At 44.6% G+C, this 71,119-nt stretch overlaps 1 protein-coding gene and 1 non-coding gene across 2 annotated transcripts; both read right to left on the reverse strand.

The window, feature by feature from the left end:
* Nucleotides 1–29,033: 29,033 nt before the first annotated feature.
* On the reverse strand, nucleotides 29,034–29,107 carry TRNAR-UCG (transfer RNA arginine (anticodon UCG)). The gene has a single exon. It is a non-coding gene; the product is annotated as a tRNA-Arg (tRNA).
* A 2,090-nt stretch (nucleotides 29,108–31,197) lies between these two features.
* On the reverse strand, nucleotides 31,198–32,975 carry LOC109750828 (11S globulin seed storage protein 2-like). Its single transcript, XM_020309772.2, has 2 exons — nucleotides 32,020–32,975; nucleotides 31,198–31,556 (listed from the first exon to the last, which is right to left on the reverse strand). The coding sequence occupies exons 1-2, from the start codon at nucleotides 32,973–32,975 to the stop codon at nucleotides 31,406–31,408; spliced, it is 1,107 nt and encodes a 368-aa protein (XP_020165361.1). The 3' UTR covers nucleotides 31,198–31,405.
* Nucleotides 32,976–71,119: the final 38,144 nt, after the last annotated feature.

Consider the following 71,119-nt stretch of genomic DNA (forward strand, 5'->3'; position numbering starts at 1 on the left):
ATCGCAGGAACACTATGAAGATAGATGAGAGGTTTAGATCATATCATTACCAACTTTGAGTTGCAGCGGAAGAAGAGTTGATGTAGATCGTTGATGAAGTCCCTCGAACCGTTCATGAATGATCCCTCAAACCAAAGACCGAAAGCACAACCTCACTACAGATTGCACGCGTCCGGGTTTTACGATCCAGCAGCGCTTTGCCGTTGAAAGCTTTGTCATCGCCGGAGAATTAGAGGGAGAAGAACAGAACCACACAGGACTTCTAAATTATGAGGCTTAGAGAGAATTAAGTCTAGCTCAGAACTTGAACTAGTGAACTAGGGGAGGCTCCAAAACTTGTGTGTCCTAAGGGCCAAAATCTCTAGTATATATAGGTTGAGGGGAGTGTCGGGGCGGCACCAAGGTATGGAGGACTCCTCCCCTTGCGCCATGCCTATGAGGAGGAGGATTCCATCTCCCACTACCTTAATCCATTGCACTACCGAGAAGTTTGATGATTTTTCACCTTCATAGCATACTTACCAAACCTAGTAAGGGATTTTGTACCTTAATCTCCTATTCGCCCTCTTCTTGGCCCCCTAAAAGGCCAAAGGGGGACGCCCCACTTGTTATTGGGCCCTATAGCACAATCTCTACTATGAAGCCTTTTTAGTATAATTTTTAGCCCATAGATAATAAATAAATTCCAAAAGACTCATAATGAATAGTAGAACGTTTTATGATTTATTTAATGTCTCTAAAAATATTTTCCACCTATATAACATTTCCCGGTATTACCCAAAACTCTTTCAGTAACCCCAAAACGCTTCCTATTTATTTTGAAACCCTTCTTTATTCCCGAAACAATTATGAGGATAATTTCTCATATTTCTCACTCCACTAAGTCTTAGCAGACTGTAGTTCCCTTAAGCGTTTAGCCTTGCAGGTTCGGTAAAACATAGAAATGAACGAATCCCGTTTCATTCAGTGATCAATGGTGGAACCGTAGACATCCATATTTACCCCTATGGTTACGCGAATAATATTGAAGTGTAACTTTGACTATCATATTCTATTCTCTTTGCTTCACAACATGTTAATAACCTGACGTGAGATATATCGGTATCCCCTTGATTCATTCTCATGCTCGTTATACTGTTCTCCTCGTTAGCGGTTTTGTTCTTCTTTCTCGTTGACATGTTTCGGCATCCCCGTTACCTAGTCACCTGTGTCTGGCCAGATGATGATGGATTCCGCCACACCGAGAGGGGCCTAAAAATATCTCTCCATCATCGGAGGAGCAAATCTAACTCTTGAGTTATCTAGCCCCTTCTCACACATTCTGATAAATCTGTAAGTTGTTGTTATGATCGCCATGTAACAAGTGGCGCTCGAGCAACTCCAAGGTGTATCGTCTAGTATGAAATGACTCGATACTCTCATGGTCTAAGGATCTAAAGCATACATTAACTCTCCGTGTTCTAACTGAAGGAAATATTCCCTAGAGGAAATAATAAAGTTGTTATTTTATGTTTCCTTATTCATGATAAAGGTTTATTAGTAATGCTAAAATTGTATTGATCGGAAACTGTGTCCCTAGTAAGCCTCTATTGGACTAGCTCGTTGATCAAAGATGGTTAAGGTTTCCTAACCATAGACTTGTGTTGTCATTTGATAATGGGATCACATCATTAGGAGAATGATGTGATGGACATGACCCATCCGTTAGCTTAGCATAATGATCGTTCAGTTTATTGCTATTGCTTTCATCATGTCAAATACATATTCCTTCGACTATGAGATTATGCAACTCCCAGATACCAGAGGAATACCTTATGTGCTATCAAACGTCACAACGTAACTGGGTGATCATAAAGGTGCTATACAGGTATCTCCAAAGGTGTTTGTTGAGTGGGCATAGATCGTGATTAGGATTTGTCACTCCGAGTATCGGAGAGGTATCTCTGGGCCCTCTCGGTAATACACATCATAAGCTTGCAAGCAAATGACTAAGGAGTTAGTCGGGAGGTGATGTATTACCTAACGAGTAAAGAGACTTGCCAGTAACGAGATTGAACTAGGTATGAAGATACCGACGATCGAATCTTGGGCAAGTAACATACCGATTGACAAAGGGAATTACATATGTTGTCATAACGGTTCGACCGATAAAGATCTTCATAGAATATGTAGGAGCCAATATGGGCATCCAGGTTCCGCTATTGGTTATTGACCGGAGAGGTGTCTCGGTCATGTCTACGTAGTTCTCGAATCCGTAGGGTCCGCACGCTTAACGTTCGTTGACGATATAGTGTTATATGAGTTATATGTTTTGGTGACAGAATGTTGTTCAGAGTGCCGAATGAGATCACGGACATGACGAGGAGTTTCGAAATGGTCGAGAGGTAAAGATTGATATATAGGACGATTGTATTTGGACACCGGAAGTGTTTCGGGACGTACCGGGAAGGAATCGGGTCACTGGAAGGGGTTCCGGGCACCCCCGGCAAGTTATGGGTCTTATTGGCCAAAGGAGGGGACAGACCAGCCCACAAGGGGGCTGGTGCGGGCTCGCCCCTCATGCCTTTCCCTCTCATGGGAGAAAGGAAATGGGGGGGGGGGGGAGGGGGGAGGGCGCCTTTCCCCGCACTCCACGTAAGGAATGGGGGTGCGGCTTGGGAGGGATCCCAAGTAGGATTCTCCTACTTGGGCACCTCCTTTGGATGCTCCTCCCTCCCTCCCACCTATATATATGTGGGAGGGGGCGCCTAGCACACAACAGACAATTGCCTAGCCGTGTGCGGTGCCCCCCTCCACCGCTTACACCCCTAGTCATATTTTCGTAGTGCTTAGGCAAAGCCCTACAGAGATCACTTCACCATCACCGTCACCACGCCATCGTGTTGCCAGAACTCATCTACTACCTCACATTCTTGCTGGATCGAGAAGGCGGAGGACGTCACCGAGCTGAACGTGTGCAGAACGAGGAGGTGATGTACGTTTGGTACTTGATTGGTTGGAGCGTAAAGAAGTTCAACTACATCAACTGCGTTGTTAAACGCTTCCGCTTATGGTGTACGAGGGTACGTAGACACACTCTCCCCCTCGTTTCTATGCATCTCGATGGATAGATCTTGCGTGTGCGTAGATTTTTTTTTGTTTTCCATGCAACGTTTCCCAACACTAACTATGGACTTGTGAAGAGAATATCCCGAAGTAACAAACAAGTTGGGTCAATTCAATATGATAGTTCTACTAACATCATACTCTCAACGTTGTTTGCCATCCTTGTTACACATAACCAAATGCCCATGATCAGGAAAACATAATCATCACACAACACATGAGCTATCCCTATAGGATAGACTAGGAATCAGGTTTTACTGTTTATCATTCTACACGTGCTTGTGAGTTTTCCTCTGAATCACATATTCAAGAACCATAGTAGTTATAGCGTAGAATATAAACTCTTAATTATAAACATCAAAATAAATAATAGAAATATAATTGCCTCTAGGGAATATTTCCAACATGTTAGCTTTACATTTAGGAGTTAGATCATGTAACTTAGAAGCAACTTTACACAAAACAATTGACTACAAAGTGAATGCTCTTAGGAAATTAGACATCAAATTTATTATTTATTGAATGACCTTTTAAAAGCCATTATCACATTCTCGCTTACATTCAAAATTTTACTTGATGTCTACCATATTTCTATAGACATATTCTCGAGCCTTGCACAATGTGTTTCTTTATTAGAAGGGTAAAGTTGTGTCGGGATATTCTTCACCCCGTTGCAAGCATGGGCATATTTTCTATGTGTGTGTGTATGAGTCTTTGAGTGCAACACTATTCTAAGCATCAATGTGGAATAGCTTATTCTACACATCGAGTAACACTATATACAAGTTGAGTAAAACACTATACAAAATTTAGTATTTCTAAAATATTTTTTTACTATTCAAGTTAGTAATTTACTATTTAAAAAAATTACTACACTTTGTGTAATGTGTTACTATATTTTGATATAGCATTACTAGGTGTGTATCTACACTCATGCTTTGTTTAGCGTTATTTATACACATACAAGCTATTTTGTTACTCTAGTCAAAATACCTAGTTACAGTCATGAACTGCATCTGCCTGTTCGGCTTTTTCTTTGAATTTTTTATTTTCATCGGAATGGGGCATGTAATATGCTGTTGGAACTCCGAACAACGTGAATACAACTCATGTTGTATATTTTTGCAGAATCCTCACGGTTTAAAAGCAGTTTGTAAAAGATGTTTTTTCTCAAATTCTGAAATGCAAATGGTATTTTGGATTCTACTTTTAAAGCATTTGTTGGAATTGAGCATATGAGATGGCGTTGGAAAGCTGCTATAAATCTGCTTCTTTTATCTAAGAAAGTTTTTTCAAATTCCACACAATTTAAGAATAATTTTGGAAACGGTGAAAATCTAGTAGAAACGTATTTTTGAGTTTTTGTGCGAAAGGTTTGTTAGATTTGACGCAAATAATATGGTGTTAAAAAGCTAAGGAAAATGCAAAAAAAGTTCATATAGAATATTTTCACTAATTCCTCATGGTTTAAATTCAAATTTAAATACATTGAAAGTTCTTTTTGAATTCAATGTTTTTAAAGTTTATCAGAATGGGACAAATAATATACCATTTGAAATGTATTGAAAATGCGGAACTTTTTCATGTTGAACATTTTCCCAAATACTCAAACCTTTAAGAGTAATTTGAAATATGGTGTGAGCGGTTGTGTTGTTTTCAAGTCCCAAAAACAGAGTATTCAAACTGAACTCTGGGCGCGACTGAACTGAGCGTGTTTCATAGTTCAAATTTCTCAATTTTTTGGTAGTATATTCCTCAGAATTTTTCAAGTTTGGTCGAAATTGAGCAAAAGTTATATCGTTGAAAAGTTGTTGAAAAGGCACAACTTTTTCAGATCGGACATTTTTTCGAATTCATCACGGTTTAACAGTAGTTTTGAATTCTATGAAAACAACATTAGTTTTTTTTAGACAGCCGAAATGAACGGTGGAGTTATATGACCAGATTTTTTGAACTGAATCGGGGTTGTGCTCAACTTATACAAATGAAACACTTTGGTCTTAATTTCAAGAAAAATTCTGTTCCGAACTGACTTTTTCATCATCACCAAACTTTCACGGTTTTATATATTTGAAGTTACTAGACATTTTTTGAATAAATGTTTTCTATTTTTTGTTTTCTTTTCCTTTTTCTCATTTCGAACCTATGGTGTCACTCCATCCATACTTAATGCGTTACTATAGTTGATGTATGAGATTTTTTGAAATATATTTTTCTTGTTTCAGACGAACTAGTGGTTTCATGTGCGAACTTTTCAAGATTTTTTTGCATTATGAATTCCATGACTCTTGGTCGAATTCTACAAGGCCCTTTTCAAAAAACAATCATTGACCTACTTAGTTCTAAGTCTTCGAACTTATAGAATTCGGAAAAATTAACTTCACTTTGTTTTGAAGTTTTTTTTGAACTTATAGAAGTTCCATTTTCTAAATCGAACTTCTGTAATTATTCAGAAAATGCAAAACTTTTTCATACAGAAACATTCGGAACTTACACAAGTGCCAAACACCACCATTTTCCATATTGCATTGATCTTCAGCTTGATAATCCTCCCATGCCTTGTTACATCCATGCACGCATATAGTTTTCAGGCAACCAAAGTAACCCTCCATGAATATCTAGCTTGTGGAAAATTAGAATATGTGAAAAGATGGTATAGTTCATAACGATCCCTTCCTACAAACCAGCCCCTTTTCTCATCTCTGGTGACATTTACTTGGACGCTACAAATAGCGTGGAAAATGTTATTTGCATTTTGCATAATGGACAACAGGAAAATTCCACCATTTGGGCCTTCTTCTCCTTCCAGCAAAGAGAGACCCTACTATCATATTTGGATACCGAGGCATCTAGCTTATGGCGGAACTCCAAGATCGCTTCAGCTTTATCGTACATTGTCCATCCACTTCAGCTGCATCGCGAAACATGTTTTAATTTCCCCAGGAAAATAGGTCCAAGCAACATCGGATGTGGGTAGACTAGTGAAAACTGGAGGGGCAGAAATTGTTTGGTGCAAGAGAAATATGAGAAGAGTTCAACACAGAAGAATAGAGCAAGCAGAAGTTCAGTTCCTACTACTTGTCACGCTTGTTTATGACCAGTGGTATTTCCTCAAAACATATCGTAAGAGATTATGTCTTCCAAAACTAAACAAAAGAATCTAGCAAAGAAACATAACGCAAGTATATCCGCTGACAGTTGCACACTTGCACGTCATAAGTAAGTATGCTACATGTCAAGACAATCTAAAGCATCCAAAGATAAGGACAACTGACCTCCTGCTGAGCTAATTGCTTGACACGAATTGCGAAAGTAAAGGAGCAAAACTAAGCTATGAAAAAAAGAAAGCAGGTTTCAGCACATGTCACAGAAAGACACAAACAGCTAGTACCTTAGCAGAACGTTTTGATACCACACGGAAAATTTCATCCTCCTACTTTGGGTAGATAACAAGTTCATGCTCATGCTTTTTGTTCATTGCTTTCTGCTTCAGAGGTATTTTCTCTGCAGAATGTGAGACAAATTTGTTGGTATGAACCAACAGATTACCAAAGCAATAGTCTCTATTATATATCAAGGGCACAATTGTTCTTGAACAAGAAAAACAAATTTGGCTCTACTGATTAACAAAAATGCCACTTTGTACATTCAAGTAAAGCAGGCAATGATCATAAGAAAAAGGAAACATATTGTATAGTGAGCTCACCTCAAAGATTCTGACAACCAAAAGGTACTGCTTGAATCGGAAGGAGTCCTGAAATTCCTGTGTTGGCTTCAGGCATGCAGGCACAGTTGCAAATACATTAGACGCGTAAAAATGGACAGAAGAAAATGTGCTTGTCAAACTGAACCCACGCCTATGAAATATGTATCCCAAATCCAGCAACGACCATTTGTTGTTGTTCTTTTATAGCATCAAAGTGAAATTCATCACCACAAATGCATATTTTCATAAAATTTGAGTTAATTTTGCTATCCATTCCACCAAGTTAAAAACCAAATTTCGCAATTATTTGAATGTAAACCCAAAAAAGTTCAGACCATGCACGACCAAATCAAACCAATTTTGCATATTTTCATAAAATTTGAGTCCACTTTTGCTATCCATTCCACCAAGTTAAAAACCAATTTTCGCAATTATTTGAATGTAAACCCAAAAAGTTCAATCCCGCAAAAAAACCCAAAAAGTTCAGACCATGCACGACCAAATCAAATCGATGTTTCCCTGAACTTATTTGATTTCTGTGCCCGGACATTCAAACTTTCAAAACATGACCTTCGCTTGAACATACAACTTTCAGGTGAATATACAACATCGTCCATGTGAACTTACACACTGTATTTAACCAGAATTTGAACTTTTTTAATGCCGAGAACCATACATGTTTTTTTACATTTCTTCAACTCCTCGGTTTTTCCACTTTGAACTCTCTTAGGTTTTCACATTGAACTTTCCAGATGCTCTTTTTTTCCTTTTTCTTCTCTTAACCTTTTCTATTTCAGATCCGAAGTTCTCAAGATGTTTTGTTCAAGCAAATTTTCTAAGTATGTTTCCTGTTCATTTTCAGAGCATCTTTTTTTTTTTCTGGGTCTACATTATGAACTTTGTGCTGTTTATAATTGATGAATCTCGCGGGAGGAGGGGGTGCAAAATATACACAGACACTAACTTGTCAATGAGTACATAAATTCTCCTATACATGTCAATATCTAAATTACCTGATGAATAACTTTTTTCCAGCATTCCGAATGTGTACTAATGAACTAAACACTTCAACTCCTCGTAATCGATGACATCAGTGAACTCTTCTCAAGGATGTGTTTGTACTTCATCTCTAAATAGGCACACATTATTTAGGCTACTTTGACATTCCCGCATAACGACAAACAAATAATAACCATGTTGAATAAATGTTGCAAGCCACACAAATATCAAACATCTCCCACTTGGCTGAAACATAGTAATCATATGAAGTTCCATGTGTAAACATGTTTTTTAAATTAATTCATGACTCTAGTGAGTGAACCTGCACCATATTAGTATTGTAGAAATAAATCAAATATACGTAACTGAGCTTAATCATTCCACACCTCATGTATATAATGATAAATTCCTCAATGTGTTTACTTTTAACTATCAACTCTGTAACAAGTGACAGGTTGTGATGTGTAATCCCCGATCTTATATGATGCGTGAGATTCCCTTAGCAACACATCTTTCCTTCCACTACTTGAATGCAACAATAAATTCCAGTAGCTAAGCTTGGTGAAGTTACATACAAATTCCAATATGATTTAGTATCCCCTTTTCCCACTAGTGCAGAAAAGGGATTTAGCACCGGTTCGTAAGCACCTTTAGTGCCAGTTCTGGAACCGGCACTAAAGGGTGGGGACTAAAGGTCCCCCCCTTTTAGTCCCGGTTCAACACGAACCGCCACTAAAGGGCCACAACGTGGCACGAGCCCGCGCCGGGGGCTGGGAGACCTTTAGTACCGGTTGGTAACACCAACCGATACTAAAAGGTTTAGGGGTTTTGGTTTTATTATTTATTTTTTCTTTAATTTTGTGTTTTCCATTTAATTTTTCATATGCTGGTATTTACGATACTATATATTGTACACGTTATGCATATATATATATATATATATATATATATATATATATATATATATATATATATATATATATATATATATATATATATATATATCATCGAATGTCTCGCACCACCATTCACACATACACATGTATATATACAATTTGGTATATACAATTTCTCCTACAATTTGCAGATCATTACATGGAGGCATTACTGCGGTAGCGGGTAATGGAATTCTCCTTTGGGGTCTATGACCTGGTCGAGCAAAAATCCCGCTATTTCCTCTTAAAGTGCTCGTACGCGAGCCTCCGGTAGGAGCTGATCCCGCATCTCCTTCATCTTTAAAGAAGAGATCAAAATATACATGTATTATTAGTTGTGCATATATATATATTAGATAATGATGTAAAAATTGTGAATAGTGTTCTGGCAAACGTACCGAGAGGTCTCTATTGGTTCTGGACTTTCGGTAATCATCATGCGAATGTTCTCGCAAACGTAGAATGCACATAAATCAGTCCCCTGCGCCTGCTTCGGGGCCTTTACGAGAATAGAATTCAATTAGATAATAATTAGTCAAGCATGATAATTAATGTATTGAAACTAGAATTAAAGAGATGGTAGCCAGTTGGTACTAGCTACTTAATTAATTTCTTTGGGTCGGATACATTTCAGATCTTTTGTCCATTGCCATCAACCTGTTTGATGAACTTTCGTCAAGCCCTGCCCGCCGGCAAAGAAAATGAATAAATGAGTTATTAATTATTTAGTTGATATTAGGAAATGACGAACTAAAGAGGCCGACATATAGTTCGATAATGATTGAAATTACCTGTTGACCATCCCCTTCACGATTTCGTAGTCACTAGCTTTTTTTAAGTAGTGAGTCCAGTACTTGAACTTTTTCCCAAATCAACTTCAATGATTAACAGGATCCAGTGGAAACTGCATGCGCACATGTTTGCATGTATAATTAAGCAGGCATGTGCATAACTCATCAACTACCCTAAAACCTATACACTTATTAACATCTAGCTAGTAAGCAAAAACGGAATTTGTAGTACAAGACAGTGTGACTCACCTGAAGTTGTAAAAAAGTAGTATTTCTGGACACGCATTTAGGCGCTTCAAGAACTCTAGCCAGCTTTTCTCTGTGTATGGTCGATCATATTCTTGTGACCATGTCTTTTCATTAATACCATTTGGGTCAATGAACCCAATGCCATAGCGTCCAGCTTTTTTCATTTCAAACATCTTCATTCTGCATAATACCATAGAAGAGAATATAGTGAGGATAATTACAGGTAATGAATAGAACGAGCACTACAGCTAGCTAGAGAATTAAATTAATTATAGAAAGAACCACTTACAAACAATAGCAACTGACGATAGATTTGTCGAGTGCATCTTGATTGAATAACTGAAACATTTCTTGAAACTCAGCCTACAGATCTTTTCCATGGTAGTAATAGTCTTCATGTACTTTCACCATGAGAGACTCTCGATCGGTAGTCTTTGCTTCTTTCATTTGCCATTTATGCAATTGATACATTCTCGTTGATAGAAGCTTGACCTCCTCAGGCTTCACCATAGGCTGGCCGCGGGCATATTTCCATTTTATGTCCTCCTCTCTAATCGTATCTATGGGATCGGTCTCTAGGAGTTGATAAACAGTGACAATGGCCACTTCATCCATCCTTCTATGAGCGTCGGTTATTACCAGCTGATCCGCATTGGTACTCGCATGTGTTGGTACAATGAGCGGGGGGATCGATAGCACCGCCTATTCTCCCAGCCGGGGAACAGTTTTCCTGGGTTTTTTGGCAGCTGCTGCTTGGCTGGAGCTCGAGCTCGACTCATTATTTCGTGCTTGATATGCCTTCCTGATTTGGCGCTCATAGTCCGAGTCCCTAGGCTTGGGAGCTGGTGCTCGAGCCATACGAATGAAGTGGTCAACGACATGCTCATGCACTTTCTCCTTTGGCGGCTGTGGCGGTTTCGGTCCAAAATGGGCCCTCAGTTGGGCTTGGCATTCGGCTTCGTTTTCCTCCGGAGTCAGGTCGTAGGTCCTCTTCGGAAGAGGCACGAGGCTTGGACCAAATTGGAATCTCTTGCCTCCTGTACCTGTACTTGTACCGCTAGGCACCATAGCTGCGGCGACTCTCTTCCGTTGTTGCTTAGGCGGCGGAGCCCGCTGAGGCGGCGGAGACGGCTGACGCGGTGCCTGACTTGGAGGAGGAGGAGTGGGCTGACGCGTTGCCGGACTTGGAGGAGGAGGAGTGGGCTGACGCGGTGCTGGACTTGGAGGAGGAGGAGTGGTCTGAAGCGTTGGGGGACTTGAAGGAGCAGGACTCTGCTGAGGCGGTGGCTGATGACTTGGAGGAGCGGGAGTCTACTGACGCGGTGGCGGACTTCGAGGAGGAGTCGGCTGATGCGGTGTCCGTGGTCTTGGAAAGATGATGCAATCCTTTCTTCGTAGAATGATACGATGTATGGCCTCCCCTAGTGTGTGCTCATCGTCACCTCCAAGAATGTCAAGCTCTAGCCCCGAATATTGTGCCACCACTTCATCAACCATGACACGAGCATAGCCAGCTGGAATCGGGTTGCAATTGAAGGTTGCTTCAGGGGGGTTTGTATAAGCAACGGTGTCCGCCACCGGTACTAATGAGCGCCACCCGCCTAGCCGTTGGAACCGGCACTAATGTGCTTCACATTAGGCCCTTTTTCTACTAGTGTCCTCATGAGTTCAAACATAATTCTTGACCAAGTATGGTTCGCCTTGTCAAGGTATTTTAACAGGTTCGCAATTTTCCATAGAAAAATGTAACACACAACAAACCCTATGTATTTCCACTGCAAAAAAAATTGTAAGCTTCAAACATGCCTTTCATATGAAAATTATAAGATAACCAAGCTTTCCCTTCCATCAATGTGACTTTATCATTGCGAAAAAACATCATTAACATATATAATATAAATGCAAAATAGTTTACAATTACATTTGTAGGTGACCGCTTTGCTTCCTCTAGAATACCATGTGACCTGCTATTCCATTGATGTGAAGCTAGTTTCAAGATCATACTTCAGTTAGCAAAACATGTCTCTACTTCCTCTTCCCCTAACAACCAGGAAAAAGAGTTTCCACAAAGTATATTTCCTTTTGTGTAAAGAATTCAATAACTAGAGTGACATTATAATATAGCACTAAGCCAAATTTCCTTGAAAAAAAAACAATCACAAACAATGGGATTGCGGTTGTTTGCTAAGATAGTAAGTTCCCAAACTTTATTATCCCTGGTTGAGTTCATTCCTTCCCCATTTCTTCTACACATACTTTGCATTGATGGAACATTTAAGCCTTCTTAGGAGACTTTAGTTATTCCTTTAAAAATTTAGAGTGGCTTCCCCCAACAACACACGAGTATTATCTAGACATGATATTCGAAATTATTTCCTCCCAGTTATTCTAAGCATTTAATGTAAAGAGTTTCACTTGTAGTTTCCATTGGGTCAAGAATATATTCTAATATGATTGTCAATAATTCCCCATTATCCATAAAAATATCGTGCTCCCACTATCCAGTAGTGTTCCGTTTGCAGATAAAAAACATACCCTTGATCCACTAGAATAACAATTAACAAATTCTTGGTGTGCTTCGAAGTAATTGAAAATTTCCTTTCAAAATAAAATACTTCCTTCCAAAGTTCCAGTCTACAAACCTAAGGAATGACTGTGGTAGACAAAATGATACATGTGGCTTCTTGCAAAGAAAAACAAGGCAGTGTCATAGATATTCAATTCCTACATTCAGTTATGAGATATATGGTATACTACGTTGGTGAATGAAGTTCCATGATCATTACATATTACATTGATATATTCCTGAAGTGTAGTTCCCCTCGCAATCAATTGTTAAAACTTTGAAATCCTTCAATCACATGATTTTCCACTTAGTATAAGACTTGTATTTGAAAGATAAACATAACCATATCAAGTGCGGTCAAGAGTAAATGATGAATGAGATAAAATAAGTAATTTGACCTCCAGTGGGAGTGTCCAAAGAAATACCATAGGTATATCAGAAAAAAAAATATGTTAAACTATTTATTTCCTTTCACCTTACGAAAATGTGTGCAAGTCAAAACACCCACTATATACGCTTCCCAAGTACCACAATCCTTCCACTGAAGTTTAAAAATTCTAGAATTAATATAAGAAAATAAATTATGTTTTCATTGTATGACTCCAATGCTAGAATTAAATTTTCTGAGGGTGGGGAGGGAGAAGCAGTAGAAGGAAAGAAAAATGTCCTATGGGTGATAATGGAAAGATGAATGTTTTCATCGTATGAATCCAATTCTATTGTACGATCTCAATGGCGAGGAATCAAGTATCGCCTAAATGGATTTTAGTTGTAAAACTATTCTCGGTAAGCACTATGAAGCTTCACCAAGCGAGAAACAAAGAAGGCTGGCCAATCCATCTCCAAGGCAACTGTGTTTTTACGGCTGAGGTTGCATCTGCCTGGCCAAGTTGTCAACTCCCTCACCACCCCAGTCTTTGATGAGCAACATGCCGCTCTTCTGTCCTAAACAAGTGTGTCCCACAGCATGAGTCTTCTTCTTCTGGTTCAGTAGCACTAGCTTTTGGGTGCGAATCCACCGCCCATTGTCGTGCAGGGTCCGGATCTCTAGCTCAAAACTCTACCTTTTCATGTGAAACATCGTGAACCTTGCATCAGTGTCGACACCAATGCATGGTTCATCTTAGTGAAAGAACATGAAGTTGTTGTGGTCTATTGGGATCTTTGTAAAGGTGACATGGCCGGTCGGAGCATTAACATCGAAAGTGTAGAAGGAAGATATGTCGTGAAAGAGCCACCACCCCATGCCACTACACACGACTGCCTTGTGTTGACAAAGCTGCGTGAACCCAGTGACGCCCTCCGAATTACCGGTGCACATATTCCATCTAGGTCAGCCCGCCGATGAGAATGTGCAGAGACGGTACCATCGCGTGATGTCAATGACTAGCACCTTGAAGGAAGGCACCGGTTGCGTCGTCGTTTGAGCCCAGACAGTCTATATCGGTCAATATGGCATAGCTGATCATGTCTACAGCGTGGAGAGCGAACTCATGCGCTAGATGGGGGAGTACATCGAACGTGCCCGTGAGCAGGTTGCACGCGGCCAGGTGGCCACGTGCACAGTACACATGGAGGTGCAAGAGGAGGAGGCCATGACGCAAGATAAGGGGCACTTGCATGGTCGAAGAAGTGGGGATCCTCTAGGTTGGGGATGAAGAGCCGAGAGAACGGCTACGATGGCCGAACACCGGTAGTAGCACCGGGGCGAGGCACTGTAGTGCGTGGGGCTGCCGCTGAGCAAAGAAGCTGGGAAACGGGGCCGAGATGCAGGAGTCCTCTGGCAAGCAGCAGCGGAGGAAGGAGGGGTCGGTGACCAGGAGGCAGCGCCACCCCTTGAAGCCCATGGCACATCGGAAGAGGGTGGCCACGTGCTTGACACGTTTAAGGATCTCGAGCACCATGTCGTCCGGCAGCGACACGGGCGCCGCCTCCTGCTTCTTTCTTCTATTCTATGTGGATCGACGTGCGTTGGTGTTAAACACGACGGTTGTATTCCATACGTGTACGTCTAAGTTGCATGCATGTCAGCATGTGCACGTTTGCGTCCATGTATAGGACCAGTGTTAGACACCGAATAGGACTCGTACTGGTTGGTTAGGCACATTGCACCGTGGACTTTGGACTTTATAATGAATCAAATAAACCAAACAAGCTCGATATGAGCCTTTGGCAATAATCAAGCCAGCTTTCGTGTGCGTGAGTACTAGGGTATCTCAATCGACAGAAAAGAAGAGGCGGCCATGGCAGCCTCGCTCCCGGACGACCTCCTGCTCGAGGTCCTTGTCCGGGTCAAGGATGCCGCTGCTCTCTTCCGTTGTGCCACGGCGTGAAAAGGGTGGCACCGTCTCATCGTCAATCCATCCTTCCTCCGGCGACGCTGGCCCGACGGCGGGTGGGACTCGTCCTCTTTTGTCGGCTTCTTCATCCTAGGAGGAGGTAAGATGAACTTGGGCTCACAGCCTTTTCCCACCCCAGAGCCCTGGTTCGTCCCCGGCCGCGCCGCGATCTGCCCTGAGCCTTGGCCGCTGCGGCCTGACCTCCTTGGTGACTGCTTCCCATGCTGGCCTCTTTGACCGTGCGGTGCCGCTCGCCTCGCGCCATCACCTCTTCCTCCTGCGAATTGAAGACAAAGGCACCTCCTTCTACGAGGACCGGACCATCCTCTGGTTGACGGTATGCAACCTATTCGTTGGCACTTGTGATACGCTCCCTCCACTAAACTTCAGCTCGGAATTCAAGAGTGATTATTCCAACGGATATGCCATCCTAACCGATGCGGATTGTCGATCCGATGATGGTCCATCGTCATCGTCGCTACTGAGCAAATCGCCTTTCTTCCGAGTGATCATCATCGGCTCCGCACGCAAAGACCTGAAGTATAATCTCTATGTGATCTCTTCTGACAAAAGAAGCTGGAGCATCCAAGCTAATTGCTTCGATGAAAATTTTCAACTGGAGCGCCACAGGTCGTTTAGCGATGCCGTTGTGTGCCGTGGCATCGCACACTTCGCTATCATGGAGGTTTTCACGTACTTAACATGAATGCAAGCACATACAACATCTCCATGTGGGAGTTCCCTAACGCAACGGACCACTTCCACACGGGTTACCCCTGCCTTACTCTAGCAAGCAATGGGACGCTATCCCTGCTCCAGATGCGAAGGAACCTTCCTCAAGTAGAGATCTGGAAGCATTACGAGGACCACGAAAACGCAGCAAGTATTAAGAATTGGTTATGTACTGGGACGATCAAGCTAAAACAACCTTGGAAAGTGGCTGAACGACGACAACGACAAGATTTGAGAGAGCAGTGCGGTACACTGATCATCAGCGATAGCTACGGCAGCGTTTACACTGTCAACATTGAAACTGGGATGATGAAGGAGGTGCCGGATTGGCCTCAAAGGCGCTGCATCTTCCCCGGGGATGCCATGCCCTTGGAGATTGATTGGCCCACGATCTTTGTTTATCACCTTTCAAAGTATAGCTAGCCATTCTAAAATATATTTATCACATTATTTTGGGTTTTCTTGCTAATTGTGTTGGATGCTACCAAATTGATGAAAGCCATTGGGATTGTTCTTCGAATTATTCGCAAATTTAATGTCCTGGTGTTAATTATGTTTTATGCATTTGGTGGGGTGCACGTCGCCTCTCATCTGTTTAGCGGCAAGAGAACTCCTAATAGGAAGAGGCGGCGTAAAGAAAGAGGAAGCACACACTAATAGAATTGACGAGTTCGCCGAGTGTCGAGTAGTTTGTCGAGTTTATTTTAATGGGCACTTGGCAAGCACGCCATTTGCCCAGTGTTCAGGAAAGTGACTGAACGACGACAATGACAAGATTTGAGAGAGAAGTGCGGTACACTGATCATCAGCGATAGCTACGGCAGCGTTTACACTGCCAACATTGAAACTGGGATGATGAAGGAGGTGGCGGATTGGCCTCAAAGGCGCTGCATCTTCCCCGGGGATGCCATGCCCTTGGAGATTGATTGGCCCACGATCTTTGTTTATCGCCTTTCAAAGTATAGCTAGCCATTCTAAAATATATTTATCACATTATTTTGGGTTTTCTTGCTAATTGTGTTGGATGCTACCAAATTGATGAAAGCCATTGGGATTGTTCTTCGAATTATTCGCAAATTTAATGTCCTGGTGTTAATTATGTTTTATGCATTTGGTGGGGTTGCACGTCGCCTCTCATCTGTTTAGCGGCAAGAGAACTCCTAATAGGAAGAGGCGGCGTAAAGAAAGAGGAAGCACGCACTAATAGAATTGACGAGTTCGCCGAGTGTCGAGTAGTTTGTCGAGTTTATTTTAATGGGCACTTGGCAAGCACGTCATTTGCCCAGTGTTCAGGAAAGTGACTGAACGACGACAATGACAAGATTTGAGAGAGAAGTGCGGTACACTGATCATCAGCGATAGCTACGGCAGCGTTTACACTGCCAACATTGAAACTGGGATGATGAAGGAGGTGGCGGATTGGCCTCAAAGGCGCTGCATCTTCCCCGGGGATGCCATGCCCTTGGAGATTGATTGGCCCACGATCTTTGTTTATCGCCTTTCAAAGTATAGCTAGCCATTCTAAAATATATTTATCACATTATTTTGGGTTTTCTTGCTAATTGTGTTGGATGCTACCAAATTGATGAAAGCCATTGGGATTGTTCTTCGAATTATTCGCAAATTTAATGTCCTGGTGTTAATTATGTTTTATGCATTTGGTGGGGTTGCACGTCGCCTCTCATCTGTTTAGCGGCAAGAGAACTCCTAATAGGAAGAGGCGGCGTAAAGAAAGAGGAAGCACGCACTAATAGAATTGACGAGTTCGCCGAGTGTCGAGTAGTTTGTCGAGTTTATTTTAATGGGCACTTGGCAAGCACGCCATTTGCCCAGTGTTCAGGAAAGTGACTGAACGACGACAATGACAAGATTTGAGAGAGAAGTGCGGTACACTGATCATCAGCGATAGCTACGGCAGCGTTTACACTGCCAACATTGAAACTGGGATGATGAAGGAGGTGGCGGATTGGCCTCAAAGGCGCTGCATCTTCCCCGGGGATGCCATGCCCTTGGAGATTGATTGGCCCACGATCTTTGTTTATCGCCTTTCAAAGTATAGCTAGCCATTCTAAAATATATTTATCACATTATTTTGGGTTTTCTTGCTAATTGTGTTGGATGCTACCAAATTGATGAAAGCCATTGGGATTGTTCTTCGAATTATTCGCAAATTTAATGTCCTGGTGTTAATTATGTTTTATGCATTTGGTGGGGTTGCACGTCGCCTCTCATCTGTTTAGCGGCAAGAGAACTCCTAATAGGAAGAGGCGGCGTAAAGAAAGAGGAAGCACGCACTAATAGAATTGACGAGTTCGCCGAGTGTCGAGTAGTTTGTCGAGTTTATTTTAATGGGCACTTGGCAAGCACGTCATTTGCCCAGTGTTCAGGAAAGTGACTGAACGACGACAATGACAAGATTTGAGAGAGAAGTGCGGTACACTGATCATCAGCGATAGCTACGGCAGCGTTTACACTGCCAACATTGAAACTGGGATGATGAAGGAGGTGGCGGATTGGCCTCAAAGGCGCTGCATCTTCCCCGGGGATGCCATGCCCTTGGAGATTGATTGGCCCACGATCTTTGTTTATCGCCTTTCAAAGTATAGCTAGCCATTCTAAAATATATTTATCACATTATTTTGGGTTTTCTTGCTAATTGTGTTGGATGCTACCAAATTGATGAAAGCCATTGGGATTGTTCTTCGAATTATTCGCAAATTTAATGTCCTGGTGTTAATTATGTTTTATGCATTTGGTGGGGTTGCACGTCGCCTCTCATCTGTTTAGCGGCAAGAGAACTCCTAATAGGAAGAGGCGGCGTAAAGAAAGAGGAAGCACGCACTAATAGAATTGACGAGTTCGCCGAGTGTCGAGTAGTTTGTCGAGTTTATTTTAATGGGCACTTGGCAAGCACGTCATTTGCCCAGTGTTCAGGAAAGTGACTGAACGACGACAATGACAAGATTTGAGAGAGAAGTGCGGTACACTGATCATCAGCGATAGCTACGGCAGCGTTTACACTGCCAACATTGAAACTGGGATGATGAAGGAGGTGGCGGATTGGCCTCAAAGGCGCTGCATCTTCCCCGGGGATGCCATGCCCTTGGAGATTGATTGGCCCACGATCTTTGTTTATCGCCTTTCAAAGTATAGCTAGCCATTCTAAAATATATTTATCACATTATTTTGGGTTTTCTTGCTAATTGTGTTGGATGCTACCAAATTGATGAAAGCCATTGGGATTGTTCTTCGAATTATTCGCAAATTTAATGTCCTGGTGTTAATTATGTTTTATGCATTTGGTGGGGTTGCACGTCGCCTCTCATCTGTTTAGCGGCAAGAGAACTCCTAATAGGAAGAGGCGGCGTAAAGAAAGAGGAAGCACGCACTAATAGAATTGACGAGTTCGCCGAGTGTCGAGTAGTTTGTCGAGTTTATTTTAATGGGCACTTGGCAAGCACGTCATTTGCCCAGTGTTCAGGAAAGTGACTGAACGACGACAATGACAAGATTTGAGAGAGAAGTGCGGTACACTGATCATCAGCGATAGCTACGGCAGCGTTTACACTGCCAACATTGAAACTGGGATGATGAAGGAGGTGGCGGATTGGCCTCAAAGGCGCTGCATCTTCCCCGGGGATGCCATGCCCTTGGAGATTGATTGGCCCACGATCTTTGTTTATCGCCTTTCAAAGTATAGCTAGCCATTCTAAAATATATTTATCACATTATTTTGGGTTTTCTTGCTAATTGTGTTGGATGCTACCAAATTGATGAAAGCCATTGGGATTGTTCTTCGAATTATTCGCAAATTTAATGTCCTGGTGTTAATTATGTTTTATGCATTTGGTGGGGTTGCACGTCGCCTCTCATCTGTTCAGCGGCAAGAGAACTCCTAATAGGAAGAGGCGGCGTAAAGAAAGAGGAAGCACGCACTAATAGAATTGACGAGTTCGCCGAGTGTCGAGTAGTTTGTCGAGTTTATTTTAATGGGCACTTGGCAAGCACGTCATTTGCCCAGTGTTCAGGAAAGTGACTGAACGACGACAATGACAAGATTTGAGAGAGAAGTGCGGTACACTGATCATCAGCGATAGCTACGGCAGCGTTTACACTGCCAACATTGAAACTGGGATGATGAAGGAGGTGGCGGATTGGCCTCAAAGGCGCTGCATCTTCCCCGGGGATGCCATGCCCTTGGAGATTGATTGGCCCACGATCTTTGTTTATCGCCTTTCAAAGTATAGCTAGCCATTCTAAAATATATTTATCACATTATTTTGGGTTTTCTTGCTAATTGTGTTGGATGCTACCAAATTGATGAAAGCCATTGGGATTGTTCTTCGAATTATTCGCAAATTTAATGTCCTGGTGTTAATTATGTTTTATGCATTTGGTGGGGTTGCACGTCGCCTCTCATCTGTTCAGCGGCAAGAGAACTCCTAATAGGAAGAGGCGGCGTAAAGAAAGAGGAAGCACGCACTAATAGAATTGACGAGTTCGCCGAGTGTCGAGTAGTTTGTCGAGTTTATTTTAATGGGCACTTGGCAAGCACGTCATTTGCCCAGTGTTCAGGAAAGTGACTGAACGACGACAATGACAAGATTTGAGAGAGAAGTGCGGTACACTGATCATCAGCGATAGCTACGGCAGCGTTTACACTGCCAACATTGAAACTGGGATGATGAAGGAGGTGGCGGATTGGCCTCAAAGGCGCTGCATCTTCCCCGGGGATGCCATGCCCTTGGAGATTGATTGGCCCACGATCTTTGTTTATCGCCTTTCAAAGTATAGCTAGCCATTCTAAAATATATTTATCACATTATTTTGGGTTTTCTTGCTAATTGTGTTGGATGCTACCAAATTGATGAAAGCCATTGGGATTGTTCTTCGAATTATTCGCAAATTTAATGTCCTGGTGTTAATTATGTTTTATGCATTTGGTGGGGTTGCACGTCGCCTCTCATCTGTTCAGCGGCAAGAGAACTCCTAATAGGAAGAGGCGGCGTAAAGAAAGAGGAAGCACGCACTAATAGAATTGACGAGTTCGCCGAGTGTCGAGTAGTTTGTCGAGTTTATTTTAATGGGCACTTGGCAAGCACGTCATTTGCCCAGTGTTCAGGAAAGTGACTGAACGACGACAATGACAAGATTTGAGAGAGAAGTGCGGTACACTGATCATCAGCGATAGCTACGGCAGCGTTTACACTGCCAACATTGAAACTGGGATGATGAAGGAGGTGGCGGATTGGCCTCAAAGGCGCTGCATCTTCCCCGGGGATGCCATGCCCTTGGAGATTGATTGGCCCACGATCTTTGTTTATCGCCTTTCAAAGTATAGCTAGCCATTCTAAAATATATTTATCACATTATTTTGGGTTTTCTTGCTAATTGTGTTGGATGCTACCAAATTGATGAAAGCCATTGGGATTGTTCTTCGAATTATTCGCAAATTTAATGTCCTGGTGTTAATTATGTTTTATGCATTTGGTGGGGTTGCACGTCGCCTCTCATCTGTTCAGCGGCAAGAGAACTCCTAATAGGAAGAGGCGGCGTAAAGAAAGAGGAAGCACGCACTAATAGAATTGACGAGTTCGCCGAGTGTCGAGTAGTTTGTCGAGTTTATTTTAATGGGCACTTGGCAAGCACGTCATTTGCCCAGTGTTCAGGAAAGTGACTGAACGACGACAATGACAAGATTTGAGAGAGAAGTGCGGTACACTGATCATCAGCGATAGCTACGGCAGCGTTTACACTGCCAACATTGAAACTGGGATGATGAAGGAGGTGGCGGATTGGCCTCAAAGGCGCTGCATCTTCCCCGGGGATGCCATGCCCTTGGAGATTGATTGGCCCACGATCTTTGTTTATCGCCTTTCAAAGTATAGCTAGCCATTCTAAAATATATTTATCACATTATTTTGGGTTTTCTTGCTAATTGTGTTGGATGCTACCAAATTGATGAAAGCCATTGGGATTGTTCTTCGAATTATTCGCAAATTTAATGTCCTGGTGTTAATTATGTTTTATGCATTTGGTGGGGTTGCACGTCGCCTCTCATCTGTTTAGCGGCAAGAGAACTCCTAATAGGAAGAGGCGGCGTAAAGAAAGAGGAAGCACGCACTAATAGAATTGACGAGTTCGCCGAGTGTCGAGTAGTTTGTCGAGTTTATTTTAATGGGCACTTGGCAAGCACGTCATTTGCCCAGTGTTCAGGAAAGTGACTGAACGACGACAATGACAAGATTTGAGAGAGAAGTGCGGTACACTGATCATCAGCGATAGCTACGGCAGCGTTTACACTGCCAACATTGAAACTGGGATGATGAAGGAGGTGGCGGATTGGCCTCAAAGGCGCTGCATCTTCCCCGGGGATGCCATGCCCTTGGAGATTGATTGGCCCACGATCTTTGTTTATCGCCTTTCAAAGTATAGCTAGCCATTCTAAAATATATTTATCACATTATTTTGGGTTTTCTTGCTAATTGTGTTGGATGCTACCAAATTGATGAAAGCCATTGGGATTGTTCTTCGAATTATTCGCAAATTTAATGTCCTGGTGTTAATTATGTTTTATGCATTTGGTGGGGTTGCACGTCGCCTCTCATCTGTTCAGCGGCAAGAGAACTCCTAATAGGAAGAGGCGGCGTAAAGAAAGAGGAAGCACGCACTAATAGAATTGACGAGTTCGCCGAGTGTCGAGTAGTTTGTCGAGTTTATTTTAATGGGCACTTGGCAAGCACGTCATTTGCCCAGTGTTCAGGAAAGTGACTGAACGACGACAATGACAAGATTTGAGAGAGAAGTGCGGTACACTGATCATCAGCGATAGCTACGGCAGCGTTTACACTGCCAACATTGAAACTGGGATGATGAAGGAGGTGGCGGATTGGCCTCAAAGGCGCTGCATCTTCCCCGGGGATGCCATGCCCTTGGAGATTGATTGGCCCACGATCTTTGTTTATCGCCTTTCAAAGTATAGCTAGCCATTCTAAAATATATTTATCACACTATTTTGGGTTTTCTTGCTAATTGTGTTGGATGCTACCAAATTGATGAAAGCCATTGGGATTGTTCTTCGAATTATTCGCAAATTTAATGTCCTGGTGTTAATTATGTTTTATGCATTTGGTGGGGTTGCACGTCGCCTCTCATCTGTTTAGCGGCAAGAGAACTCCTAATAGGAAGAGGCGGCGTAAAAAAAGAGGAAGCACGCACTACTAGAATTGACGAGTTCGCCGAGTGTCGAGTAGTTTGTCGAGTTTATTTTAATGGGCACTCGGCAAGCACGTCATTTGCCTAGTGTTCAGGAAAGGCCACGGTTATTCGCAAATTTAATGCTCTGGTGTTAATTGTGTTTTATGCATTTGGTGGGTGAATTTGCACATCCCCTCTCATCTGTTAGCGGCAAGAGAACTCCTAAGAGCAACAGACGGCATAGAAGAATGAGGAAGCACACACTACTAGAATTGATGAGTGGGCCGAGATCTACCCCATCCATGACCTCTTGTGGTGGCTGGTAGCAGATTAGGGAGCGTGCTACTAAGATCGGGGTTGGCGCGACGGTGACGGCAGACTCAAGGAGAGCCTTTGTGCTCTAGGTCCGCCATCATGGTGAGTGCTCCAGCGTTGTCACGGGGCCGAGCAACATGTAGAGGACCTTGTATGTTGCAGATCCACGCCAGGCCTTTCTCCTTCTCTGTTACCGGCGAGGGCGATGGAGGATTCAGACATGATGTTTCTTCTGGACTGAGGCTGAAGCAATCCGGTGATTCTGATGATTTTGTTTATCCACCTAAAGAATACTGTTAAGAAATTCATTTTATTGAGCTAAAGAAATAATTCTATTGTATCATAATATAGTTAAGAAATTTTCGAAATCCACCTTGTACGACAAGTAAGTCCCACATAAAAGTGAAGTAAAACAAATATATTGCTCCCATGCCCTTCCCAGGATATGAGACTCAAATTATTTCTTTAGCTCAACAATATGAAATTTGGGTTAGAGGCATTTCCATCGATCTGTTAATACACTAAAAGAAATCCTACGTGAGCCTTACCAAAAGCCCGAAATATATATTTGATGAAGATAGGCGTGATTCATTATACACAAATAGATATTCCAAAAGAAAATATCTCATGAAATTCACAAAGGTGTAAAGAATATTGGGCATTCTTGTACACAACACAGAAAATCCATCATATGCAAGAATTTTGATTCCAGGAGAACTAAATATCGTTTGGGGCGGTGAGGTTAGTGTTTCTCATCATGTGGCGGGATTTGGTGTCAGACGCTTCTGATCTATGCAAGGGTTCAATGGCGCTCACCGTGGCTCTAGGGTGCTGGTCCATAGGGGCACGTGCACGAAGACTTCCCGGCTGTCGTCGACAAGGACAAACTGACTCCGGTAGTGGAACGGCTACATCGGCATGTCAGTGGTTTCGTTCTGGCCCCAATACTGGTCTAGGAATATTGATGTAATTTTTGTTATGTTCGAGATGATTTTTACATCGGACAACCTTTTATAATATATATCCTTACCTCTAAAAATACATTAATAAATAAATATCATTATAGAAATAGTTCATTGCTGGCTACAGGATATTGTGGTATTTGTTTTTTTAGAATTCATAAATAAATATCATTTGTAATTTCTTTTAGCTTTGTCATCGCCGGAAAATTAGGGGGAGAAGAAGAGAACCACACCGGGCTTCTCTACTTTGAGGATTATGACCAATGAAGACGGGATCCAAACAGATCCACCAATAACCATCACTGACCGATTCCCGTGAGATCCGAAGGAACACACCTCCACACGCCCTTCAGTGACACTACGCACCATCCGGACGGGGTTAGCACATGGGAGACACTATTCCTGCTGAGCAACATCGTCGCCGCTACACAGTCCCAACCATGACGTTGAACCTAACAAGAACGAGAACAAGGTCCCTCCCGTCGGGCGGGGGCCAGCGTCCTCCGCATGTTCATGGCCTAAAGGCCATCGGAGATAGGGCGGGCCGGAGGTGGCGCCGATAGGAGGAGGACAAAAAGTTGATATATTTTCTTGTGAAGGAGGAAAGAGAAGGTGTTACAGTTTACTGAATGGAAAAAATATATTTGCTTCTCCCATGCCCCTCACAGGATATGAGACTCAAATTATTTCTTTATCTCAAAAAAAATGATATTTGGGTTCTAGGCATTTCTATCGTTCTCTTAATACAATAAAAGATATCCTACATGAGCCTTACCAAAAGCCTGGAAAATATAGTTGATGAACATAGACGCAATCCACCATACACAAATAGAAATTCCAAAGGAAAATATCTCGTGAAATTAACGAAGGCGTACAGAATATTGAACATTTTCGTACAGCACGTAGAAAATTCATCATATGCAAGAATTTTGATTCGAGGAGATACTAAATATCATTGAGGCAGTGAGGTTAATGTTTCTTGTCATGTGGCGAGATTTGATATCAGGCGCTTCAGATCTATGCAAGGGTTCAACGGCGATGACTTTGGCTCCAGTTCGCTGGTACCTAGGGGCATGTGCCTAAAGACTTCCCAGCTGTCATCGACAAAATCAAGCCGGCTCAGATAGGGAGGCTGCGACAACGGTGCGTCGACGGTTCGTTCTGGTGGCAGTAGTGGTTTCGAAATTTCAGTGTATTTTTCTTCATGTTTACGATGCTTTTGTACTTCTGGTGGCAGTAGTGGTCTCAGAATCTCGATGTAATTTTCTTTATGTTTACGATGCTTTGTACTTCCGATGAACTTTTCTAATATATATGATCTTTTTCGCTAGAAAAATATAAGAATAAATATATATCATTGCAGAAATAGGGAAGTACTTTCATTGCTGGCTACAGGATATTGTGCTCTTTGACGTGGCCAAAATCTCCTCAGCAATGGGCCGTTCGAGAGGGACACCGCATCACGGGACGCGCGAATATTAAGCCATTGGGACTACGTACATTAGATCGACGGGAGACCCCTCGAAAAGAAAAAGCAGATCGATGGAGGAAGTGGCGGCGGCGGCCATGGCAGTTCTCCTCCCGGACGACCTGCTCCTCGAGATCCTCGTCCGCATGAAGGACGACGCTGCTCTATTCCGCTGTGCCACGACGTGCAAACAGTGGCGCGGTCTCGTCGCTGACCCCAGCTTCCTCCGGCGCTGCTGGCCAGAAGACCACTCGTCGTCCTCTTTCGTCGGCATCTTCACCCGCATCCGGGAACGTCGCCGCAGAGCTGGGGACGCCGATCCTACGCCCGTCATGGCACCGTGCTTTATCCCAGCACCGCAATCGACTCTGGGTCCTGATGGCCGCTACCTCATCTCCTTCTTGTCCACTGCCCCCGTCGGCCTCTTCGACGACGCGGTGCCGCTCGTTTCGCGCCGTGGCCTTGTCCTCGTGCGCCTCTTCAAAGCTCCTGATACGACAGGCTATGCCGACCCGGCTATCCTCCAACTAGCGGTATGTAACCTGCTGGCCGGCACGTGCGACGTGCTCCCTCCTTTGAAGTTTAGCTCGGCCTTCAACGACTGCATGTGGAATGGCTATGCCATTCTAACCGGCACGGACTGTCCCTCCGAAGATGAGCCGTTGCTACCTGTGCCGCCGATCAACCCGTCATTCTTCAAAGTGGTGATCATCGGCTCCGGTCACGACGACCTGATGTACACTCTCCACGTTTTCTCATCTGACAAGGCAAGATGGGGCATGCGAAGCAACTGCTTCAACACTAATGTGCAATCGCATCGCTATGGGTCATTTAGCGATGCCGTTGTGTGCCGCGGCATGGCACATTGGGTGTTTTATTATTATGAGTGCTTTCACCTCATTAATATGAACGGAAGGACTGGCCACATCTCCTGGACGAAGCTCCATTCTGGAGCAGGCATCCACTACTTGAGTCAACCATGCCTTACTCTAGCCGTCAATGGGATGCTATCATTGCTCTGGATGCGTAAGGGAGATTCCCGACTAGAGATATGGGAACACCACGAGGACCATGCAAACATGGGTAATACTTCAAAGTGGTTACCTAGTCGGACAATCAAGCTAAAACAACCTGGGAAGAGGATTGAAGGACGAGAGTTGTGTATCTTGAGAAAGAAGTGCGGCACACTGCTCATCAGCGATAGCAGCGGGTGTGTTTACACCGCTGACCTCGAAACCGGGATGATGGCCCAGTTGGTGGATTGGCCTGACAGGCGCTCAATCTTGCCCTGGGATGCCATGCCCTTGGACATGGATTGGCCCATGATCTTTGTTTCTCGGCTTATCAGGTATAGCTAGCAATTCTGAAATATATGCATTACACCTTTTTAGTTTTCTTTGCAAAGTACTCCCTCCAGTCACAAATATAAGATGTTCTAATTTTTTTTTAATGTTAAGATATGCAGAAACAACTTATATTTGTGAATGGAGGGAGTATTTTGCAATTTGCAAATCCATTCTCGAAAAGAATATGATTGACTAATTGTCATTGTTTTTGCTTGCCCTGTTTGCACATTTAGTGTTTGGGTGTTAATAAAGGAATTATCTTTATTTGATAGGGGTGAGACAGCAACAACGAGTAAGAGACATCACAAAAAAGGAGACAAAAGGAAGGGTAATGGCCGCAACTGCATACCCAAGAAGGTGAAGTATGGCACGGTGGCATAAGGAACTTAATTCGTCAAAGGAAAAACATAAGAAACTCAAGAGCATATATACATATACATATTTTTATAGTTTATTGTTTTTCTCACCATCGAGGCATAAACATGTCACCTCATCAATTGCACATTTTTATGCAGAAATTGTGGCTTTGAAAATTGTTTAGCGGACTGATTATTTTTACTGCAGTAAGTAAGCTGTTTACCATGTGATTCTGGTGGACATAAAGACTGCTGAATAATGATGATCTAAAGGAAGCTATTTAGACATGGGATTGGAGGATTAGTCATGCAGAAGCGTAGCTCAAACAGATATATAGATTGGATTGTGCGAGTAGGACAATTCATAACTAATTGCCTGGAGGCACACCTACATACGTGCCCTTCCTGTCTGGCTCTCATCTGCCTGACCCAGCTAGCCAGAGCTATAGCGGTCTCGGTGATTAGCATTAGCAGTCTCTCGGTCAAAGTCGGCCTCCCCACTTGCTCTCTGAATCTCTCTCAATCGTATCATGATCTTTATCCAGAATTACACACACCAGGTGCTACCATACGGCAACACAAATTTGGTGAAAGTGAGTTGTTGTGTTGCTTTCAACAAGTAGCTAGCCATGGCCGGATGGACAGAGTGAGAAAGCAGGGCTCGAGGTGGGGTTTTTGGCTGGGTCCGGGGTGTCAAAGCCTAAGTGGGGGATGTTCGGATGCCCACAACCCTCCACCAGCTTTGCTCCGGTTTGTGGGAATTTGAATGTGCGGACCAGTATGCGAAGCACGACGTTGGATGAGAAAAGTAGGCGAAGCAGGACGTTGGATGAGAAAAAGTGTCTGTCTGGGCCTTGCCGTCTGGACGTTTAGCGGCATTTTGATGCATGGCATTGGGGATGCCCTCATAGCGTTGCATCTTCCTTGCACTCATCATAATATATTGCTGCCAATAAGCCCAAAAGCAGCTGCTCTCGCGCCCTCCCGCTAGGGTACCTCCCCTGACCTCCTCCCGCCGCCGCCGGCTGCCCTAGCGCCCTCCCGCTGTCGCCGGTCGCGCGCGTCCGGCCCCGCCCACCTCTCCCCCTCCCGGTTCTGCCCTTGTGCCGCCTCCCCAGGAGGTGGCTGCGGCAGGGGGCGGCGGCGGAGCTGCTCGGCTTGGCAGTGGCCCGGGGACGGTTGTCGGCGGTAGGCGTGGTGGCGGTGCTGCTCCTTGGCGGCGGGGCGGCGTGGTGGCATGGGGTAGCCCGCGGCGTGCCCCCGGCCCAGATCTGGCCCCCGGCACTGCAGCAATATATATTGCTCCTTCTAGCTACATGATATATCCAACAGATCGATCAAGCTTAACCAATTTGCTGCAGTCCAAAGAAACTGTTGAGAAGAGTAGCAAGCACACTCTCAAGATGTGAGAGGAATCTGGTGCCATAAGTGTGTCCGCTCAAGCATCGACCTGATGATCTTCCACAACTTCCGAGGGGACGAATGCATGCTCTGCTTCCTCAAGTTCATCCTGAAGAGCACGCGGACGCTGACAAAGCTGGTGATTCTGGTACCGGACTTTTCCTTGAGCGACCTGGTGGCCTTCACCGGACGTGGTTTGTGATTTTCTTGGTAGTACGTACTGGAGAGGCAGTAATGTTTGTCGGATCGCTGGCTCTGTGTTGCTGGAACAGTGCTCTGATCGCCTGTGATGTGTAGTTTCTGAACCTGATAGCCAGCGATTTGGCTGACCCTCCCTCGAGTTCAAAGGGGATGATGTTCGAACAGTTGCTGGAGCTGTCAAGAAGATCCATCAGTGGTGTGGTAGTTTTGCTGTTGGTTGGGCGTAAAATTAGTAGTTTGTGATTTTGTCTCTGTGGTGTGACAGTGTGAGTCTGTTTGAACTTTGAAGAGAGGTTTGTGAGTAATTGTGAGAAGAGCAAATAAAAGTAAAGAAAAATTAAAAAGGAGAAAAGATAAGAGAGCGACGACCACAGTGGGAGTCGAACCCACGACCTTCTGATCCGAAGTCAGACGCGCTAATCCACTGCGCTATGCGGTCACTGTGACAGTCGATCTATTGGACTGACTAACCACACCAAAATACTTGAAACATGAACGTACTACTATGGATCATAATCGCTCAAATATAGATACAGATGTCAAAATCCAAATTCAAAACGCAGAAAGGAAAGAAAAGTACATTCTGAGGTCTGGGCAACCGCTTGCAAGAGGAAGAGTCCAAAGCATACAGTACTTGTTGGCCAGCTAACTGACAATTAACTACTAACAAGGTAGTAGTACATAGCCTAACCTTAGGCCGGTGGTTAGTTAGCAGTGTAGGTTTAAGTGGTGTCTTTTGCTGTGTCAATTTGTAGCTAAAAAATTTAGGAAACCATGTGAAGCTACTGCGTGCAAATCTTGTGCTGCCAATTGATTGATGGGTCCATGGATGGAGCTGTGCACTTAAACTACACACTGACACATCAAAAGACTGCTGTACTCCCACCGTCCATGTTTTTTAGGCCCTTCACATTTTGAAATAAAGTTTGATCATACATTGGCGTAATAAATTATGTGTTATTTGTAGGAAATATAGTATCATTCAAAACATCCTATATTGTTTGTAGAGAAGTAGTACTTTGCAAGGAGCAGTATATTGTTGGGTTTGGACCTACCTAGTACCTACCTCCCTACCTTGGCTTGATTTTCATGATCCATGGATCTTGTTGTATCAATTAATCATGACACCTCCGCCCAAACCAACCGAAATATCCTAGATACATAAATCTTTGCGAAAAGGAATTAAGTCTGTTCTTCTATATATCAGAGTTAATAATCTATAATATTTTATTTTAGATGAATATGGGGATTGTCTTTCCTCAGATGATTGTTCCAAAAAATATATGTTTAAGCTACAGCCATCAGATTCAATGGAACGCCGAAATTCTTCTTCGAATCATCATTATACGTGATGTCAGCTTGTAAGAAGAATTTCGTCTTTGTTCTGTTGTTGAATTTTGATGTGCATGGCTAATGGTGATTCAAATCAACTTTGGGATTCGGTATATGTTTTATTCGATGGAGAGAATGATATACATGAGTTGCTATAACTTTCACATGGGACGACCTACTAAGATCCTGCTCGCTCAGCCCTGCTCCCAGCTCCACTCGCTCGCTTAGCATTTTTTTTCATCTTTGTTCCCCTGCCATCTACTATCTACTACTACTTATAAAAGCACAAGTTTGGTGAATCCAAATGATCTAAGTCATCCTACCACCTATATCCAGCGTCTCATCATCAATAATTTGGAAACATATTAATTGCATACACCATAATTTGGAAAACGACACTAATTGCATTAAAAACAGTTAATATTAAAATCAACATTAATTATGACTAATCTTAGAAATAATATTATTGCTAAACTTGACTTGTATGCACATACACGATTGCTAGTTTTATAAAAAAAAAGTGGCTATATTTTTTGTTTGGTAAAGTTTGTTAATTCAAAAGATGTTCACGGATTTAAAACCATGAATTTTCTTTAAAAATTCAGGAATAATTTTTTTTACATTAGTTTCAAAAAATATTCATAAATTTGAAATAATGCTTGCAAGTTTAAATCATGGCCATAAAATTTAATGTGTTAATTTGACTCATTTGAATAGATGGTCGTGAATTACAATCTGAAAAACAAATAAAAGAGAAGTAAAAAGGAAAAAAACAGGAATCCACAACAACTATGGGCTTTGTTGGCTTGTGCGTTTGGGGGAGCCACAACAACAATGGGCTGGAGAGGTGGAGCCACCCCAAATGCTTTGTCTAATTATTTATAATTTTGTCTCAAAAAAATTATTTATAATTCATTTGCTCAGAAAAAATTATTTATAATTCAAATTAACTCCTAACTGGTTTTTTTAGCGATGGAGCTATGTCTTTTCATGTAGAAGAAAAGAATTGAGCAGTTAACATGGAAAGCTGGCCATGTTTATGCCGTGCCCTCCATCCACTGTTGTAATCTGCTTAATTATATGGATTTGGGCCAATTTTCAATAGGAAATCAGGTGGGGAGTTCCCCCTCTGATCCAGACAATTCGAGAAAAATAATCTTAACATCTCAACGATAAATACCAAAGTAGGTGAAGGAATAATGTATAGGAGAACCTCCACTGAACAATAATGATTCAAGAAATAGTCTGATGAACAATAATTGAACACAACCATATCCATCTAATGCTTATTACATTTGCTAATTAAATAACTGCAGGATGCACTTCTATTTTACTACCCTCTTGATCGACGACCTAGAAACAAGATCAAAGCTGCTAGCGAGCCGAAGACAGATGGGCGGATGTTCTAGCTGGGGGCGAAGAAGATCTCAGAGTCGAGCCTCTTGGAGCGGAACAACTTCTCCATCTCCGGACTGGTGTTGAAGGCTGACTCTAGTACTGCCGGCGAAATTGCTTTCCACACCGATGTCCTCCCCGCCAAGTGGCTAAATATCGGGCTGCATTGTTTTTGCATAATAGCATGATTGTTAATTAATCAGATTGATCAGAATATAATTGAAATATATGACAAATAAAACTCCAAACATACTGCAAGATTACAGTACAAATATTTTTTTTACAAAGAATTAGCATAAAAAAAGCATGTTTTTGTTTGTAAATCTCCCTTCAAAATTATATATATAGTTACCCTATAGAAAGTATATACTATGACAGTAGGAGCTTCGTTTTAGTACCTTGCAATGTTGGGAATATATGATAAATCCAAATTACTGAATAAAATTCAGTGTAAATGTTGGAGATTTTATTTTAAAAAAAGTGCAAAACATGCTACAAATTTGTATAAAACTAAAGTCCTATTTTAGAAAGAAGTTCTTAGTTTAATTTTGCTAAACTGAACCAAAATATGCCGAACAGATAATCCTTGTATGTAGAAAGAGAAAGAGCATATTTTGTACGTACTTGGGAGTGGTGATGATGGAGAACCACTCCATGCCAGTGTCGTCGGCGATCTTGGAGACGACAAAGAATCTGGGCACGATGAAGAGGCACCCGGCTTCGGCATGGGTCTCGAGCACGCGGGTGCCATCGATGCCCACGACCTGGACGCGCCCGCCGCCGCGCACGATGTACGTGACCTGGTATGCCGAGTCGCAGGAGAAGCCCGGCGAGCACATGGAGCGGCCGCCGATCCTCACCAGGTCGGCGCCCAGCCCGACCTCCTTCACCAGTGGCAGGTTGGCCGTGTTGAGCACCACGACACAGCCGCCGCCCGGGATGTCCACGTCCAGCGGCGCCTCCAAGCAGTTGAGCACCACACCCTCCCGATCCTCGGCGCGCGGCGCCGGCATCCGGTGCCCTGTGGCGATCTTGACGACGCCAGAGCCAGTCTGGGTGGACACTATCTTCGCGGCAGCGTCCTGGTCGAGGTCCCAGGCGCGCGCGACGAACTCGGTGGAGAATCCCGTGAAGATGCCGGACGCGCCGGTGAGCTGGAAGTTGGTGAAGCGGCCGGGGGTGTGACCCTTGGATGTGTCGCCGAGGAAGAGCACCACGAGCTCGGCAGTGGATCCCTCGGAGTTGTGCCACCAGGTGACGGCGCCGAAGGGGAGCGCGAGCGCGTCGCCCTCCTTGACGGGGATCACCTTCTCCTTGGCCGCCTCCGGGAGCACGAGGCCGCAGGCGCCGGCGCCCTGGAGCACGTAGGCCACCTTGGCGGAGTCGGAGTAGCTGGGCAGGGCCAGCCCTCCGGCGGAGAGGTGCAGCTTTGCGGCGCCGATGGAGGCCGCGCCGAGCATCGGCAGGTCGGCCGGCGACCAGTCGTAGTACGAGCCACCATCGCCGCCGTAGGCCTTGGCAGGCTTCTTGGGCGACAGGTCCATGGACATGACCTCGGCGGTGCTAGTGCGCTGCACCATTGTGATCAGGAGGAGATCAACGTTCTTGACGTGGGAGAGGAGGAAAAGGTGGCGGCGGAAGGGTGCGTATTTATAGTTGATGCTGGTGCCTGGTTCGTTGGATTAGGATAAGGATTAGTTTGTTCTAACTAATTATCCCATTTTACTCGCTCGCTCGAGAGATTAGCTTGACGATGGATTAGGATCTGCACGCAAGGATCAATTGACTGGTGCGCATGATTAGGATATGCTTGCAAACTTGGGCTGTAAACATTTTTTTTTTATGATAAAGTCAACAACATATTTTTTCCACTGAAAAAACAAATGAGAACAATTTTTTATGATAAAGTCAACAAATTATTGCAACGTACACCATGCGTTATTCAGAAATTGATAAACGCAAGAATATGTAAATATATGTCACAAAAAAATACAGCAGATGCCATGATATTGATAATGTAACTGACATGCCGTGAATTACAAAAATTGCCATGGTAAATAATAAAATTGCCATGCTATCATGAAAACATGACACCACCTACATGTTATTGTATATGAACAATCATGAAAACATGGTGCCACATATGTGTTATTGTATATGAAGAATCATGAAATCGTGAAAACATGGTGCCATGAGAAATTTAGAAAAGTTTGTTCAGATCAATTGCAATAGAGAAACTTTAAAAGACAGCATGGCAAAAAAAATAATTTTTTTCCATATACATGTAGGATTGCCGCACGTCATGAAGAAATGATGCAGCCAAAAAGAAAAAAAAAGTAGCAACTTTTGAAATAAATATTACTCTCTAAATCACAACAGCTTTAGGAAATAGTTGTAATAGTCACATGGAAAAACTATGAGTTTCTTTCTCTAAGACGTGGCAAATTTTGGAAAATTTAAATAGGAGCGTGGCCAGTTTCCAAATTTTGTCACGGGATTAATGCAAATTCGGAAATTTGGTTTCTTGGAAACATGGTAACTTTGGAAATTTCTACAAGTACGTCTGCAAATTGAGGAATTGTGTTTTATTAAATCATGGCAACTTTTAGAAATTTGTAACTGGCACCTGGAAAATTTAGGTTGTTCTCTACAACATGAATTGGTTTTAGAAAAATGAGGAGTTTTGCCATGATTTTGTAAATTTGTAATGGGCACGTCGCAAATTTAGGAATTTTGTTCTTTGGATAAAAAAGATGGAAAATTTAGGAATTTGCCATGGGTACATGGAAAAATTAGGAATTCGCCATAAGCACATGACAAATTTAGGGATTTTGTTCTATAAAAATTTAGAAACGTATAAAAAGTATAATTGGCACATGGAAAAGTTTGGATTTTTTTTTGTAAAACATGGAAAATTTTGGAAAAACATTCTCGAAATCATGGCGGCTATATATTTGCATATAGATTTTGAAAAAAGATCAAGGAAACATGGCTAAAGTACAGGAAAAGTTATATAAAATCATGGCGTATAGATGTGAATTTGTATAACAATAACCTAAAATATATGGTACCATGGAAACTTTGTACACAATTTCTAAAGTTTTGCATCCGTACTATTGCATATACAACAACTGCCATGAGGAGCTCGATCCCCGGTGCTCCTGCGAAGACCTCGCGACGCCCACTCCTCCGGCCAGCGAGTCGCACCCGCAGTGACCGGATCCATGCGTTGCCTCAACTAAGGCCACGGCCAAGCCCTGCCTCCCCTACGGCTGCCCCCTCCTTCCCCAATCGGATCGACATCCTCCATCTCTTGCACGGCCAGCCCTGCTCTTCTGACATTTGGTGCCCATGCCTCCTCGTCGCCACCTCCAGCACCCGGCGACGGCCATGGGGACGTTGGGGAGGAGGATCTTCACCGACTTGGGAGGGGAGGCGAGGGTCACCGGCTCGGGAGATAGATGACGGGAGGAGAGGAGAGGAGATAGAAAGTGATCGGGAAGGAGAGGAGGGAAGAAACAGAAGAGGAAAAGGTGGCTTAAATTTAGGCCCCACATGTAAGTTAACTGTCAAACTAAACAGTCAAATAAACGGTTTGTTTAGGAGCGGGCCTGACTTGTCATAAACCAAATCAATTTTAAATCACGTGGTCATTTGAGATTTTTGAAAGAGTAAACCATTGATGTTGTATGTATCCGCGACAAACAATAAATCGGTAGATTTTTTGAACAATAACCCAAAAAGTGGTAGCCTCATGTTATTCACTCTAAAATTTTACACGCATGTACATTACATCCCTATGCATATGTGGTTTTTTTTAGAATTTTCTAAAATTTAGAAGTATATTTTTTAATTGTCAAACTTCACGCTCCATGGAGGGCTAGCTCTAAAGTGGAATTTTGATAAATATCTCACTACATGTAATCATCATCGGGCTCTTCATCATGTCCAACTAAATGGCTACCACAACTTGTATGTATGAGACCTTTTGCCCGATCTTCGCACCCTGTACAACAGGCTTAACAAGAAAGACACTGCATTAGTAAATGGCCAACGTAAATAAAAAAATGAAATTGATCTTCATAGCTAGAGCACAGTGTATGAGTAGCATCAAGAAATTAAAGGAAAAATATGAAGATACCTTTGTCACTCTCTTTTGATTGCTTGAAGTCATCCTCCCCCAAAGGCATGCAGAGAAGAACATCTTTCTCATCGATGATCTTAAGACGCAATTCAGCAAAAAACATTGTCTGTTTACCATCGAGTCCTTTAACTAAAAAGTTGTAATGCAAATATGTTTTTGCGTCCGCATCAAGTAAAATGTTTCTTTCTTTCACTTGCACAAATTCAAGATCAGTAGGCTGCAATATAATAGAAATGCATGTCAATATTACAGGCCCACTTTAGATAAATAGTAAATTGCATTTCAGTTCTGCAGCTAGCTTTAATAATGGGGTAAATAAGTGGTCTCACTTGCAAAACAATTAAAAAAACTCACTATTGTGGCTAGATTCACTTAAGTAAACCGCATGTCTATTCTGAAAACAACAAGACTGGTAATATCGTACAATAATAAACTAATTAACGTGAGTTGGTTAAGATAAATAGTAAACTACATGTGCGTTCTTAAAAAATATAGAAGTAGCATTAACAGAGTAATATAGTCATGGAAGAATAACTAGAATACTAATTATTGACTGATATGTGTGGTGACCTGCATGTTATTTTGCTTGGTATAGTCTTCAAGCGCCATCATCAAGCTCTTGCGATCATCCTCTTCAATTTCCCTAACATACTCCTCACAAGCCTTAGCAATTGCCGCGTCAAAATCCTTGACAGTAATAGATTCTAATTCCCTAGGAGTGGGATCATCCCAAGTCTCCAACCTTGTGTCATAACTGTGTGAGATAAAAAAAGATAGAGAAAAGAATAATCAATTAATCATGAATTGAATTGTTTCGGTTCTGAAATACTGGTGCGGATGAAAAGAAAGCAGTCTCAGCAAATTCAAATTAGACGACATGTTGATTAGATTTTCTTATGAAATAAAGCAGTAGCAGCCAAAAATGATAAGAGACATGATCACGTGAGTGTATATATATAATATGTTGGCAGTCCAACTTGAGATTCATCATGCAATGGATATTGTGATGATTAGAAGATGTTTACATGTCTAATGCTATTTTTGCAGCCAAGGAGGTAGAAGTTATCCAAATTGAAGCAGCCAGGGCAGCCAAAAAAAAAAGACGCCGATATCCACCACACGTGTGGTATATTAGACATGCGCCCACACACCGTGTGTGGCGTGAGCGGGACACAGCCCACACGGGCTGTGTGTGAGCGGACATTACAATTGCCCACACGTGTGGGCGCAGCTACTTCGTGCCATACGCCCAACAAGTACTACTCATCTCCACCCCACGCGTGTGACACGAAGCAAAAATGCACACACGTCCTGGCGCAGCTACGTTAGGTACCCGCGGGATGACGATTTAATTGCCATCCTGGATGGCAGATGTAGTTATCCGGGATGGCAAGTGTAATTGTAAAAGCATGGCAACTCTATCTGTTTTGGTTAACTATAGTTGCCATATCTAATTTATGGTAGTTGCCGCGTGTAATCAAACAGTAGTTGCCGTGTGTGATTAACTACTTGCCACATATGATTAAACAGTAGTTGCCGTGTGTGTTTACCTAGTTGCCACGTGTGGTCCAACCATAGTTGCCATGTATGGTTAATCACAGTTGCCATGTGTATTTATCTGGTTGCCACGTACGCGCAACTGCAGTTGCAGTCTAGCAAAGAATCACAGTTGCCATGTGTGTTTACCTAGTTGCCACATTCGCGTAACTGGAGTTGCCATCCACAACGTAGGAGTGTCGTGTGGGCGAAAAGCAGTTTGCCCACACGCTCATGGACTAGGTGGTGGCTGTGTGGGCAGAAACTAGTTCGCCCACACAGCGCAGCTGGCAAACAGCGTGGTGCGGGGTGTGTGGGCAAACTCTCCAACGCCCACACACCAGCCCCGTCCTACGTGGCATGCAAATTCTGCCTCAATGTGTCAAGATTCGTGCAAACTGCACTCGACGATGATCCACGCATGTGGGCGAGTTACAAAACTATCACACGTGTGGGCGTTAGTATTTCTGAAAAAAAAAGTATAACTGTTCCGTTTCTGACATATAAGAGGCCTCAAATACAACCTTGTGGACATGCATGGATGGTTTAATTCACCGGCTCCCTTAGTTAGTGAGTTGGACCTCTCAGACGGGGCAGTTATCGAACTAACTATATGATATTGGTGCAAATTAATCAAGAGATGGCAGGCCATGCTGACGCAAACTGAAAATTCCTAAGTCCTTTGTTTTTCCTAGAGACTAGAAAGGAGTTACTCGTCAAGTGTATATCGAAAGTCTGGTCTGGTGTTTTATGATTCGATTCGATCGGGTGTGCGGTCGACTAAGTTTACTACATGGATGCAAGAAAAGGAATAAAAAACAGTTGCAATATAAGATATGATGGTGGATATATGCATACGTACTAGTCGAAACGTTGACCATCCCAAAGTTTGACGAGATAAGACGGTAGATTGTCTTCGTCAAACGGCACATCTTCTTCGTCCTGGGGGGTCCTCCGCTGCTTAACCATGTCCTTCACTCATACACAAATCAATCGTAAACACACGCGACGCGAGGGGAGGGCGGGTATAATCGACGAGCAAAACAAGGGGGCAAAAGCGAATCACCTGCGACGGTGGAGAGCTTTCAGTAGAGGGGCGGGGGTAGGCGTCCTCGGGGTGAGCATGCTGGACATCTTCTTCTTCGTCTGGCGGTACATCTTTTTCTACGTCTAACGGTACATCTTGGCATAGCGGTACTTCTTCTTCTTCGTCTAACCGCAGATCGTCTTCGTCCTCCGGGTTCCTCCGTTGCTTATCCATATCCTTCACTCATTCACAAATCAATCGTAAACACACGCACGCGGACGGAGGGTTTAATCCCGATCGGCCGATGGAAACAGAAACAAGGGGGCAAATAAAGCGAATCGCCTGCGACGGTGGAGAGGTTTCAGTAGAGGGGCGGGGGTAGGCGTCCTCGGGGTGAGCGTGTTGACGGGGAGTTGGCGTGGCCCGAGTTCGGCCGCCTCTAGGAGATGGCGGAGGAACGGGGGACGTGGATTTTTAGAGCACGTGCACCCCGGCCCTGCTATCCTAGCTCTCTAATATTGCTTTAAGATCCGTACGACGCAACTAACTTTCAATATGAAATTTTCTTTTTTTTCTTTCTCCCACATAGAACATATCTTGAAGTTAAGCGGCCATTTCTTTAGCAGGCCTTGCGGATGAAAGGATTCGATCAGGCCTGGCGAAAGCAGATCGAGTCCTTTACGCAAAAAGGCAGTGTCGGAATCAGAGTGAATGATGACAATTCTGATAGGACGGGCTAAAAAAATGGTCAAGTAGGTGGTCTAGTTCCGCATCTAGTGGGTGGTGGTGTGTCTATACTACAATACGCAGACGATACTATAATCTTCATGGAGCATAACTTGGCAAAGGCACGGAATATGAAGCTTCTATTATGCCTTTTCGAGCAGTTGTTGGGTTTAAAGATAAGTTTTAACAAGAGTGAACCGTTCTGTTTTGGGAGAGCTTAAGATGAACAGGAAGCTTATAAACAACTGTTCGGATGTGGTTTGGGTTCGCTCCCATTTTCTTATTTGGGTATACCCATTCACCATCGTAGGCTATCTAACAAAGAATGAAAGTGTATTGAAGATCGTTTCGAGAAGAAACTAGGTTGCTGGAAGGGCAAGCTTATGTCGTACGGTGGTAGACTAGTTCTTATCAATTCGGTGCTTACGAGGATGCCAATGTTTATCTTGTCTTTTTTTAATGTACCTGTAGGTGTACGGAAAAGACTAGATTTTTATCGATCACGTTTTTTTCTGGCAGAGTGATGAGTTAAAAAGAAAATATAGACTTGCCAAGTGGATATCCTTTGCAGACCTAAAGACCAAGGTGGTCTTCGTATTGAAAATTTAGAGGTGAAGAACAGCTGCCTTCTCAGCAAGTGGCTATATAAGTTATCTGTAGAGACTGATGCCACTTGGGCTCAGATTCTGCGTAACAAGTACCTTTATTCTAAAACATTAGCCCAGGTGACAGTCAGACCAACTGATTCACTGTTTTGGAAGGGGTTGATGAAAGTGAAATCAGCCTTCTTCCATAGGACAAGATTTATTGTTAATAATGGTGCACATACGAGATTCTGGGACGAGACTTGGCTAGGGGAGACGCCTTTAGCTATACAATATCCTTCGCTCTATAATATCGTTCAGCAACGTGAGGTGTACGTTGCAACCGTATTTCAATCCAACCCTCTAAATATTCAATTCATAAGAGCATTGTTTGGAAATCGTTGGGAAGCTTGGCTCCATTTAGTGACAAGATTAATGGATGTCAACCTATCTCAGCAGCCAGATCAGATACGATGGAAACTAACCGGGAATGGGATTTTCTCCGTCAGATCCATGTATCTGGACATTATAAATTCCGGTCCTATACCTTGCTCTATCCATATATGGAAAATCAAAATTCCTTTGAAAATAAAAGTGATTATGTGGTTTGTCCTTAAATAGGTCATTCTTACGAAGGGCAATTTGGCCAAAAGGAACTGGAATGGGTCTCGGAGATGCAGTTTCTGTGATCATGATGAATCTATTAAGCACATTTTTATTGAATGCCCTATGACCAAATTACAAGGCGATCGGTTCATATTGCATTTAATATTTTGCCTTCAAGTAGCATACACACGTTATTTGGGACGTGGCTAAATGGAGTGGACACGGAAATAGCAAAACATATCCGTGTAGGAGTATGTGCTTTATTATGGACTATTTGGAACTGCATAAATGATTTAGTTTTTAACAGAACAACGAATATTCACTTTTTGCATGTCATCTTTCGAGCCACTACGTTAATCCATGCGTGGTCGCTACTCACTCCGACGGTGGCCAGGGAGCCACTACTAGGAAAATGCTTATAGGTAGACATTTAGAAGTAGCGTTGGTTAAAGACCCCACACTACTGCTATTTAGCAGTAGCGCCGGACAACACCAGCGCTGCAAGCCCATGTTAGCAGTAGCGTGGGATTTCCCGACCAGCGCTGTTGTTGATGGGCCACGCTCTCGGCCCCCTATTGCAACTTTAGCTATAGCGCTGGGCCTCCTCCCCCGCGCTGCTGCTAAGCCCACCTCTGCTTCCTCCCGCGCCGGCCCGCGCGCCCCTCCCCTCTCACTCACTCACACTCACAGAATCCCTCAATCCCCCGATCCGGCCGCCGCCCTCCCAAGCGCGGGCCCTCTTCCCCCGTCGGCCGCCCTTCCCCGCAACGGCCCTCCTCCCCTGCCGCCCCCCCACAGGCCATCCTCCCCCGCCGGTCACCACCCCGCGCTGGCCCTCCTCCACCGAGAGGTACTCCTCCCACCTTCCTCCTCCTCCCTCCCTCCCTAGTTATAGTTATTAGAAAGTAGTTATTTTGAATCCTATATAGTTGAAAAAAATGTAGGTTCTTAGAATAATGTAGGTTATGATCGAACCCTAGCTAGGACAGATTAGGTAGTATGAACCCTAGTTAATTCGTATGAACCCTAGGTTTTTAAATTTAGCTAGGTTTTAAAGTTAGGACAGAAATTTAGCTAGGTTTTTAATTAGGTGTAGTTAATAGAATTTAGGTGTTTTAGGTGTATTTAACAGAATTTTAGGTGTTTTAGTTGTTTTAGGTGTAGTTAACAGAATTCTAGGTATTTTTTTAGTTAAAGCAATTGTTGTTATTTTTTTAGTTAAAGCAATTTTTCATGTTATATGCTTTCAGTTAATCCTATTCTGCTGCATAGCCTGTCATTGTTGCTACAGTTGTTACCCTTACCTGCAATCCTAAATGCTGAGTATAGGATGCTAATATCTATCGGTGGCCCTACATTCTTGTCCGTCTGCCATGCTATACTATCGGGTCGTGATCACTCGGGAGGTGATCACGGGTATATACATATATACATTCATACTATACAGGTGGTGACTAAAGTCGGGTCGGCTCGTTGAGTACCCGCATGTGATTCCGTTGTGGGGCTGAAAGGACAGGTGGCTCCATCCAGGTAGTGGTGGGCCTGAGTTCCCGACGGCCCCCGACTGTTACTTTGTGGCGGAGCGATAAGGCAGGTTGAGACCACCTAGGAGAGAGGTGGGCCTGACCCTGGTCGGCGTCCGCGGTTACTTCATAATAACACGCTTAACGAGATCTTGGTATTTGATCTGAGTTGGGTCGTTGACCTTATACGCACTAACCGCCATGTGGGACAAGATATGGGCAACCGGCGTTGTGGTATCAGCCGAAGCTCTTTTTGACGTCAGCGACTGAGCGGCGCGCGCCGCATTGGACCGTAAGCTCGCGCTTGTATTAAGGGGGCTAGGTCTGCTTCCGGCCGCGTACGCAACGTGCAGGTGTGCAATGGGCGATGGGCCTAGACCCCCTGCGCGCATAGGATTTAGACCGGCGTGCTGACCTCTCTGTTGAGCCTAGGTGGGGCTGCGACGTGTTGATCTCCCGAGGCCGGACATGAACCAGGAAAGTGTGCCCGGCCAGAGGGATCGAGCGTGTCGGGTAATGTGGTGCACCCCTGCAGGGAAGTTTATCTATTCGAATAGCCGTGATCTTCGGTAACAGGACGACTTGGAGTTGTACCTTGACCTTATGACAACTAGAACCGGATACTTAATAATACACACCCTTTCAAGTGCCAGATATAACCCGGTGATCGCTCTCACACAGGGAGACGAGGGGAGGATCGCCGAGTAGGATTATGCTATGCGATGATACTTGGTGAACTTACCATCTACTCTCTTCTACATGCTGCAAGATGGAGGCTGCCAGAAGCGTAGTCTTCGACAGGACTAGCTATCCCCCTCTTATTCTGGCATTCTGTAGTTCAGTCCACCATTATTGCCCCTTTACACATATACCCATGCATATGTAGTGTAGCTCCTTGCTTGCGAGTACTTTGGATGAGTACTCACGGTTGCTTTTCTCCCCCTTTTCCCCCTTTTCCTTTCTTCCTGGTTGTCACGACCAGATGCTGGAGCCCAGGAGCTAGACGCCACCGTCGACGACGACCCCTACTACACCGGAGGTGCCTACTACTACGTGCAGGCCGCCGCCAACGACCAGGAGTAGTTTAGGAGGATCCCAGGCAGGAGGCCCGCGCCTCTTTCGATCTGTATCCCAGTTTGTGCTAGCCATCTTATGGCAACTTGTTTAACTTATGTCTGTGTTTATCACATTATTTCTTATCCCACCTCTGCTTCCTCCCGCGCCGGCCCGCGCGCCCCTCCCCTCTCACTCACTCACACTCACAGAATCCCTCAATCCCCCGATCCGGCCGCCGCCCTCCCCAGCGCGGGCCCTCTTCCCCCGTCGGCCGCCCTTCCCCGCAACGGCCCTCCTCCCCTGCCGCCCCCCCCCCCCACAGGCCATCCTCCCCCGCCGGTCACCACCCCGCGCTGGCCCTCCTCCACCGAGAGGTACTCCTCCCACCTTCCTCCTCCTCCCTCCCTCCCTAGTTATAGTTATTAGAGAGTAGTTATTTTGAATCCTATATAGTTGAAAAAAATGTAGGTTCTTAGAATAATGTAGGTTATGATCGAACCCTAGCTAGGACAGATTAGGTAGTATGAACCCTAGTTAATTCGTATGATTCCTAGGTTTTTAAATTTAGCTAGGTTTTAAAGTTAGGACAGAAATTTAGCTAGGTTTTTAATTAGGTGTAGTTAATAGAATTTAGGTGTTTTAGGTGTATTTAACAGAATTTTAGGTGTTTTAGTTGTTTTAGGTGTAGTTAACAGAATTCTAGGTATTTTTTTAGTTAAAGCAATTGTTGTTATTTTTTTAGTTAAAGCAATTTTTCATGTTATATGCAAATTTGCAGTGGACATGTCATATTTTGAACATGTCACATTTTGGACATGTCATATTTTTTGAGTGGCCTATATTTTATCTCATAATGATTTTAGTTTTGCTTATTGAATGCATGTTTGTTTCAACAATGAACATATAGGAAATGTTTGACGACGAAAGGGAATTCGCTATGTGCGAGTACTGCGAAGATGAGCGCGGTCTGTGCGACAGGCCTCACCTGGTAGAAGGTCGGCGCTTCAGCATCAAGCTCCAAGAGACTTTCGATGTTGAAACGGTATGCAACGACGACAAGTGTTTTTTGTTATTTTTTGCACGACTTCTCTTATTCTTCAACGTGTAATTTCCGTCTTTTACAATTTGACTAGGTTATCTCGTGCCATGCAAGACGCTATGTCTTGGAGAAGATGGGTTTTGAAGATCATGAAAGCATGGAGACAAAGATAATTCAACTAAGGACCCATCATGGTGATGATTTTGCTGTAAATCTATATAATTCTGTGAACTCATCCAATTTTGGTTGCCTGAATTGGGAAGCACTTTGCAAGGCGGATGATTTTCATGGTATGTTTCTCACCTTCGATCTTGGTGATCCTGACATTGACGAAAAGAATATGACCATTTGGGTCCTTGTTGACACGCTTCCAGTTGTGACGCCCGGATAATTAAGCTACAGTAAACCTCTGCTAATGAGGCCACGTCACCACGGTTACTGTTGATAATCTCGCGATAGTTCAGAACCAATTCAAATTCGAAATTGAATTAAAGGCAAAACATCAAAAGTTTTCAAACAATAAAACTAAAATGTTCGGGTTGTGCCAAATAATGCGTAGGTAATTATGGTGGAGAAACCCCACTTTTTTAAAAAATTAAATACTCTAAGGTGAATAAAACAGTAGCAAAAACCGATATTTAAATGCTTTTATAATTAACGAAATACTAAACTAAATTGTTTTGGGTAAAACCTTTTGTGGCAGTGGGTTTCGTGGTATTACTAATTTAGGGATCATTTTAATATTAAGTAAAAATTAAACTTAAAAGAAAGTAAAATAAAAAACAAAAAAGAAATAAATAAGAAAAAGGCAAAACAGAAAGGTAAGAAAAAGAAAAGAAACAGCCCCGCCCATGCTGGGCCAACCGGCCGGCCCAGCCGCCCCCCTCTCTGGCCTACTTAGGCCTCCCCACCACCAAACCCTAGCCCACACCCCACTACCCCTGATCCCCTCTCTCTCGCTCGGTTCCTCTCCCCCCACGACCCGATCTGGATCGGGCAACTGCCCCGACCCCATCTCCCCACATCGCCAGCGCCCCTGACCCCGTCGCCGGACTTCCCCACCACTGCGACGCCCGTGTCGTCCCCCTCCCCTGCGGCCGCCGTCGCACCTTCGTCGGATCTCCACCAACACCGCCGCCGCTCGCCGTCCCTGGAGCCGCCCCGACGCCGTCTGCCTCGATCTCCTTCGTCGGACGCCGCCGCTACCTCGCCGTCGATCCCCTCGACTCCTACACCCCTTGCTCCCCTGAGCCCCCTGCCGGCCCTCTGTGAGCCCCCCCCCCCCAATCATCCCCTCTTCCCTTGAGCTCTGGCTCCCCCACTAGCTAGCTCCGCTACCGCGTCCAAGAAGTCGTCGCCGCTGTTTGACTGTCCGTCGTGGCCACAGCTCGCAGGACTCGTGACCGAGCTTTGCCTCGTGTTCCTGGGCTCCCTAGGAACCATCTGATGCCCTTTGGTCGCCTCGCCATACGCTGCAACCCTGAAACCGAGCTCGCCGAGCTCCGGCCATCGCCATTGCCCGTCGCCGGCGTCGCTTGGGACCTTCCTCACTCCCACCCCTAGCACCGTTGGACGCGGGACTTCACGGCGTTCGAACGCGACCAGCGACGCCCATTTTGGTGGCCTGTAGCCATTTCCGACGATATCTCGTGTGTCGTCGCCGTGTTTTGGTCGCTGGAGGCTAAACGTCGGCGCCGCTGAAGTGTCCGCGTAATCCAGCCGCTAATGACGCCCAGTGCCACTGACTGCTGGGACCCGCCTCCTAATTAACCACAAATTAATTAAACTGGCTAATTAACTAATCTAATTGCTCCCTGAACATGTGGGGCCTCCCCTCTAATTAGCCCTGGGTTAAATTTAACCACTGAATAAATGGTTGAGACAATGACAGGTGGGACCACTCCACGGTTCTAGTGGATAAGGCTGACTTGTCAGCGGCTGACTCAGCTGACTGGACCCACCAGTCAGACTATCTATTGCATTTGCTGGGTACACTTCTGTGTACCCATAGTAATTAAACATTAATTTATTTTCGAATTAAATTAAATCCAGAAATTAGTAAATCAGTTAAAAGTTTGAAAATTAATATAAAATCAATCGTGTCTCGGATGAAAATACTTTATACATGAAAGTTGCTCAGAACGACGAGGCGAATCAGAATACGCAGCCCGTTCGTCCGCCACACATCCCTAGCATAGCGAACACGCAACTTTTCCCCTCCGGTTCATCTGTCCAAAAACGCGAAACTCCGGGAATACTTTCCCGGATGTTTTCCCCCCTTCGCTGGTATCATCTAGCACTGCGTTAGGGCACACCTAGCACCGCGTTTGTCATGTTATGCTTTGTGATGCTTTCATTGCTCTGTTATTTATTGCGTTCCCCCTCCGTTACTTCTTTCCGGTAGACCCTGAGACCGCTGCCGGTACCCCTGTGATCGACTACATCGACGACGAACCCTTCTCTTGCCGGAGCAACCGGGCAAGCCCCCCCTTTGATCACCAGATATCGCCTATTCTTCTCTCTACTGCTTGCATTAGAGTAGTGTAGCATGTTACTGCTTTCAGTTAATCCTATTCTGCTGCATAGCCTGACATTGTTGCTACAGTTGTTACCCTTACCTGCAATCCTAAATGCTGAGTATAGGATGCTAATATCTATCAGTGGCCCTACATTCTTGTCCGTCTGCCATGCTATACTATCGGGTCGTGATCACTCGGGAGGTGATCACGGGTATATACATATATACATTCATACTATACAGGTGGTGACTAAAGTCGGGTCGGCTCGTTGAGTACCCGCATGTGATTCCGTTGTGGGGGCTGAAAGGACAGGTGGCTCCATCCAGGTAGTGGTGGGCCTGAGTTCTCGACGGCCCCCGACTATTACTTTGTGGCGGAGCGATAAGGCAGGTTGAGACCACCTAGGAGAGAGGTGGGCCTGACCCTGGTCGGTGTCCGCGGTTACTTCATAATAACACGCTTAACGAGATCTTGGTATTTGATCTGAGTTGGGTCGTTGACCTTATACGCACTAACCGCCATGTGGGACAAGATATGGGCAACCGGCGTTGTGGTATCAGTCGAAGCTCTTTTTGACGTCAGCGACTGAGCGGCGCGCGCCGCATTGGACCGTAAGCTCGCGCTTGTATTAAGGGGGCTAGGTCTGCTTCCGGCCGCATACGCAACGTGCAGGTGTGCAATGGGCGATGGGCCCAGACCCCCTGCGCGCATAGGATTTAGACCGGCGTGCTGACCTCTCTGTTGAGCCTAGGTGGGGCTGCGACGTGTTGATCTCCCGAGGCCGGACATGAACCAGGAAAGTGTGCCCGGCCAGAGGGATCGAGCGTGTCGGGTAATGTGGTGCACCCCTGCAGGGAAGTTTATCTATTCGAATAGCCGTGATCTTCGGTAACAGGACGACTTGGAGTTGTACCTTGACCTTATGACAACTAGAACCGGATACTTAATAAAACACACCCTTTCAAGTGCCAGATATAACCCGGTGATCGCTCTCACACAGGGAGACGAGGGGAGGATCGCCGAGTAGGATTATGCTATGCGATGATACTTGGTGAACTTACCATCTACTCTCTTCTACATGCTGCAAGATGGAGGCTGCCAGAAGCGTAGTCTTCGACAGGACTAGCTATCCCCCTCTTATTCTGGCATTCTGTAGTTCAGTCCACCATTATTGCCCCTTTACACATATACCCATGCATATGTAGTGTAGCTCCTTGCTTGCGAGTACTTTGGATGAGTACTCACGGTTGCTTTTCTCCCCCTTTTCCCCCTTTTCCTTTCTTCCTGGTTGTCACAACCAGATGCTGGAGCCCAGGAGCTAGACGCCACCGTCGACGACGACCCCTACTACACCGGAGGTGCCTACTACTACGTGCAGGCCGCCGCCAACGACCAGGAGTAGTTTAGGAGGATCCCAGGCAGGAGGCCCGCGCCTCTTTCGATCTGTATCCCAGTTTGTGCTAGCCATCTTATGGCAACTTGTTTAACTTATGTATGTACTCAGATATTGTTGCTTCCGCTGACTCGTCTATGATCGAGCACTTGTATTCGAGCCTCGAGGCCCCTGGCTTGTATTATGATGCTTGTATGACTTATTTTATTTATAGAGTTGTGTTGTGATATCTACCCGTGAGTCCCTGATATTGATCGTACACGTTTGCGTGTATGATTAGTGTACGATTGAATCGGGGGCGTCACTCCAGTTCTACCGCTGTGTGAGTTTCTCAAACATATTTATTAAGTAATTTATATTATTTATTTCAAAATAGTTGACAGCTTATTTCCATTGACAGCTTATTTTCATTCTTTAAAAATGTATGGAAGATGGTAGACAGAACCTACTACTACAATGATGAAGCACAATTAACTTATAAGGAGAGAGATGGTCTTATTGCATTTTTTTACCGATCTTGAGAATTACAATAGCTATTATCAAACTCCTCCACATTATGGTCAATACGTGCCACTAGTGCACGTGTTGAACTACGGTAACATCAATGGAGATAGCATGGTAAGATTTTCTACTATTACGACATCTGTGCATCTTTTGCATAAATTCTTCTAAAACTAAACTACATTGCTAACTACAAAGTTATTACTATGTTTTTGAACAGAAAATCCCGATGGATTGTGTGCCTCATCTGATGCTGCCGAGAGGTCGCGTTGATGTTATGAGCTTACGGCCACCACGGCCAGGTCAGCCGCAGTATCCACATCACTCCTGTCCATACCGAATTTCTAAAAGCGAGGAAGCCATGATAATAAATGATTTCAAAAAATGTTTTGACCATCGTAGAGAGCTACTTGGAAGCAACATTGTGCGTAGGCCAAGACTTGGAGACAGGATGATCTCCGTTCTTTATTATGGAGAGTCAATGCCTATCTTGTTTTATGATATTTTACCTAAGAGAGGGTAGAGTAGGTCCTATGAGAGGAGTAGGTCCTAGCTAGAATGTGTTATTATGTGCTACAATGCGTTAGAGTTGATGATGATGATGAGGAGTTGTGATTATGACTAGTGACCAACTTGTTATATGATGTCTCATTGACGAACATTGTTTGGTGGTGATGACAAGTGGTAATGAATATGCTATTTAAACAGACTAGTTCATCATGAGTTGTTATTGTATACAAGATATATCTGTTTAAACATGTACAACGCCAAAATGCAAAAAAAAAAACATAAAGTTTAGCAGTGGCAAGGGCCAAAATATTACCAGCAGCGCTCATTTACCAGTAGCGCTTTCCAGTGCCGCGCTACTAGTATCTGAACTTACCATTAGCGCTGGCCTAAACAAGCGCTACTGCTACAAAATAGCTGTAGCGTCGTAGCTGTAGCGCTGGCGCCCGCGCTATTGGTAGCTCAAAAACCAGCGCTACTGGTAAGGTTTTCCTAGTAGTGCGTTTGGTTACTGCATCTACCCATTGGAAGATGGTAGCTCGGGTTATTTTCAACCGGTTTGGCTGGCGGTCATGTAATAGGATAGTTTAGTATCATGTTTATCTTTACGAAGCAGGTTATGGCTTTCCCATGTCTTTTTTTCGCTCTTTGTGAGCTTTTTCATTACCGAGGTTCGGAGCTTATGTGGAATCTTTTATTTATTAATAAAGTGGCCGTATGCATCCCTTGGATGTAGAAGCCGGGGGTCAACCTCCTTTTCGAAAGAAAAAAATGCAGCGTGGCAAAACTTTCTAAGTAGAATCTAGAATAAATCTTTTAGAATTTTTTGTCCGACATAAATACTAAAAATATGATTTTTAATCAAACAAAACGTATTTTGTATATTTATGTTTGACAAAAAAAGCTGAAAGATTTATCCTAGATTGTACTTCGAAAGCTTTGCCACGTTGAATAGGTTTGAACTTTAAGATATATTCTGTGTGGGAGAAACATAAAAGAGAAATGTACTTGCATGAATCGCGATGCGAAAAATGGATAGCTAGATAGAAAGGGCCTGGGTGCAGGTGCTCTATTATATATTTTCCCGGAGGAACGGCGCGAGGTCAGCAGGAAGCTCTATTATATATTTTCCCGGAGGAACGGCGCGAGGTCAGCAGGAAGCCACGGGCTGCTGGCTAGGGTTCAGCGCGCGAGGCAGGGCGAAAACTAGTACTAACTACGGGGAATAGGTGGAGTTAGGTAATACTGATACCTATAATTCCGTCCTTATATACGAGGACAGGTTTAGCTCTTCAACCTCGATGCATATATTGGGTGACATGGGCGGAAGTTCGAAATCCCAAGTCTGACCCTAAATCGAGGGACAGACTAAAGTACGAACGTCCAGCATGTCGGCCCAATAGTCTGCCTGCGGCCCGCCTCCATTTTTTCTTCTCTTTTTGCGAATTTTCAACCGGACCTCCTCACTCTCACTAACTCTACTCACTGCTATGCCAGATTTGGCGGTGGCGGGAGCTTGGGCTCCAATCCACGGTGCCGTGGATACATGTCGCCATGGCGTGCTCGCGTGGACAATGTGCCTTGCTAGTGCCTGTCACCGGGCCCCTCCTCTTCAACCGTGGCCTCTGTCGTCAACAACAACAACGTTGACTAGGACAGGCTTGCGGTGAAGTCCACGGAGGAGGAGGCCTTGCCGACCCATGGGTCTAAGACCGTAGAAAGTGGAAGAGGGGCCGCTCCAGTTAGGGCAACTCTAACAGCTGTAAGATAGGTGTTGGTAAATTTGTCACCTAGGACATAATGATGATGTTGCATGTAATAAATGTGAAGGGAGAGCAAAGTTGTATGTAGAATAACTAACAACCTTTGCACAAGCTCCAAGGTGAAATAGCGAGCAATCACATTTATTTTTTCTCACCATCTATTGAACAGCTTAGATACAATCTATTGAAGTAGTTCTATGATAGCTGGTTGGTTGATGACATGAACATTTTACCAACAAAACTAACATACAATCTATTGAAGATGCCCTTAGGGCTCTGGGTATCCCCCTCGATATGGGGCCACAACGGGTGCTGTCCCTGTTGAGAAACCGAGGTGTTCGGATAGAATGTCATGTTGGGTGCCAGCCGTATCGGCCTCTTCGCCGCATCGGCATCTCAATTATTACCTCGTTAATGACAGTTCTAGGGGCACGTCCACACCACGGTGGAGTGGCAGCAGGCGCAGCGCTCATCATCGTTCGTCAAGACGCAGGTGCCACCGACATGCATGGGTCCTCGCTGACCTGGAGCTCGCATCTTGGACCAGTCCAAGATCACCAAGGAGGTCGACGCCCAACATCGACATCAGATTAGCTAGGACATCCTCTAGATCGGGATCTCCTAGCCGAAGCGTAAGCTCTGCGTCAAGGAGGAGACGCGGCAGTGGCACGACAAGCACAACACCAACACCATGCCCAGGGACGAATGTCGTGGCCGCTGGGCGGCTTCGGCAACCGCCGCGATGACAGCGACAATGGTATTCCTACAAATTCACCTACACGGGTTCCAATTTAGCTGTGCTGCTGATCCTACGTCCCTCGGGGAACTTATATGCCTGCTTGAGTTTTCCAACGGAAAAACAAAGATTATGTGATGGTTAAGGAAAAATGTACTTGTGTTCCAAAATAAAAATTGTACGTACGTGCGTTAGATGGAGACCGGGTCGAGACAACCTCATAAAAACTGAGAACATATATGTAAAAGAAAAGATTTAGTCTACATACGTAGGTCTCGTAACCTAATTATTCCAATCTTGAAAGTAGAGCCGGCGGCCATGGCAGTCTCGCTCCCTGACGATCTCCTCCCCGAGATCCTCGGTCGCGTCAAGGACGGGGCTGCTCTCTTCCGCTGTGCCATGACGTGCAAGCAGTGGCACCGCCTCGTTGCCGATCCCTGCTTTCTCCGGCACCGTCATCCAGAAGACGCGGGCGACTCATCCTCCTCCTTCGTCCGCTTCTTCACCAAGGGAAATCGCCACGGGGAAGGGGACACCCCGCCTTTTCCACGCCCGGAGCCATACTTCGTCCCAGCATCACCATCGCCTCTCGGACTAAGACACCGCGCCCTGAGCTCCTTCCTCACCCCTGCATGCGCTGGCCTCTTCGACGGTGCAAAGCCTCTTGTCTCGCGCCATGGCCTTGTTGTTGTGCGCCTCCAAGTCGAAGCACCCGGCACCCCCGGCTATCCGGACAAATCCATCTTCCAATTAGCAGTATGCAACCTGCTCGTCGGCACATGTGTCATGCATGCTTCCTCCTCTAAAAGTGAGCCCAATCTTTTACGATCATGATTGTAATGGCTATGCCATTCTAACCAGCACGGATTGTTGCTCTAAAGAGGAGTTGTCGTCGTCAGTGCTACCGAGCAACTCATCTTTCTTCAAAGTAGTAATCATTGGCTATAGCCGTGATGCCTCGAGGTATTGTCTCAATGTGTTCTCGTCCAAGAAAGAAAGTTGGAGCATGGGTACCGATTGCTACAACAGTAATGCACAATTGAACCACTACGCGTTGTTCACCGATGTCATTGTGTGTCGTGGTGTGGCACACTGGATATCTCATCTTCATGGAGAACGGTGCCTTCAGATCATCAATCTAAATGCTCAGACCGGCCAAGTCTCCTTGACGATGCTCCCTTTTCACAGTGCACTTCTGCTTCGGTACACCCCCTTAAACACATCAAGGGCTGAGATTCCCCCATACCCCTTCGCTGCCAGGGGCACAATCGTCTTATTAAAAAAAGTAACCCCCGCGCGTCCACGCCGATACCCCACGCGCCTGTGTATACGCGGCTGCGGGACGAGCCGAGCCGCTTGGCAGACGTGACGACGCGAGCCGAGCCGAGCAGTTAGCATCCATGGGCCCAGTATGTCAGATGCAGGGCGTGTTTTTTTTTAAAGTCGGTGTTGACCGGTGGGGGCGTACGTGTGGACGTGGCGCGGACGGCCGTATGGTGGTGCAATTAACCGCTTTGCAGTAATTGCGGCGTGCATGCAGGCGCCGACTGCTCGCGGCTGATCTCCTGCCGCCCGCCTGCTGCCCTCGTAGTCCGCGCCCTCCACTGCCGCGCGTGCGGCGACCGGGCGCCTGCCGCCAGCCTTCCGCCTCGGGCCGGCAGTTCACGCGACCGGTCGGCTGCCGCCGCTGCGGCGACCGCCCGCCCTCCTTCAGATGCCACCGACGCATCGGCTGCCACGCCTGCCGTCCTCATGCCTTCCCACGCCCCCGCTGCCGCGCCCAGACGCCACCGATGACTCGCCTGCGCGCCTGCCGCGCCTTCACACGCCGCCGCTCCCGCGCCTTCACACGCCACCGCTGTCGCGCGTGCCGCCAGCCGCCCACCTCTCCCTTGTGGCGCGCGCCACCGACGGCTCGCCCGCCCACCTCCCTCCCCCGCCGTCTATAAAAGGCCGCGCCAGCCCTCTCCACGCCGTGCCATCTCCCTCGCCCGCCCATCTCTCTTCCTCTCCTCGCCCGCCCATCTCCCTCTCCTCGCTGGCAATGTCTTCTAGCGACTCCGATGAGGGCACGTGGCCGGGCGGCGTCTGGCCGCTGAGCCTCACCATCAGCGACACGGAGGATCTGGCCCGGTTCCGCCTGATGGTGCCGCCGGCAGCCAAGGTGTCGGGGCCATGGCGGATCGGGGCGGACGGCATCCCCACCATGGGACCGCCGCCGCCGAGGGAGCAGCTCCGCGCCTTCCCTGGCGGCCGGTACAACCGGAGGGCCCTCCGTGGGTTCTGGCGCGGGAAGAACTTCAACGTCGTCCTCAGCGCGTTCAGGGACTCGGCGGCCGGCCTCCCCGTCGGGGACATTACCGGCGAGGTCGGCACTTCCCGTGGTCGCCGCCGCCACGGCCCACCTCCAACCGCCCCAACTGCCCCGGCACAGCAGGCACCCCCTGCCCCGGCGCTGGTCGAGATCCCGCCGGCGCAGGCCGCCCTCGCGCAAGACGGAGACCCCGACGACACGCCAGGGCTACTTGCGGTGCTGGCCCGGTCTGCAGAGGAGGCGACGGCGGCGGCCACTCATGAGGAACGAGAGCGGCTGGCGGCCATAGCAGCGGTGCAGGAGCAGCAGGCGCGGGAAGACAACTGGTGGGATTTCAGCGACGACGACGACGACGGCGGCGGCGACGATGGCGGCGACGGCGGCGAAGGAGAGGCCGGCGGTATGGCGCCAGTCGTCGATCTCACCGGCACCAGCGACGACGAGTAGTCTAGTTTTAGGGTTTATATTTAAATTTTGGTCTAAGTTATGTAAGAGCAGTGCTCGGTTATGTTTAGGGTTATGTAAAATATTTTGAATTATGAATGAACTCGGAATGGTTTATCTGAAGAAAAAAATCCATATGTTCAATTTGATGTTAGTCCTGCAACTTCAAAAAATAAACGGAAACATGCATTTTAACGTTACCAGACGATAATTGACACACAAATTGTAGAAAAATCAGTCGCAAAACGCATGCATGGGGCCTTCGCTCATACCCAGACGGTCTATGGAGAACTTGTCATGCATGCACACCAAAAACATATTGCGTCACGTCCGGGGTGTGGTATGTGGTGTTTTCACGGAAAAATTATAAAAAATTCTTAAAGCGATAAAAAAGCCAGAAAACTTTTCATGCATCCTAGTGATGATTGTGGAACACTATAAAAAATGTGGGTACATTTGAAGGCTGTCGAAAAAAACTCCTTTCGGACAGGGCCTTCGGTCCTGCCCGAACGGTCTCCGGAGAAGGAGGCCAATTTTTTGACATATTCGGAATGACCTCAATTTTTGCAAGTGAGTTGGTATGCCCACCCCACAGTCAATACAAGAATTGAACGTATTTGGACATCAAAAACATGTTGCGTCACGTCCGGGGGTGTGGTATGTGGTGTTTTCACCGAAAAAATTATAGAAAATTCATAAAGTGAAAAAAAAAGCCACAAAACTTGTCATGCGTCCTAGTGATGATGGTGGAACACTATGGAAATAATTTGAGTTCATTTGAAGGATGTCGAAAAAAAACTCCTTTCGGACGGGTCATTCAGTCCTGCCCGAACGGTCTCCGGAGAAGGAGGTCAATTTTTCAATATATTTGGAATGACCTCAAATTTTGCAAGTGAGTTGGTATGGCCACCCCCACATTCAATCCAAGAATTGAACGTATTTCGTCACCAAAAACATGTTGTGTCACGTCCGGGTGTGTTATGTGGTGTTTTCATCGAAAAAATTATAGAAAATTCATAAAGCGATAAAAAAGCCAGAAAACTATGCATGCATCCTAGTGATGATGGTGGAACACTATAAAAATGTGGGTTCATTTGAAGGTTGTCGAAAAAAACTCCTTTCGGACGGGGCCTTCGGTCCTGCCCGAACGGTCTCCTGAGAAGGAGGTCAATTTTTCGACATATTCGGAATGACCTCAAATTTTGCAAGTGAGTTGGTATGCCCACCCCCACAGTCAATCGAAGAATTGAACATATTTGGACATAAAAAACATGTTGCGTCACGGCCGGGGTGTGGTATGTGGTGTTTTCACCGAAAAATTATTGAAATTTCATAAAATGAAAAAAAAGCCACAAAACTTGTCATGCATCCTAGTGATGATGGTGGAACACTATGGAAAAAATTTGAGTTCATTTCAAGGATGTCGAAAAAAACTCCTTTCGGATGGGGCCTTCGGTCCTGCCCGAACGGTCTCCGGAGAAGGAGGTTAATTTGTCATGCATCCTAGTCATGATGGTGGAACACTATAAAAAAAATTGGGTTCATTTGAAGGTTGTCAAAAAAATAATGTAGATAGTACTAATGTAATTTGACTGAGGTGAGACTAAATTTGCATAGTGTGACAAATAATAAAAAATAAGACAGATAGTAATGATGTGATTTCAGTTTACACTGCAACTGGCAGCTCTGACGCACTGCTCGGGCAGTCTAATGAGCTTACACTGTCCGGGCAGTACGGCAATGCTGCCCCTGGCAGTGCAAAGTCAAACCAAATTAGTACTAACTGTCTCATATAGCAATGTGCACGAACGCGGCTATATAAGCCACTCCTGGCGTCCCTCGGCGCGCGAGGTGGGACTAAAAAAGCTTCCCTTCCACCTCCCCCCGCGCCGTGACTCATAGAAGGCAAAAAAAATAGTGATGCAAAAAAAAAGCCCACCTGTGCTTGCATGCCGCAACTGCGCTTAATCGGTCCGGCCCGATCAAGCCGAGTGGCGAAAGGGCCGGCCTTTCGGCCCAGCTACGGCTGGCAGCACAGGCCAACGGGGCAGTGGCGGGACGGGGCGGGAATCAGAGGAGTTCGAAAGGGTGGTGGGAGGTTGGTATATAAGGCGGTCGCGGCGTCGTTCGGCGGGCGAGGTGGGACTAAACTTTAGTCCTCACCCCCGCCGACCCTGCCCCCGCACCGCGCGCACAGTCAATGGGCCGGCCCACGCGCGCCGTCGCGCACAGTCACTGGGCCGTCGCGCACAGTCAAGACTTTAGTTTTTTTAAATAGTATTAAGTTTTTTAGTTATTTATGCCTTTCGTTAGCATATAAAAAAATTCTATAATTAATAAAAATCCATACGTAATATAGAATTGTTAACTATATTTATTATAATAATAATGAGTTGTTTATTACAATTTATAGGAAAAAATAATGAGTTTTTTATAATTAATTGCTAAAACAATAATGAGTTTTTTGATAATTAATTGATAATGAGTTTTTTTGTAATGAATATTTTAATCAGTTATTTGTGTAGATTAGTAATTACATTTTTAATATTTATGTAATGTTAATTAATGGCTAAAAAATACTTAAAATATATGCAAAGTTTAGTACTGTAATGTGTTGCACTAATGGCTAATTGTTTTTCCATAATAATAATGCGTTTTTTTATAATTTATAAGTAAGAATGATGAGTTTTTTAATACAATTTATAGGTAAAAATAATCAGTTTATGTTTTAATTTTTTATGAGTTTGCGTTAATCTCTAACATTTTTCAGCTTATTAAAAAATATTAATGAGTTTACTGCTACTACTTAATAATTTGGAAATGACCGTTCATAAAAAACACTACTTCACATAGAATTTATTAAGTAGTTAAATTAAAAACACTACTTAATATAGAATTTATTAAGTAATTATATTAAAAAGAGTACTTAATACAGAATTTATTTCGTATTTAAATTATACATATGAAAACTTTACTATTGTTATTTGTGCGCGAATTGACGAGCTGATATTAAAAAATAAGATAGTAATAAGATAGTAAAGAGTTTTTTGTTATAATTTATAAGTAATAATAATTTGGAAAATACTCTTCTTTAAAAACACTACTTGATATAGAATTTATTAAGTAGTTATGTTAAAAACAATACTTAATATAGAATTTATTATGTAATTATATTAAAAAACTACTTAATATAGAACTACTTAATATAGAAAACCATAAGAAATTCATATGGTGTCGGAAAAAGTTTGGGATCCACCGGCTGAGTCAGAAAAGAGAACGCAGTACGGGGCTAACATCCTTCATATCCGATCAGTACCGGTTGCATGGGTGGTACGAGGTGGCATGCACGAAACGTCACCCAATTTTGGGAGGCAGTGGGCATGCCCATGTTAGGGCCCCACGCAGGAGTTGAACGAATTCGGACACGAAACGCACGTTGCGTCACGCCCGGTCAGTGTTTTCGGTGCGTTTCACGAAGAAAACCATAAGAAATTCATACGGTGTCCGAAAATTATGAAAACTTGCACACATGATGGCCCTGGAGATGAGTGCGTGTGGAAAAAGTTTGGGGTCCACCGGCTGAGTCAAACACGAGAACGCAGTATGGGGCTGACATCCTTCATATCCGATCAGTGCCGGTTGCATGGGTGGTACGAGGTGGCATGCACGAAACGTCACCCAATTTTGGGAGGCAGTGGGCATGCCCATGTTAGGGCCCCACGCAAGAGTTGAACGAATTCGGACACGAAACGCACGTTGCGTCACGCCCGGTCAGTGTTTTCGGTGCGTTTCGCGGAGAAAACCATAAGAAATTCATACGGTGTCGGAAAATTATGAAAACTTGCAGGCATGATGGCCCTGGTGATGCTGGCGTGTGGGAAAAGTTTGGGGTCCACCGGCTGAGTCAGAAAAGAGAACGCAGTACGGGGCTGACATCCTTCATATCCGATCAGTGCCGGTTGCATGGGTGGTACGAGGTGGCATGCACGAAACGTCACCCAATTTTGGGAGGCAGTGGGCATGCCCATGTTAGGGCCCCACGCAAGAGTTGAACGAATTCGGACACGAAACGCACGTTGTGTCATGCCCGGTCAGTGTTTTCGGTGCGTTTCATGGAGAAAACCATAAGAAATTCAAACGGTGTCGGAAAATTATGAAAACTTGCACGCATGATGGCCCTGGTGATGAGTGCGTGTGCAAAAAAATTGAATGGTTGCATTAAAAATGCATTAATATTTTATGTCGTTAAAAAAACATCGGAAATAAATGCATCGTGGGCCAGCCGGCGGTAGTTTAACGGGACGGGCCAAGGGGCCCACTATGGCGTGACCACGTCTATGACGCCGTACGTGCGTGCATGGCATGGAAACCACGCCGCCATTACCTCGCCCCAGGACCGCCTAACCCTGCCGCCTCCACGCACGTCCTCACCCCGATCCGACGGTCGCACCGCCGTGGCCGTCCCAACTCCCTTCCCTGCCGACCTGACGGCGGCCATACACTCCGGCATCTGCGCGCGCGACTTGGATCTCAGGCCCGGCCGTTCCGTCTCGGCAAAGTCGCCCGCACCCAGAACCCTAGGACGGGCCGTCGGCCAGCGCGGTGGTGTGGGCAGAGGGCGCGCGGCTGCCACGACTAACCCACACCAGGTGGGGTTAGCCAACGGGGGCTGCCGGTGCACGTCGAGGCGCCGGAAGGTATGGTATTAAACCATATGTAATGTTTTTTGAATCTCGTAACTAGTTAGATAACTGTCATCTTATTTAGAATGCAAGAATTCGGAGATGTGTACAACTCGGTTGAGAAGTGGTGTGAATTGGTGGGAAAATTCACACCCAGACAGCGCATGATGCTACGTGGCACAAATTTGGACAGTATGTTGAGAATTCCTTCAGTGAAAATGAGGAAAAATTTATTGGAATTTATGATTACAACGTATGATAGTAGTAGAAAGCGATTTATTATTCGGCCAAATACTGACGGCATCAGTGTGCTTAATGAAGATGTTTATGACATATTCGGGCTACGTAACGAGGGTGATGATGTCAGTAGCATGATAGCTACAGTACAACTAGATGCCAAAAAAATTGTTCCGAGTCGGTTTCTAGACAAAAGAACAGTCCTAATCCTCATCGATGATTTGATAAAAAATATTGTTGATACTCAGTCACATGATGATGATTTTGTGAGAAGGGCCGTACTGGTTCTCATGGGTACAGTCTTAGCACCACAATCCACCAAGTTTGTTCCTTATCATTATTACAAAATGGTGGAGGACGTGAACACTATCAAGTCATACAATTGGAACGATTTCACGTTGGCGGTGTGCATGGATGCTATTAAAAAAATGGTCGAAGATCTTGAAAAATTCAAGTGGCCTATCGGGAACTTGGCTCTTCTTCAGGTACAAGTCATTTCGTAATAGTTGTATGTACATATATTTTTTATGTGATCTATGTGTCTGACTAGTTGTGTTTACTATCATGCAGTATATATACTGGGAAAAAGTTGAGCCAATTGGTGTGGATACATTTGATCCTTTGTCTCGTGAATACCCACTAATGCTTAACTGGCCAGAAACGGAAGGGAAAAAGCGAGACAACTATGACAACATGCACGGGCGGGGCACCGGCAATGTAAGTCAATAAGTATAGTCCTTATTGGTTTCACATAGTAATTAAGTATATTCGTTATTTAATTTATTTTAGTGTTTGTTGTACAAATTGAAAACTGCGTTAGCGAAGAGTACAGACGTGCTAAGGTAGCACGTGAAGGGACTGTCCCAGAGGAAGAAACGAAGAAACCTAAACGGAAAGGTGGTGGCAGGAGTAGAAAGCCAAGCACGTCCGCGGTTTCATCAAACACGACTTATAGTATGGACCGTGTGATGACATACATAAAGCTGCTTCACAAGGAGGTTCTCAATATACCCGAAAGATGTGCACAGGTAATTTACAAGTTGTATTGAACGTGTTTTAATTGTTCAACTACTTATCGTGTTTCATTTGTGTTCGTAGATGGTAATGGAAAGGTTGAACACGGAAGGTGTGCTGTACAAACCCAATAAGAGGGACAACAATGACGAATTTGATAATGTAGGTGAAGGAGTTGGGATGGAGAATGGCCAGTACAAGTCATCAAAATATTGGCCAGATATTGAATCACCTACGAAGGTAAAGATAGGAACATCTTTCACGGGTATCAATGATACCTCCGTGCCCGTTGATGACACGGGTGCTCCGGTGACGACACTGGGTAAAGGTGAAGCTACTGATCCTTTCATTATAGACGATAATGGAAACTCTCCATCTTCGGCATCAACTGTACGTACAAAAGACTTTCCGTCTATGTCCCGAACCCCGCAGAATGCTGATATTTCTGGTGAGTCTATGGATGCTTTGTCACCAACAAAGTCCGAAGACACGTTTGAGAGTTTCCCGGCAGAGAGCAACATAGGTAATGGTGAAGGCAGTCAGGAAAATGAAGGTAAGCGCAAAAGAAAAAAGTTGAAATATTGTCAATCCCCCTACGACCTTCTCATTACCCGCAAGAAACGTGTTAAAAAAAGTAAGTCAAATACTACTTTATAATTCATTCACGCGTTATGTAATTTTTTTTTATATAACTGACTGTAGCTGCATTGTTTTAGATCTGTTTGCATCGTCACCACATTCAATTCTAGCAAGTTCTCTTAATATGACTCCGGATCATATAGAGGCAGCCAGAGTTTTTGTTGAGACTCTCGCATCGTCAAAGAAGCATGCACACCGAACCGTGGTTGATGTGCCGCCACCAGATGGGGACATATGCACGCCAGCTATGCTTCACGATGTCCTGACATTTAAATGGTTGAATGGCGCTGTAAGTATGAGTTTGATTTTAATAAAACTCTCATTTGTACTTCACAAGTTGATAGAAATTTTTTGTTTATGTATGCAGATCATCAATGCATATTGTAAACACCTACAACACCGTGATTTTTCTGATCGTTACATATCAACAACGTGGTTCCCCAAATTTATATTGAATAGGGCAAGGGGAAAGACCAAGTCAGTAAATGATTTAGGCTCAGAGAATGTTACAAAGAAAACAAAAGTCCTCGCAAGAGTAATGGATGAGTATTTCAGACGGGACAAGGTATTGCTTTCATATTTATTTGTTTTTATTAGTCATTACTATTTAATTGCACTAATATCATTTGGTTACTATGTAGGCGTATTTTCCTATGCACGTTAATGATAATCATAGGATAACCATAGTGATGCACACCGTCAAGGAGGAGTTTCAAGTTCTTGACTCAAATTCTAAAGGCGCAATTAGTCAAAGAATTCGCAATATAATTGCCACCCTGGTACGCTATAATTTTCGCACTAGCATTCAGAAAAATATTGGGTCATACATTAAATTCTGGTTTTGTTAATTTGTTTCAGAGAGCAGAAATTTCTAACGATGTTATGGAGGCCAACTCAACTCTTGAAGCAAAAAAAATTCCAGATGTCTCATCGTGGCCAATTAATGAGTATAAAATGCCAAGACAAAAAGATGGGTAAGTTAAATGAGTACAAGCAAGTGCATGCTACATCGTAAGCTGATCACACATGTTTATTGCAGAGTGTCTTGTGGACTTTTTGTGATGTGGTGCATAAAATACTGGGACGGAGATCGCTGGACACATGAATTTGACCAGGAAGAGATTAATGCGTCAAGGCCACGTATTGTCGCGGAAATTATTTTCTCAGAGGTGAACAAATTAGAGAAGGTCAAGATGAAAATTGTTAAAATCATGGAGAAGGAATACGTATTAGCATCGGTAGGGTTTTAGTCCCGTAGAAGGTTTCCCTGCCGTTGTTGGATACTTTGATCGATTGTAATGCGACATGGCACTGGGACAGATTTCGACAATTTTTCACGTTTTATTTATCGCTTTCGTGTGAGACTAAACATTTAAATCGTGTGGGCAAGTAATATTTTTGCTGTGCTAAAATGTATCAATTTGCGGCTGCGACGTTATATGTACTGTTGTTGTTTCTATTCGCGGTGGTCATTCATTTATTAAAAAATATCCCCGCCGTCCTGAGTTGGCGCGATGTGGACAAAACCTGCACAATATCCCAGGGCGATTCTGGTGGCAGCAGCGGTGCTGGATCCGACGAATATTCCAGCCCAGCCCGTGCGGTGGCCGACAGCCGACGCAGTGGCGGGCCCGCGCAGTCCAGCTAGTGCGGGCTGGTGCGATTCGCAGTGGGCCACGCGCGCGTCTGGTGGCCCAGCAGCCGACCGAGCGACAGCCCCGGGCCCAGTGGCAGACGTCTCGTCCTGCCCCACCGAGCGGGCACATGCAACGATCTCGAGGGGGATTTATGGCGATCTGTCGGCGCATTAACGATGCGCGTCGGGCGCGTGGGCCGGCCCTTTAATGCCTCTTCGTGTGCGGATGGGGACGCTGGCGCGTTGTGCCGACTAGGTTTAGTCCCACCTCGCCCACGGAGAGACGCGACGACCGGTTTATATACCCGCGTCGTCGCCTTCTCACAAGCTCACTACAGAACACTAATGAATGCCCTGTTGTACGCCGTGGCCTCCCGCTCGGCGGCACAGAAGGCGTTGTAGCATACTGTCCGTGCGCGCGCCTGGCCACGGCTGGGCCTTTTTTTCAAATATTTTTTTCACATAGATTAAATTTTAAAAATGTTAAACAGTTGACAAAGTCATGACAGCAGTAACACATTCATACAAATATATCATGTTTCACACATAATAATAAAAATCGCATGTCTCATAACATTGAACAAGGTGGCATAAAGAATAAACTCAAAGTGCCATGCCTCTTATCCTTAAACAAATAAACTGAAAGTGCCATGTCGCATTAGAATCGAACAAATTAACCAAAATAAAGCGACAAATAGTACGACATGCTAATTGAACTCTGTCCCAGTGCCTTCCATTGATTATGAATACTTCATCTTTATGCCCCGTTCCTACATAACAAATTGTAAACAACTCATCAGACAATTGTAAAGAGAGAAACGAAAAATAATTAAAATAATGTAAAACTTACTTTTCATTCTCAGGGCACGTTTGCCGTCTAAGGCCCTCTTTCTTACAAAGGCCACAAAGAGGACCGGGTTTTCTCTCAGAAAATGATTTTGGTCTTCCATTTTTTGTAACATTTGGATCTTTCTTTGCCCGCCCTGTCGTGCTCTGTTTAGGGGCGCCCTTCGTGGAAACTTTCACGGGATCATCTATGACATCAACATGTTGTTCCGGCTCACGTGGCTCCTCATGCACATTTCTTCTACTACCAACAGCATCATCATCAGGGACCTTTTTATTCGCTATTATATTTTGCAGACACTGCATCAACTCATCAAAGACGAATGGATCATTTGAAGCAACATGAAAAGCTTCAGCTCCTGTTATACTGAGTTGACTATAGCGAGCACGCTGCTCTGCCCCTGTCCAACCCCAGCCAAACATGTCACTCTTCCGCTGTGCAGGCAGCCCACCTCTCGCAACTTTCGACATCCTCTTAAGGATGCAACACTTAGGTATTTTAGATATTTTCAGATGAACCAACACATACAGAATGTGTTTGCAAGGCAACCCTTTCTGAAGCATTCGTCCACAACTGCAGTCTATCGTATTCTCAGAGTTTTCAGCTCGATAATTCACGCTGAACTGAAATTTACGGTTATTTCTCCATGTCACGATGAAGGTGTGGCAGTCAACTCCCACTAGCCTCTCAAAAATCTCAAGCTCTCCCATCTTCTTCAGATCTTGTTGAAGAATATAAAAAATGGAATGAGTGAATACTTTCAGCATGCTTCTCAATGTCCTTATATTCTGTGACTGATGGTGGCAATGACTGATTTGAAACACAGTCATCATGCGCCTCGTTCTCACGTGGTCGAACTATGCAATTCTCATAATGCACAACTAGGTCAACAATAGTCATACTGCCATCCAGGTGAAGGTGAAGACAAGAGTTAAGGCTTTCACTCCTCTGATTACTGCGCATACCCAGAAAAAAACCATCTGACAGATATGATGCTGCCCACAGACTCCTCTTCCTGTACATCCTACGCAGCCACTCTTCTGTTTTATCAGTCTTCCATTTACGGACAAAAGCGTGCCATCTCGCCTCAAAGTTGGCTGGAGAGGTGGAGTAGTACAAAAGTGCCCTGAACTCATTTAGCGATTTGTAATTAAGGTGCAACACATCAACCAAAACCAACCGAATAGCTCGTATCATTGCAGCGTCTCCATCTGTGATGATTGACCTTGGATTTTTTGACAATTGGCCTTCAGGAATGTCTGGAGCAGCCACACGTACGTCGCTTCGGTCTCGTCGGACACAATGGCACAACCAAAAATTGTGGTGCAACGGTGATTATTTACACCAACAAAGGGGATGAACGGCATACCATATCTGTTCATCTTATACGTGCTGTCAAACACAGTCACATCTCCATACAAATGATAGTCCCGCCACGACTGTGCATCGCACCAGAACATGCTCTTCAAACGGCCCTCCTTATCGAGCACGTATTCAAAGAAAAAGTCTGGATCCTTCTCCTTTCTGCTCCTCATAATTCCGATTGCCGTGTTAGCATCACCCCTCGCAATCAACTTCATTTTTTCTCGGCAACATAGGTTGTAGACGTCTCGTCTCAGAAACCCACACTTGTCATACGAGCCATACCTGCTAATGAAGTTGTCGACGATGATATGCTTTCTGATCCCAGCTCCTTCCATCGCCAAGATCTCAGCTATCTGGTGATCTCCCATCACTCGATGTGACTGCAGAAATACCACCTCATCTGCTCTAGCCAACAAATGGTTGTGATCATCCATAAAAGCTGCCACGAACCAAACTCCACGTCCTTTGTACAACTTCACGACTAAATGTGCGCCACACTCGCAACGAGTCTCACGTCTTAGCCTGCGGGTACGGCCCTCCGGGTTTAAAAATTTACTGAGACATTTTCCTGCCCTCGAGCAAACGTATCGCCTATACCGAACAGTGGTTGAAAGTCCTTTTCCTCGTTTCACCTTATCTTTTCTTATACTGAATCCACGGTCTTTGGCGTAGTTATTATAGAACATGTAAGCCTCCCATTGTGATGCAAATATCATACCCATAACCTTCAACTGTGTCTCCAGCGCACGTTGCTGGATTTCAGCTTCCTCAATGTCCATATTAGCTCCATCCTCATGCTCATAGCCATCATCACCACTCCAACCATCAAAGTTAGCCTACAATATTCCACATAAGCAAGTGTAAGTTGTCATTAACAAGTTTTTATTATTGTATGACATCTTAAATTTTGGACCGAACCTGGCTTATGTTATCCGCGAAAGATTCAACACAATGATTTTCCTCGTTCTGGACGTCAATATCCTCCTGCACATAAAAGAAATCATATGCACATGTAAGTACCCATATGGTTCGTCATCCGACGAAATGACTGTACACATCACTTACGTTTTCACTACAAGCACCCTCCTCCTTCTTTTGAAAATCCTCCTCAGGTAAATTATCGTACGACGACCAGGATTCATTGTCGCTGCTATCATCATCATTTTTACTTTCATTACCATTCGTACGAGCAACACTATTGCTACCATCCCACTCACTCGTATCCAAAAACAGATCCGTAAATCCAGTTTCTTTATCCATTGAATGACCTCACAACCAACACTGCAACATTATAAATAATTATTGATCTATCAATTTTAAATCAAATTAAATATACTACGGTCATACGGATGAGTGATTGCAGATAATTATTTACAGGTACATTTTTTTTGACAAACTAGACGGCTTACATGGCATGCACGTGCACTTCGGCCGGCCTGGCCTGGCTGCGGACGGCGAGGACGTTCCCGGAGAGGTTGATCACGGAGTTGCGGGCAGCGACGGCGTCCACGTAGGCCACGTCACCGCGACGACCTGCACGGAGGCTAGATCACGTACGGCGGGCGACTCCAACAACGTCCGCGATGGCCAGATCCCGGATGAAGACGGGGAGAATGGTCGGAGATCGGCGGGGGAAGGCGGCGATCGGCCGGACGGGGAGACGTTGGAATTGGCAGCGTGATCACGGCTAGATCGGCGGGGAAAGGCGGCGATCGGCGGGTAAGGGCGGCGATCGGCGGGGCGGGACGACGTTGGAATGGGCCGCGTGATCAACGCATGTTGTGGGTAATTTTTTTCCGCGCGACGGGGAGGGGATAGATGCGAGCCGGCCGTATTGGCTCGAGCCGTGCGCTCGGCTCTACCTGTATGGGCACGCCGCATATGGCGCGGGATACGTTAAGCACCGTATGCCCAAAATGTCCTTATACGTTAAAGCGCGGGGGTGTGTGTGTGTGTGTGTGTGTGTGTGTGTGTGTGTGTGTGTGTGTGTGTGTGTGTGTGTGTGTGTTGTACCGAAGCAGACCTCTTCATAGTGAACTTCAGCCCCACCAGTCACGCATGCCTTACTTTAGGCATCAGCGGGACGCTATCAGTCCTCTGGATGCAAAATGGAGGTCCCCAACTAGAGATGTGGGAACAACGCGAGGACCCCAAAAGTATGATCGGTACTTCAAAATGGCTACGTACTCGAACGATTGAGCTAAGACGACCCGGAAAGGAGAACGAAGGAAGAGAACTGTGTCTTGAGAAAGAAGTGTGGCACAATGCTCATCAGCGACGACTTGTGTCGTGTTTACACAGTTGACCTTGAAACCGGGAGGATGGAGGAGCTGGCTGATTGGCCTCACACGCGCTCCATGTGCCATTGGGATTCCATGCCCTTGGATATTTATTGGCTCACGTTCTTCGTTTCTCGGCTTACGAGGTATAGCTAACCATTCTCATATATATGTATACACATTTTTTGGTTTATTTGGCAAAGTATGTTGGATGCATTACCGTGCCAGAGGGTTGATTAACCACGGTGTTCCTATTTAACTCTCGTTCTTACAACATTTAATGTTTGGGTGTTAATCATGTTTTTTTTTTTTTTGTATTTCTTAGGGTCTCCGCGCGTCCCCTCTCATCTACTAGTGGTGATACATGCATCTCCGCCAAGGAAGAGGCGCATGGGCAGCGTGAAGGGTAGGTTACACGGTGGCATCTAGAAGTAGTGGAAGACACATGCTCTAAGGAACTAGATTCACCAAATGAAACAAGCTAGACTCGGGAGTATATTTCTTTCGTTCGGCTTGCTATGTTTAGACTTGCATTTCTGAAATCATCAACTGTAGCTAACTTTAATCCGTAGTTTATATACGGTGTTAGGTGAATCGTTGGATGTTGAACAATGGCTTAAAAAAGGGACCATCATAAGAGTATTCCTGTCAACCTATAAGCGGATATACTTCAAACATCTCTTTTATGGTTTGACTATTTCGCTGCCAGAATCTCCCTAGACCTTGGCCACCATAAGCAGCTGCATATCGTCGATGTAGAAACTTAGGTACTCTATTGAAATTGTACAGTTTTATGGTAGCAATTTCCTTTTACGCCGGAGTTTGTAAGTTGTAATAATACGGGATGAGGTGGAGATGTGGATTTACTGAACGGTGGTGATCTGAAGGAGGCCTTGAGACTTGAGGAGGATTGGTCAGGAAGTAGTGTAATCAGTGGCTCTCTGTTCGCTGGGACGGCTCTCTGTTTTCCTGCGATGTGAAGTTTCTGAATGTTCGTTTGAACCCTGAGGTACGGGTGTTTGTTTGTACCAGAAGTCTGAACTCTGAACTTGACAGACAGCGATTCAGCCTAGCCTAATGTTCTGGCAGTGCTCTTGGTTCTGTTTATAAGTAGTCGTTTGTAATTTTATCTCTTTGAGCCAGCCAAACTGTTAAAATAAAGAAAATGGTACTGTCTTCAGAGTCCTCAAGTTTCTGAATTTTCGTCCGGATGGACTCTGAAGAAAAGTTTGTGAGTAACTTGGATAAAAAAATAAAAAAATACGACCACATAAAAAGGGACCATCATAAGAGTATTCCTGCCAACCTATAAGCGGATATACTTCAAACATCTCTTTTATGGTTTGACTATTTCGCTGCCAGAATCTCCCTAGACCTTGGCCACCATAAGCAGCTGCATATCGTCGATGTAGAAACTTAGGTACTCTATTGAAATTGTACAGTTTTATGGTAGCAATTTCCTTTTACGCCGGAGTTTGTAAGTTGTAATAATACGGGATGAGGTGGAGATGTGGATTTACTGAACGGTGGTGATCTGAAGGAGGCCTTGAGACTTGAGGAGGATTGGTCAGGAAGTAGTGTAATCAGTGGCTCTCTGTTCGCTGGGACGGCTCTCTGTTTTCCTGCGATGTGAAGTTTCTGAATGTTCGTTTGAACCCTGAGGTACGGGTGTTTGTTTGTACCAGAAGTCTGAACTCTGAACTTGACAGACAGCGATTCAGCCTAGCCTAATGTTCTGGCAGTGCTCTTGGTTCTGTTTATAAGTAGTCGTTTGTAATTTTATCTCTTTGAGCCAGCCAAACTGTTAAAATAAAGAAAATGGTACTGTCTTCAGAGTCCTCAAGTTTCTGAATTTTCGTCCGGATGGACTCTGAAGAAAAGTTTGTGAGTAACTTGGATAAAAAAATAAAAAAATACGACCACATAAAAAGGGACCATCATAAGAGTATTCCTGCCAACCTATAAGCGGATATACTTCAAACATCTCTTTTATGGTTTGACTATTTCGCTGCCAGAATCTCCCTAGACCTTGGCCACCATAAGCAGCTGCATATCGTCGATGTAGAAACTTAGGTACTCTATTGAAATTGTACAGTTTTATGGTAGCAATTTCCTTTTACGCCGGAGTTTGTAAGTTGTAATAATACGGGATGAGGTGGAGATGTGGATTTACTGAACGGTGGTGATCTGAAGGAGGCCTTGAGACTTGAGGAGGATTGGTCAGGAAGTAGTGTAATCAGTGGCTCTCTGTTCGCTGGGACGGCTCTCTGTTTTCCTGCGATGTGAAGTTTCTGAATGTTCGTTTGAACCCTGAGGTACGGGTGTTTGTTTGTACCAGAAGTCTGAACTCTGAACTTGACAGACAGCGATTCAGCCTAGCCTAATGTTCTGGCAGTGCTCTTGGTTCTGTTTATAAGTAGTCGTTTGTAATTTTATCTCTTTGAGCCAGCCAAACTGTTAAAATAAAGAAAATGGTACTGTCTTCAGAGTCCTCAAGTTTCTGAATTTTCGTCCGGATGGACTCTGAAGAAAAGTTTGTGAGTAACTTGGATAAAAAAATAAAAAAATACGACCACATAAAAAGGGACCATCATAAGAGTATTCCTGCCAACCTATAAGCGGATATACTTCAAACATCTCTTTTATGGTTTGACTATTTCGCTGCCAGAATCTCCCTAGACCTTGGCCACCATAAGCAGCTGCATATCGTCGATGTAGAAACTTAGGTACTCTATTGAAATTGTACAGTTTTATGGTAGCAATTTCCTTTTACGCCGGAGTTTGTAAGTTGTAATAATACGGGATGAGGTGGAGATGTGGATTTACTGAACGGTGGTGATCTGAAGGAGGCCTTGAGACTTGAGGAGGATTGGTCAGGAAGTAGTGTAATCAGTGGCTCTCTGTTCGCTGGGACGGCTCTCTGTTTTCCTGCGATGTGAAGTTTCTGAATGTTCGTTTGAACCCTGAGGTACGGGTGTTTGTTTGTACCAGAAGTCTGAACTCTGAACTTGACAGACAGCGATTCAGCCTAGCCTAATGTTCTGGCAGTGCTCTTGGTTCTGTTTATAAGTAGTCGTTTGTAATTTTATCTCTTTGAGCCAGCCAAACTGTTAAAATAAAGAAAATGGTACTGTCTTCAGAGTCCTCAAGTTTCTGAATTTTCGTCCGGATGGACTCTGAAGAAAAGTTTGTGAGTAACTTGGATAAAAAAATAAAAAAATACGACCACATAAAAAGGGACCATCATAAGAGTATTCCTGCCAACCTATAAGCGGATATACTTCAAACATCTCTTTTATGGTTTGACTATTTCGCTGCCAGAATCTCCCTAGACCTTGGCCACCATAAGCAGCTGCATATCGTCGATGTAGAAACTTAGGTACTCTATTGAAATTGTACAGTTTTATGGTAGCAATTTCCTTTTACGCCGGAGTTTGTAAGTTGTAATAATACGGGATGAGGTGGAGATGTGGATTTACTGAACGGTGGTGATCTGAAGGAGGCCTTAAGACTTGAGGAGGATTGGTCAGGAAGTAGTGTAATCAGTGGCTCTCTGTTCGCTGGGACGGCTCTCTGTTTTCCTGCGATGTGAAGTTTCTGAATGTTCGTTTGAACCCTGAGGTACGGGTGTTTGTTTGTACCAGAAGTCTGAACTCTGAACTTGACAGACAGCGATTCAGCCTAGCCTAATGTTCTGGCAGTGCTCTTGGTTCTGTTTATAAGTAGTCGTTTGTAATTTTATCTCTTTGAGCCAGCCAAACTGTTAAAATAAAGAAAATGGTACTGTCTTCAGAGTCCTCAAGTTTCTGAATTTTCGTCCGGATGGACTCTGAAGAAAAGTTTGTGAGTAACTTGGATAAAAAAATAAAAAAATACGACCACATAAAAAGGGACCATCATAAGAGTATTCCTGCCAACCTATAAGCGGATATACTTCAAACATCTCTTTTATGGTTTGACTATTTCGCTGCCAGAATCTCCCTAGACCTTGGCCACCATAAGCAGCTGCATATCGTCGATGTAGAAACTTAGGTACTCTATTGAAATTGTACAGTTTTATGGTAGCAATTTCCTTTTACGCCGGAGTTTGTAAGTTGTAATAATACGGGATGAGGTGGAGATGTGGATTTACTGAACGGTGGTGATCTGAAGGAGGCCTTGAGACTTGAGGAGGATTGGTCAGGAAGTAGTGTAATCAGTGGCTCTCTGTTCGCTGGGACGGCTCTCTGTTTTCCTGCGATGTGAAGTTTCTGAATGTTCGTTTGAACCCTGAGGTACGGGTGTTTGTTTGTACCAGAAGTCTGAACTCTGAACTTGACAGACAGCGATTCAGCCTAGCCTAATGTTCTGGCAGTGCTCTTGGTTCTGTTTATAAGTAGTCGTTTGTAATTTTATCTCTTTGAGCCAGCCAAACTGTTAAAATAAAGAAAATGGTACTGTCTTCAGAGTCCTCAAGTTTCTGAATTTTCGTCCGGATGGACTCTGAAGAAAAGTTTGTGAGTAACTTGGATAAAAAAATAAAAAAATACGACCACATAAAAAGGGACCATCATAAGAGTATTCCTGCCAACCTATAAGCGGATATACTTCAAACATCTCTTTTATGG

This window comes from Aegilops tauschii, chromosome 3 (assembly GCF_002575655.3).
Source record: "Aegilops tauschii subsp. strangulata cultivar AL8/78 chromosome 3, Aet v6.0, whole genome shotgun sequence".
Lineage (NCBI taxonomy): Eukaryota > Viridiplantae > Streptophyta > Magnoliopsida > Poales > Poaceae > Aegilops > Aegilops tauschii.

Coding starts and splice junctions, on each gene's coding strand:
- LOC109750828 (XM_020309772.2), bottom strand. CDS start 32,975: ATGGTGCAGCGCACTAGCACCGCCGAGGTCATGTCCATGGACCTGTCG. Junction 31,557..32,019: donor TCCATCATCACCACTCCCAA/GTACGTACAAAA, acceptor AAAACAATGCAG/CCCGATATTTAGCCACTTGG.